Source organism: Triticum urartu, chromosome 1, assembly GCF_003073215.2.
Source record: "Triticum urartu cultivar G1812 chromosome 1, Tu2.1, whole genome shotgun sequence".
Classification (NCBI taxonomy): Eukaryota; Viridiplantae; Streptophyta; class Magnoliopsida; order Poales; family Poaceae; genus Triticum; species Triticum urartu.
In genome coordinates this window covers 470,390,256-470,462,344 of record NC_053022.1, presented here as the reverse complement: position 1 = coordinate 470,462,344, position 72,089 = coordinate 470,390,256, and the positions used below count along the sequence as shown (strand labels likewise).

The window sequence follows — 72,089 nt, the reverse complement described above, 5'->3', positions numbered from 1 at the left end:
AGGATTACTAGGATATGACCTAGGATTAAAATTCCCTCTATAAGCGCTGTTACCAAAATTATTCCTACCAACAAAATTCACATCCATGGATTCATTATTATTCTCAATAAAAGTAGACAAAGGCATATCATTAAGATCATAAGAAACACTCTTAGTAGCAAATAATTTCATAAGTTCATCCATCTTTCCACTCAACACATTGATTTCTTCTATCGCATGCACTTTTTTATTAGAAGTTCTTTCAGTATGCCATTGAGAATAATTAACCATAATATTATCTAGGAGTTTAGTAGCATCTCCTAAAATGATTTCCATAAAAGTACCTCCCGCGGCCGAATCTAAAAGATTTCTAGAAGCAAAATTCAATCCGGCATAAAAATTTTGTATAATCATCCACAAATTCAAACCATGAGTAGGGCAATTACGTATCATTAATTTCATTCTCTCCCAAGCTTGTGCAACATGTTCATGATCAAGTTGCTTAAAATTCATAATATCGTTTCTAAGAGAGATGATCTTAGCGGGAGGGAAATACTTAGAGATAAAAGCATCTTTGCACTTGTTCCAGGAATCAATACTATTTTTAGGCAAAGACGAAAAGCAAGCTTTAGCACGATCTCTAAGCAAAAAAGGAAATAGCTTCAATTTAATGACATCATTATCGACATCTCTTTTCTTTTGCATATCACATAAATCAACGAAGCTATATATTCAGATGAGTAGCGGCATCTTCACTAGGAAGGCCGGCGAATTGATCTTTCATAACAAGATTCAACAAAGCAGCATTGATTTCACAAGATTTAGTATTGGCAAGAGGAGAAATTGGAGTGCTAAGGAAATCATTATTATTGGTATTGGTGAAGTCACACAATTTGGTAGTATCTTAAGCCATCGCGAAAAACAAGCAAACAAACTAGCACACGAGCAAACAAGGGCAAACTGGCAAAAGAGGCAAACAGAGAGGGAGGATAGAGAGAGAGGGAGAATAAAACGGCAAGGGTGAATTGGGGGGAGAGGAAAACGAGAGGCAAATGGCAAATAATGCAATGCGAGAGATAGGGATTGTGATGGGTACTTGGTATGTTGACTTTTTGCGTAGACTCCCCGGCAACGGCGCCAGAAATTCTTCTTGCTACCTCTTGAGCTTGCGTTGGATTTCCCCGAAGAGGAAAGGATGATGCAGCACAATAGCGTAAGTATTTCCCTCAGTTTTTGAGAACCAAGGTATCAATCTAGTAGGAGGCCACGCTCAAGTCCCTCATACCTGCACAAAACGACAGCTACTCGCAACCAACGCGATTAGGGGTTGTCAATCCCTTCACGGTCACTTACGAGAGTGAGATCTGATAGATATAATATTTTTGGTATTTTTGGTATAAAGATGCAAAGTGAAAAGTAAAGGCAAAGTAAAAAAGCAAAGCAAGATTAAAGTAATGGAGATTGATATGATGAGAATAGACCCGGGGGCCATAGGTTTCACTAGTGGCTTCTCTCAAGAGCATAAGTATTCTATGGTGGGTGAACAAATTACTGTTGAGCAATTGACAGAATTGAGCATAGTTATGAGAATATCTAGGCATGATCATATATATAGGCATCACGTCCGTGACAAGTAGACCGAAACGATTCTGCATCTACTACTATTACTCCACTCATCGACCGCTATCTAGCATGCATCTAGAGTATTAAGTTAAAAACAGAGTAACGCCTTAAGCAAGATGACATGATGTGGAGAGATAAATTCATGCAATATGAAATAAACCCCATCTTGTTATCCCCGATGGCAATGATGCAATACGTTCCTTGCTGCCCCTTCTGTCACTGGGAAAGGACACCGCAAGATCGAACCCAAAGCTAAGCACTTCTCCCATGGCAAGAACTACCAATCTAGTTGGCCGAACCAAACGGATAATTCGAAGAGACTTGCAAAGATAACCAATCATACATAGAAGAATTCAGAGAAGATTCAAATATTATTCATAGATAGACTTGATCATAAACCCACAATTCATCGGTCTCAACAAACACACCGCAAAAAGAAGATTACATCGAATAGATCTCCACAAGAGAGGGGGAGAACTTTGTATTGAGATTCAAAGAGAGAGAAGAAGCCATCTAGCTACTAACTATGGACCCGAAGGTCTGAGGTAAACTACTCACACTTCATCGGAGAGGCTATGATGATGTAGAAGCCCTCCGTGATGACGGCCCTCTTCCGGCGGAGCTCCGGAACAGGCCCCAAGATGGGATCTCGTGGACACAGAAAGTTGCGGCGGTGGAATTAGGTTTTTGGCTCCGTATCTATTCGTTTGGGGGTACGTAGGTATATATAGGAGGAAGGAGTACGTCGGTGGAGCTCCGAGGGGCCCACAAGGCAGGGCCGCGCCCTAGGGGGGCGCCCCCCACCCTCGTGACCGCCTCTTTTGTTCCTTGGCGTAGGGTCCAAGTCTCCTGGATCACGTTTGGTGAGAAAATCAAGTTCCCGAAGGTTTTATTCCGTTTGGACTCCGTTTGATATTCCGTTTCTTCGAAACACTGAAATAGGCAAAAAACAGCAATTCTGGACTGGGCCTCCGGTTAATAGGTTAGTCCCAAAAGTAATATAAAAGTGGAAAATAAAGCCCAATATAGTCCAAAACAGTAGATAATATAGCATGGAGCAATCAAAAATTATAGATACGTTGGAGACGTGTCACATAGTTGCATAATTATTCGACTACTCATTGATCTTCACTTATATCTTTTGGAGTAGTTTGTCATTTTCTCTAGTGCTTCACTTATATCTTTTTAGAGCACGGCGGTGGTTTTATTTTGAAGAAATTGTTGAAATCTCATGCTTCACTTATATTATTTTGAGAGTCTTTAGAAAAGAAAAGTAATTTGCTTTGGTTATGAAATTAGTCCTAATATGATGGGCATCCAAGAGGGATATAATAAAAACTTTCATATAAAGTGCATTGAATACTATGAGAAGTTTGATACTTGATAATTCTTTTGAGATATGGAGATGGTGATATTAGAGTCATGCTAGTTGAGTAGTCGTGAATTTGAGAAATACTTGTGTTGAAGTTTGTGATTCCCGTAGCATGCACGTATGGTGAACCGTTATGTGATGAAGTCGGAGCATGATTTATTTATTGATTGTCTTCCTTATGAGTGGCGGTCGGGGACGAGCGATGGTCTTTTCCTACCAATATATCCCCCTAGGAGCATGCGCGTAGTACTTTGTTTTGATAACTAATAGATTTTTGCAATAAGTATGTGAGTTCTTTATAACTAATGTTGAGTCCATGGATTATACGCACTCTCACCCTTCCACCATTGCTAGCCTCTCTAGTACCGCGCAATTTTCGCCGGTACCATAAACCCACGATTTACCTTCCTCAAAACAGCCACCATACCTACCTATTATGGCATTTCCATAGCCATTCCGAGATATATTGCCATGCAACTTCCCATCGTTCCGTTTATTATGACACGCTCCATCATTGTCATATTGCTTTGCATGATCATGTTGTTGACATCGTATTTGTGGCAAAGCCACCGTTCATAATTCTTTCATACATGTCACTCATGAGTCATTACACATCCCGGTACACCGCCGGAGGCATTCATATAGAGTCATATCTTGTTCTAAGTATCGAGTTTTAATTTTTTGAGTTGTAAGTAAATAAAAGTGTGATGATCATCATTATTAGAGCATTGTCCCAGTGAGGAAAGGATGATGGAGACTATGATGGCCCCACAAGTCGGGATGAGACTCCAGACGAAAAAAAGAAGAGAAAAAGAGGCCAAAAAAAAGAGAAGGCCAAAAAAAACAAAAACAAAAAAACAAAAACAAAAAATGAGAGAAAAAGAGAGAAGGGGGAATGCTACTATCCTTTTACCACACTTGTGCTTCAAAGTAGCACCATGATCTTCATGATAGAGAGTCTCCTATGTTGTCACTTTCATATACTAGTGGGAATCTTTCATTATAGGACTTGGCTTGTATATTCCAATGATGGGCTTCCTCAAAATGCCCTAGGTCTTCGTGAGCAAGCGAGTTGGATGCACATGCACTTAGTTTCTTTTTGAGCTTTCATACTTATAGCTCTAGTGCATCTGTTGCATGGCAATCCCTACTCACTCACATTGATATCTATTGATGGGCATCTCCATAGCCCGTTGATACGCCTAGTTGATGTGAGACTATCTTCTCCTATTTGTCTTCTCCACAACCACCATTCTATTCCACATATAGTGCTATGTCCATGGCTCACGCTCATGTATTGTGTGAAGATTGAAAAGGTTTGAGAACATCAAAAGTATGAAACAATTGCTTGGCTTGTCATCGAGGTTTTGCATGATTTAAGTATTTTGTGTGATGAATACAGAGCATAGCCAAACTATATGATTTTGTAGGGATAGCTTTCTTTGGCCATGTTATTTTGAGAAGACATGATTACTTTGTTTGTATGCTTGAAGTATTATTATTTTATGTCAATATTAAACTTTTGTCTTGAATCTTTTGGATCTGAATATTCTTGCCACAATAAAGAGAATTACATGGATAAATATGCTAGGTAGCATTCCACATCAAAAATTCTGTTTTTATCATTTACCTACTCGAGGACGAGCAGGAATTAAGCTTGGGGATGCTAATACGTCTCCAACGTATCTATAATTTTTTATTGTTCCATGCTATTATATTATCTATTTTGGATGTTAATGGGCTTTATCTTACACTTTTGTATTATTTTTGGGACTAACCTATTAACCGGAGGCCCAGCCCAAATTCATGTTTTCTTGCCTATTTCAGTGCTTCGAAGAAAAGAAATATCAAACGAAGTCCAAACGGAATGAAACCTTCAGGAGAGTTATTTTTGGAACGAAAGCAATCCAGGAGACTTGGAGTAGATGTTGGGGAAGCTTCGAGGTGGCCACAAAGCAGGGAGGCGCGCCTGCCCCCCTGGGCACGCCCCCCACCCTCGTGGGCCCCTCGTGGCTCCCCGACCGACTTCTTTCGCCTATATATATCAATATACCCTAAAAACATCAAGAGCACAATAGATCGGGAGTTCCACTGCCAGAAGCCTCCGTAGCCACCGAAAACCAATCTAGACCCGTTCCGGCACCCTGCCGGAGGGGGGAATCCCTCTCCAGTGGCCATCTTCATCATATCGGCGCTCTCCATGACGAGGAGGGAGTAGTTCACCCTTGGGGCTGAGGGTATGTACCAGTAGCTATGTGTTTGATCTCTCTCTCTCATGTTCTTGAGATGGTACGATCTTGATGTATCGCGAGCTTTGCTATTATAGTTGGATCTTATGACGTTTCTCCCCCTCTACTCTCTTGTGATGGATTGAGTTTTCCCTTTGAAGTTATCTTATCGGATTGAGTCTTTAAGGATTTGAGAACACTTGATGTATGTCTTGCACGTGCTTATCTGTGGTGACAATGGGATATCATGTGATCCACTTGATGTATGTTTTGGTGATCAACTTGCGAGTTCCGTGACCTCGTGAACTTATGCATAGGGGTTGGCACACATTTTCGTCTTGACTCTCCGGTAGAAACTTTGGGGCACTCTTTGAAGTTCTTTGTGTGGGTTGAATAGATGAATCTGAGATTGTGTGATGCATATCGTATAATCATACCCACGGATACTTGAGGTGACATTGGACTATCTAGGTGACATTAGGGTTTTGGTTGATTTGTGTCTTAAGGTGTTATTCTAGTATGAACTCTATGATAGATTGAACGGAAAGAATAGATTCACGTTATTTTACTACGGACTCTTGAATAGATCGATCAGAAAGGATAACTTTGAGGTGGTTTCGTACCCTACCATAATCTCTTCGTTTGTTCTCCGCTATTAGTGACTTTGGAGTGACTCTTTGTTGCATGTTGAGGGATAGTTATATGATCCAATTATGTTATTATTGTTGAGAGAACTTGCACTAGTGAAAGTATGAACCCTAGGCCTTGTTTCCTAGCATTGCAATACCGTTTGTGCTCACTTTTATCATTAGTTACCTTGCTGTTTTTATAATTTCAGATTACAAAAACCTATATCTACTATCCATATTGCACTTGTATCACCATCTCTTCGCCGAACTAGTGCACCTATACAATTTACCATTGTATTGGGTGTGTTGGGGACACAAGAGACTCTTTGTTATTTGGTTGCAGGGTTGTTTGAGAGAGACCATCTTCATCCAACGCCTCTCACGGATTGATAAACCTTAGGTCATCCACTTGAGGTAAATTTGCTACTGTCCTACAAACCTCTGCACTTGGAGGCCCAACAACGTCTACAAGAAGAAGGTTGTGTAGTAGACATCACTCATCAAGTTCTACTTTCCTCCCACTCACTTCTTTCGAGAGAAACTCCTTCTCTAGAAAGGATCCATTCTTAGCAACGAATATCTTGCCTTCGGATCTATGATAGAAGGTGTACCCAACAGTCTCCTTTGGGTATCCTATGAAGACACATTTCTCCGATTGGGGTTCGAGCTTATCAGGTTGAAGCTTTTTCACATAAGCACCGCAGCCCCAAACTTTAAGAAACGACAACTTGGGTTTCTTGCCAAACCATATTTCATAAGGTGTCATCTCAACGGATTTAGATGGTGCCCTATTTAATGTGAATGCAACTGTCTCTAAAGTATAACCCCAAAATGATAGCAGTAAATTAGTAAGAGACATCATAGATCGCACCATATCTAGTAAAGTACGATTACGATGTTTGGACAGACCATTACGTTGTGGTGTTCCGGGTGGCGTGAGTTTTGAAACTATTCCGCATTGTTTCACATGAAGAACAAACTCGTAACTCAAATATTCTCCTCCACGATCAGATCGTAGAAACTATATTTTCTTGTTACGATGATTTTCCACTTCACTCTGAAATTCTTTGAACTTTCCAAATGTTTCAGACTTATGTTTCATTAAGCAGATATACCCATATCTGCTCAAATCATCTGTGAAGGTGAGAAAATAACTATATCCGCCGCGAGCCTCGATGTTCATTGGACCACATACATCAGTATGTATGATTTCCAATAACTCTGTTACTCGCTCCATTGTTCCAGAGAATGGAGTTTTAGTCATCTTGCCCATGAGGCATGGTTCGCAAGTACCAAGTGATTCTAGAAGTCCATAAGAATGGAGTTTCTTCATGCACTTTACACCAATATGACCCAAACGGTAGTGCCATAAATAAGTTGCACTATCATTATCAACTCTGCATCTTTTGGCTTCAATACTATGAACATGTGTATCACTACTATCAAGATTTAGTAAAAATAGACCACTATCAAGGGTGCATGACCATAAAAGATATTATTCATATAAATAGAACAACCATTATTCTCTGATTTAAATTAATAACCGTCTCGCATCAAACAAGATCCAGATATAATGTTCATGCTCAACGCTGGCACCAACAACAATTATTTAGGTATAAAACTAATCCCAAAGGTAGATGTAGAGGTAGAGTGCCGACAGCGATCACATCGACTTTGGAACCATTTCCCACGTGCATCGTCACCTCGTCCTTAGCCAATCTTCGCTTAACCCGTAGCCCCTGTTTTTAGTTGCAAATATTAGCAACAGAACCAGTATCAAATACTCAGGCTCTACTGCGAGCATTAGTAAGGTACACATCAATAACGTGTATATCAAATGTACCTTTCACTTTGCCATCCTTCTTCTCCGCCAAATACTTGGGGCAGTTCCGCTTCCAGTGACCAGTCCCTTTGCAGTAGAAACACTCAGTCTCAGGCTTAGGTCCAGACTTGGGCTTCTTCACTTGAGTAGCAACTGGCTTGCTGTTCTTCTTGAAGTTCCCCTTCTTGCCTTTACCCTTTTTCTTGAAACTGGTGGTCTTGTTGACCATCAACACTTGATGCTCCTTCTTGATTTCTACCTCCGCAGCCTTTAGCATTGCGAAGAGCTCAGGAATCATCTTATCCATCCCTTGCATATTATAGTTCATCACGAAGCTCTTATATCTTGGTGGTAGTGATTGAAGAACTCTGCCAATGACACTATCATCAGGAAGATTAACTCCCAGCTGAGTCAAGTGGTTGTGGTACCCAGACATTCTGAGTATATGTAAAGTGACAGAACTATTCTCCTCCATTTTGCAGCTGTGGAACTTATTGGAGACTTCATATCTCTCAATCCGGGCATTTGCTTGAAATATTAACTTCAACTCCTGGAACATCTCATGTGCTCCATGACGTTCAAAATGTTGTTGAAGTCCCGGTTCTAAGCCGTAAAGCATGGCACACTGAACTATCGAGTAGTCATCAGCTTTGCTCTGCCAGGTGTTCACAACATCTGGTGTCGCTCCTGCAGTGGGTTTATCACCTAGCGGTGCTTCCAGGACGTAATTCTTCTATGCAGCAATGAGGATAATCCTCAAGTTACGGACCCAGTCCGTGTAGTTGCTACCATCATCTTTCAACTTAGCTTTCTCTAGGAACGCATTAAAATTCAACGGAACAACAACACAGGCCATCTATCTACAACAACATAGACATGCAAAATACTATCAGGTACTAAGTTCATGATAAATTAAAGTTCAATTAATCAAATTACTTAAGAACTCCCACTTAGATATAGACATCTCTCTAATCATCTAAGTGATCATGTGATCCATATCAACTAAATCATGTCCGATCATCACGTGAGATGGAGTAGTTTTCAATGGTGAACATAACTATGTTGATCATATCTACTATATGATTCACGCTCGATGAGGGAGTACTGGATTAGGGGGTGTTCGGCTAGCCGAACTATACCTTCAAGCCGGACTCCTGGACTATGAAGATACAAGATTGAAGACTTCGTCCCGTGTCCGGGAGGGACTTTCCTTGGCGTGGAAGGCAAGCTTGGCGATACGGATGTTCAGATCTCCTTCCATTGTAACCGACTCTATGTAACCCTAACCCTATCCGGTGTCTATATAAACTGGAGGGTTCTAGTCCGTAGGACAACATACACATCAACAATCATACCATAGGCTAGCTTCTAGGGTTTAGCCTCTCTGATCTGGTGGTAGATCGACTCTTGTATTACCCATATCATCAATATTAATCAAGCAGGACGTAGGGTTTTACCTCCATCAAGAGGGCCCGGACCTGGGTAAAACTTCGTGTCCCCTGCCTCCTGTTACCATCCGGCCTAGACACACAGTTCGGGACCCCCTACCCGAGATCCGCCAGTTTTGACACCGACATTGGTGCTTTCATTGAGAGTTCCTCTGTGTCGTCGCCATCAGGAAGGATGCCTCGTCCCGTCTTTAAAGATGGCACCCTTGCTAAGGGAGCTTTGGCTGTCCGCCAAACCCTCCGGCTAGGTGGTTTTCTTATGACCACCTGTTCGGCTTCTACGCCGATGATGACCTCTCGAGCCATCGAAAACAATCTTCATGTCAACTCGGAACTTGCCGAGCAGTTAAATCCAATAGAGCTTTCCTCCATAAACGAGCTCTTGGATCGCTTTGCCGCCCTGGGAGTCGCTACGGATTATGACCAGATTGGGCCTAAAACCGATCTGAGAGAGATTAACTCTCCCCAAGCCACCCATCACGTTGCCGTGGTAGAGGGACAGTGCGGCGACCCTTCATCTATCCTAAGGACTCGCTACGTCCGGATTCCCGATCCCTCCAAGCCGGATGTCCGCGAAGGGGAGGATATCACTCAAGACCTGAACCGAGAATCAGGCGATGGACTGGATTCATTGGACGACATCCAGGAATCCAAACTTTCGAGTTCGGAAATTCCTCGGCCTCTGAGCCTCAGAAGGGGTAAGGCTTCAGATTCAATTCCACCCACCCACCCGAACATTAGCGATCTATCCCAAATCAGGCAAGTGCCCAAAGAAACAGTACATCATTACTGGGCCAGATTCCTCCTGGTTATGCACAGGATAAAGGGCTCCCGCGAGGAAGACGCAATTTCATCCTTCCGCAATAATCCCTGGTGCTTTCGTCTCACCAAGGTACTCATGGACGGCGGCAGCGGATTGAACCTCATCTATGAGGAAACTCTCCAAAAAATGGATATAGACTAGAACCGCATCACGCGAAGCAGCACAACCTTTAGAGGAATAATCCCTAGTCGGGAAGCGCGCTGTACAGGAAAAATCACACTGGATGTGGTGTTCGGCACGCGGGACAATTACAGGTCCGAAGAAGTCACGTTCCACGTGGCCCCGTTCAGCAGTGGTTATCATGCTTTGCTAGGGCGGGAGGCATTCACAATCTTCCAAGCAATACCCCATTACGGGTACATGAAGCTCAAGATGCCCGGGCCTAACGGGATCATCACTCTCGCTAGTGAACTGGATGTAGCACTCCGCGCCGAAAACAAGACAGCCGCACTGGCCCTCGAGGCACTATCCGAAGCCCTAGCGGCCGAGGAACTGAGTGCGCTGCGCTCTACCGTGAATAGGGACGACGTGGTACTCAACAAAAGATCCAAGTCCACCTCCTTTAAACCTACAGACGAAATAGTCAAATTCCAAGTCCATCCAACGGACCCCAACAAAACAGCTTCCATTGGGGCACAGTTAAACCCTGATGTCGACACCGCATTGCGAGAGTTCCTACGGGAGAACTGGGACATTTTCGCCTGGCATCCTTCGGACATGCCAGGAATCCCACGCAGGCTGGCCAAGCACAGCTTAAATATCCAAACAGGATTCAAACCTGTCAAACAGGCTCTTAAGCGTCTTTCCGAACCTAAGAGACAGGCTATGGGAGAGGAGCTAGCAAAGCTATTGGAGGCCGGATTCATCAGAGATGTAAAACATCCGGACTGGCTAGCAAACCTGGTGATGGTACCAAAGAAGGACAAATCCTGGCGCCTGTGTGTCGATTTTAAAGACCTCAACAAGGCTTGCCCAAAGGATCCCTTCCCTCTCCCCTGCATCGATCAAATTATCGATGCCACCGCAGGACATGATTCGTTGTGTTTCCTCGATGCATATTCTGGCTACCATCAAATCAAGATGGCAGAATCAGACCAAGCCGCAACGGCATTTATCACACCATACGGGCCATTCTGCTTCAACATGATGCCCTTCGGGCTCAAAAACGTCGGCGCAACATATCAGCGCATGATTCAGACATGTCTGGCAAGCCAGATCGGCAAAACAGTGGAGACATACGTAGATGATGTGGTCGTCAAAACAAGACATGTTGAATCTCTAGTAGACGACTTGAGGCTCACATTTGATAATCTCCGAACATACGACATCAAGCTCAACACGGAAAAATTCGTTTTCAGCATCCCAGCTGGAAAGCTCTTGGGCTTCATTGTATCCAATAGAGGAATTGAAGCAAATCCAGCCAAGATCCGAGCTCTGTCGCAATTGGATATCCCAAAGGACCTCAAACAAATACAAAAGTTAACCGGATGTGTGGCGGCTCTAAGCCGCTTTATCTCCCGCCTGGGAGAAAAGGCCCTTCCCCTTTACCGCCTCCTTCGGCGCACCGAACACTTCAAATGGACGGACGCAGCCACGGCCGGACTCGACGAAATAAAAGCCATACTGGCAACAAACCCAGTCCTGGCCGCGCCAAACACCAGCGAACCAATGCTATTGTACATCGCAGCAACACATCAGGTTGTAAGCGCAGTGCTCGTCGTCGAACGAGAAGCGGACGGACACAAATTCCCCCTTCAAAGGCTTGTATATTATGTGTCCACTGTCCTCACTCCCTGCAAATCACTGTACCTGCATTATCAAAAGATTGCGTACACGGTATTCATGGCATCCCGGAAGCTACGACACTACTTTCAAGAGTGTTCGATAACAGTAGCCTCGGAAGTACCACTTAATGACATTATCAACAACCGTGACGCAACGGGCCGGATCGCGAAATGGGCCATCGAGCTCCTCCCGTTCGACATAACTTATAAGCCACGAGGAGCCATCAAGTCACAAGTTTTGGCCGATTTCGTCGCAGAATGGACGGAGGCCGAACTCCCTAAAGAGTACGGCACATATTCAAATTGGATCATGCATTTCGAAGGCTCCAAAATGTTGGCCGGACTGGGGGCTGGTGTCGTTCTGACGTCCCCCACAGGAGACACAGTTCAATACGTACTACAGATTCTGTACGCAGACTCCAACAACGCAGCCGAACACGAGGCTCTTCTACATGGTCTCCGGATGGCAGTATCCATGGGCATACAATGCCTAGAGGTGTGCGGGGACTCGAACCTCGCAATATCTCAAATAAACGGAGACTTCGATGCCAAGGATCCGAAAATGGCAGCTTACCGCAATGCCGTCCTAAAAATGTCAGCTCGGTTCGAGGGGCTTGAATTTCACCATATAGCCCGGGAAAATAATCAGGCGGCAGATGTCCTGGCACGCATCGGCGCAAAACGTGATGTAGTCCCCCCCAAAATCTTCTTGGAAAGGCTTTTTAAGCCATCCGTGGCATGGGAAGGGGAGCCGAACAATAACAGCTCGGACCCAACCGCATCGCCCGACTCTGAGCATTCTGACACAATCGGTGGCTCTGCCATTGAAGTAACACCTTCAGCCGACGTAATAATGGCCGTAATTACCCCATGGACGGAACCATTCCTCGCCTACCTTACTAGGCAGGTACTCCCCAAGGACCAGAATGAGGCACGCTGCATAGTGCGGCGATCCAAAGCCTACAGAATCCACGAGGGGGAGCTTTATAAGAAAAGCACTACCGGAGTCCTTCAAAGGTGCATCTCCGAAGAGGAGGGGCGGAATCTCCTGGCTGAAATCCATGCCGGACTCGGCGGTCATCACGCTGCAGCCCGATCTCTGGTAAGCAAGGCCTTCCATACAGGTTTTTATTGGCCGACGGCCCGGGCAGACGCTCAGGACTTAGTCCAGCGATGCACCGGTTGCCAGCTCTTTGCAAACCAAAGCCATATGCCACCCACCGCCCTCCAAACTATCCCCATCACTTGGCCCTTTGCGGTCTCGGGGCTTGATATGGTTGGACCCCTTAAAGGCGGAACCCACAAGCACAAGTACCTACTCGTCATGGTGGATAAGTTCACCAAATGGATAGAAGCCAAGCCTGTTAAGACGGCTGAATCCGGGCCTGTGACAGACTTCATATCCGGGGTTGTACACCATTACGGCGTCCCCCACAGCATCATCACTGATAATGGCACGAACTTTACGGCCGACGAGGTAAAACTCTGGTGCAAAAACTTGGGCATCAAGCTCGATTACGCTTCTGTCTATCACCCACAGACTAACGACCAGGTCGAACGTGCAAACGGTCTTATCATGAGCGGCATTAAACCCGGATTAGTACGATCCCTCAAGGAATCTAACACACACTGGGTAGAGGAGCTCGACTCCGTACTCTGGGGGCTGCGGACCACACCGAATCGCACCACCGGATATACACCATTCTTCATGGTGTACGGCGCGGAGGCAGTTTTGCCTTGCGACATAATTCATGACTCACCTCGAGTGCGCATGTACGAAGAAAGAGAAGCCGAGATCGATCGGCAAGACAGTTTGGATGCATTAGAGGAGGAGCGTGACGTGGCAAAAGCCCGTTCCGCATTGTGTCAGCAGCAGGCTCGAAGATACCAAAGCAGAGAAGTACGGGCCAAAAATTACAACGTTGGCGAATTAGTTCTACGCCTGCCGGACAAGAAAAAGGACAAACTCAAGCCCAAGTGGGAAGGTCCCTTCATCATCGACCAAGTCCTGACTGGTGGTGCGTACCGCCTGCGAAGTGCATCGGATAACCGACTCGAGCCGAACCCATGGAACGCAGCCCGCCTCCGAAGATTCTATGCCTAGCACCGGATCCTGTGTTCGTCTCCTTACTCTGTCCATTTTTTATATATACTTCTGTCTTACATTTCTCTCCTTCTCTCTCTCTTTCCCTCTTATAGCCTTTAGAGGCTCACAAAGTGACGCGCTATCCACGCTCAGCAAACCTGGGGGCTTCTTTCAACAGAAGCTTATTTCTACGGGCTTCACGCCCAACACATGTGTCAAACTTCCGCGTGTACCTTTTATTCACCACTATATGCATCGGTATGACTTAAATTTTGGCCAAGCTGGGTTGCCTGGCTCCTGTGCTTACCCCTACGTTCCCGATTGTTCGGCTAGGCGGTAATGGGAGCACCTCTGCGATTGTTACTGCCGGGTCTGCCGGACGTGTACCTCAGACTGGGTGAAGCCGAAAGCTAGCGTTCTTAAGGGAGTATTCGGTCGGTGAACTAAAGACGGTCTTTTTTTATTTTTTCCATGTGCCCCCAGATGTTTTTCCTGTGTTTCTCTTCGCAACATGGACATGCACTTTAGGGCATGCCTCCCAGGGAAAGGAACCCCTAACCGAACTATTCTCCCTGGAAGATGTTTCTTACTAACCATGTAATATAACATAACTAGTCGGGCACTTGTCTGTTCACGCCATAATGACCCCTATGCCTGGTCTCCACGCATTCCCCGGTTCCTATATAACCGCATGGGAATTCAGACACACTCCGGACCGTCAGGTCCCGAGGCTGAAGAGAAAAGGTCAGCCATGACAAACGATCTACAATCCGGCTAGAAGGCATTATAAATGTCAATTAAATTACATAGTCATTTTGACTGATTGTACTCCTCTTCAATACCATCTAACAGGCTGTCTAATTTACAGTCCTGCTGGGAATACTTTGCAGCCAACTCTACTTGGCTGTACACTAAGCTCACAGGGATCTCCTTCCCATCGGGCCCTACAGGACCAACCTCGGCCATATGGTTGGGGTCGGCCTGTGAATACCGCGTCTTCACCATGGCCCAGGCCTCCCTAGCGCCTTGACGGCAGGCTGATATCTTCCACAACTGGAAGCACCGCCGTGCTCCCCTCAGCTTCTCCGCAAGCTCTCCAAGACCTTCGGGTGTGGAGACGGATGGCCACAGGACCTGGGCGACGCCTCGCATCGCCTGCCGAACTCGATCGAGCAATTGCAAGAGCTCGGGAAGAAGGTCACCCGTAGAACCGGGCATCTCCTCTGCAGGACGACCTGTTAACATACCTACGAATATTGCTCTGTTAATCAACGGCACCGCCGAACTTTCTTTTAAAAGGTTCGTTCAAGCACTTACTAAATATGTCGCGCCGAAGCCATTGATTCTCCTTCACGGAGTCTGACAGCTGGGCACGAACATATTTTAGCTCGACGCCCAGCCGGGTGTTGGCATCTTGGAGAACGTTCTTCTCCCCCATCACCTTTAATAGCACTCTCTCACTAGCCTTTAGTTGGCGTTCGAGGTGTTGCCTTTCCGGATTCAATCCGGTGCCATCTGCAATTTTATTTTTCAGATTCGCACAAAAGCCATGCTTCGCCACATACTTATCTTTCGAAATGTATATTACCAGAGGGGGTCTCCTTAGGCTCCCCTGCCGCGGCTAGTGCGGCCCCAGTTGGGCTTTGCACTCTTCCAGCTCCTGGGTCAGTGGGGAATTCTTTTCTGTAAGAACCTGCATTTCAAATGATCCTTAAACCAGTTATTCTAACTGTTTTCAGTCTCGGGGGCTACTACTACATATATATTTACCAAAATTTTCTTACCCGTATGTCTTTTACATATTGCTCCATGGCTCTGGCTAGACCATTTTGAGCGGCACGGAGGTGCGCATCTCCCGAATTGAAGGCATCTAATGCCTCTCGGGAGAAGCAAGCGTCGTGAAGAATTGTCCGGTGACGCCTGTGGTTCATGGCACTTTCCACCTCTGAGTTGGTGGCAGATAACCCGTCCGCATCCTCCGTCGGAGGAACGTCTGGCACACGCCTTGCATTCGCTTCCACCCCCGGACCAGGCTTTGGAGCCTGGCTGGTGGAGGCGCGATTAACAGCCTCTCCGGATATAGTCCGGTGAGGTCTCTTCGTCCTGAAAAGGGCACGAGCGTCAAGTGTGCCTCGAAGGTATAACAACTGGGATAAAGGGGCGCGCCATACCTTCGCGTTGATGCCTCGGTCCGAACTGCACCTCTTTTCTGCCCATGGGGCCCTGCGGCCCATGGTTGGTTTGTCGCCGCAGGTTCGGCCTTCTGCCTCAAAAACCTCCCCTGCAAAGTTTGGTTGCAATCAGGAAATTAAACACGCGTGGACGGACCCCTGTCTGGGGTACAGGGACTTCGGTCTCAGGTACCTGGGGTGTTCGGATTAGCCCTGGGTAATCGGTCGTAATGGCCACCAAGGCATTGTCCTCGCTCAATTGATGGAACACTCCATCAATCAGCTCCACAGATATGTCCGGATCCTCTTGAGAGGCCGGGTTGATAGACCATCCTGAGTCCTCGGGTTGTGGAGGCGGGCTGCTTATGTCCTTAACGGCCCGGCGCAGTTCCTGCGTTGAAGTCATCAGACTAAGTATTTAACAATGGGAACACTAAACGGATGAGCAAGTAAATGCGACCACTTACCCAGCTTGGGGGATTGTGCATAGAGAATCCACCCTATGGGTTGACGCGGAGAAATTCCTCCTCTTCTCCCTTGTACAAAGTGGACAAGATCTTTAATAGAGCGGCAACTGAATCTGGCCCTTTACGGCTGTAGCGGGTGGCGTCGTCCTCCCCGTTGAAATCCCACATGGGGTGGCTTCTGTACTGAAGCGGCTGCACCCCCCGCATGATGCATTCGGCCATAACTCCAATCATGGTTAGTCCGGAATGGGCCAACAATCTTATTCGGTCCATGGGATAAACGATGTCCCTGTCACTTTCCCTTTGAGGGCTCCGTGGACGCCAGCTTAGGCGCTTCTTTAAAGGAGCACTATCGAACTCTGGGAGGCCGATCCGGACAGGATCCGGCAGCGGGACGTCTTCTATATAGAACCATTCCGAGGGCCAGTCTTCGGACGCCTTCTTTGGGGTTCCGGACAGATATCCGGTCCCGGCGATGCGCCATACTTCGGCTCCGCCCACTTGATACATTGACCCTTTCTTGGAACGGGGCACGAGGCAAAATAGCTCCTTCCACAGTCTGAAGTGAGCTTCAATACCCAAGAACAGCTCGCAGAGGGCTACAAAGCCCGCGATATGCAATATTGAGGCAGGCGTGAGATGATGTAGCTGGAGGCCGTAGAACTCCAGCAGCCCCCGGAGAAACGGGTGGATGGGAAATCCGAGCCCCCTTATTAAGTAAGGAACAAGGCACACCCGCTCTCCTTTGGATGGATTAGGGGCATTCTCTGCTTGCTCTCCACTGTTGTAGACAGCAAGACCGGCTCGGACCAAGACCATATAGGCCGGGGGGAGAAATCCCTTGGTCTGAAGCGTCACTAGCTCGCTATGCGGAGTAGAACATCTCTCCCAATATCCAGGCTTAGGGCTAGGAGGGCGAGAGGAGGAGTTGCGGCGGCTGGCCATGGTGGAATGGACCTTTGTCGAATGCGCTCTGATGAACACTCGTGGAGGGGAGAAGGTGTGGATTGGATCTAAATCCTCGTCCCCTTAAAAAGGGCAGCTCATTTACACGGCTAGGGGTGTGAATGTAAAAACACTCAGACTTTTCATATTCGTTTGACACATGGAAAATGGCCATTATTGGGCGTAGATGTAATGCCCTCGATGCGGCTATATCTCCCACGTGTCGAAGCACGACTTAGAGGCATAACCGCATTGAAAGCAATGTCGCAAGTGAGGTAATCTTCGCAAACAACCCATGTAATACAATAAGGGAAAAGAGATACATAGTTGGCTTACAATCGCCACTTCACACAATACATGAATAAAGCATTACATCAACCAAATACAATCAAGGTCCGACTACGGAACCAAAATAAAAGAAGAACCCCAAATGCGACAAGGTCCCCGATCGACCCCAACTGGGCTCCACTACTGATCAACTGGGAACGAAACAACACGAAGGACAAGATCTTCACCGAGCTCCTCCTTGAGCTTGGTTGCGTCGTCTGCATGGACTCATCGGCACCTGCAAGCTGGTTTTGGAAGTATTTGTGAGCCACGGGGACTCAGCAATCTCGCACCCTCGCGATCAAGACTATTTAAGCTTATGGGAAAGGTAAAGGTATGAGGTGGAGCTGCAGCAAGCGACTAGCATATATGGTGGCTAAACATACGCAAATGAGAGCGAGAAGAGAAGGCAAAGCACGATCGATAAACTATGATCAAGAAGTGATCCTAAAACAACCTACGTCAATCATAACTCCAACACCGTGTTCTCTTCCCGGACTCCGCCGGAAAGAGACCATCACGGTTACACACGCGGTGGATGCATTTTAATTAAGGTCAACTTCAAGTTTTCTACAACCGGACGTTAACAAATTCCCATCTGCCCATAACCGCGGGCACGGCTTTCGAAAGTTCAAATCCCTGCAGGGGTGTCCCAACTTAGCCCATCACAAGCTCTCACGGTCAACGAAGGATATTCCTTCTAGCGGGAAGACCCGATCAGACTCGGAATCCCGGTTACAAGACATCCTCGACAATGGTAAAACAAGTCCAGCAAAGCCGCCCGATGTGCCGACATCCTGATGGGAGCTGCACATATCTCGTTCTCAGGGTAACACCGGATAGGTCAAGCTACGAGTAAAACCAGCCCTCAAGTTTCCCCGAGGTGGCCCCGCAGGCTGCCCATTTCGGACCAACACTTAGACAAGCACTTGCCCGGGGGGGTTAAAATAAAGATGACCCTTGGGCTGGCCTAACCCAAGGAAAAAAGAGGCTAGGTGGCGAATGGTAAAACCAAGGTTGGGCCTTGCTGGAGGAGTTTTATTCAAAGCGAACTGTCAAGGGGTTCCCATTATAACCCAACCGCGTAAGGAACGCAAAATCCGGGAACATAACACCGATATGACGGAAACTAGGGCGGCAAGAGTGGAACAAAACACCAGGCATAAGGCCGAGCCTTCCACCCTTTACCAAGTATATAGATGCATTAATTAAATAAGATATATTGTGATATCCCAACAAGTAAACATGTTCCAACAAGGAACAACATCTCCATGTTCCAACAAGGAAAGAACTTCAATCTTCACCTGCAACTAACAACGCTATAAGAGGGGCTGAGCAAAGCGGTAACATAGCCAATCAACGGTTTGCTAGGACAAGGTGGGTTAGAGGCTTGGTTCAACAATATGGGAGGCATGATAAGCAAGTGGTAGGTATCGCAGCATAGGCATAGCAAAAGAGCGAGCAACTAGCAAGCAAAGATAGAACTGATTTCGAGGGTATGGTCATCTTGCCTGAAATCCGGTAAGGAAGAAGAATGAGTCCATGAAGAAGACAAACGGACGTAGACGAACGGGTCCTCACAAATGCGACGCTACCGGAACCAACCCGAAGAAGCAAACACCGGAAAGAAGCACACAACATAGTAAACAACCAACACATGAACATGGTATGATATGCGGGATGCGGTATGCGATGCATATGCATGATTTGACAAGGAATGATTGAACCTGGCCTCAACTTGGAAATCCAAGTGTGCCACTGGAAAGGTGAGATGAAATCACGATATAAAGATCACCGGAATCGGAGTTACGGTTTGGAAATGGCAAGCTATACGAATATGACAACGGTCTGCGATAAACAGCAAGTAGTCATCTAAATGCAACAAGTTAAACATGCTACAGCACCCAAACATGGCAACAAAATACATGGCAGGGATCCACTCATGATGCTTAACAAAAGATGAACACTGAGCTACGGCTAATTCATCCATTAACAGGTTCAAACAAGCATGGCAAAAGTGCATATGGTAAACAGATTTCAGACTTGGTGAAATTAACACTTGTCTGGAATTTCAGATCAGGTAGCACACTTTATAGCATGAAAACTATAAGCTACAGGAACTGAACATGGAAAAGTAAAGCATGGCATGGAGATACTCAAAGAGCTTAACAAAAGTCCCTTAGTGACCTTGAGCCAAAAGGGATCAGATAATACAATTGCAAGCATGTGAACATGGCAAAAACATAATCAGATCTCAGACTTAGTGAAAAAACTGGAGCATGCAAATCAGATATCAAGTAGGCATGTTTACGAGCTCGATGCACTCACTACAGAGCAAGTCATGGCAATCTAAGCATACACCCATCAAGAATACACAAAATACAAGCTAGGCATGGCAAGAACAATAACATAGCATGCACGGATCAACTACAACATCCTCGGCAAAATCGCTAACAAGTAGACAATCTGCCCAGATTCACGAAATATCAAAAGTAGAGCTCGATTGACTCAAGCTAGGGTGCTCCATAATTGCAAACAAATACATGGATGGATAGAGCACTACAAGATTAACAAAACATCCTTACTGATCATCCTCAAAAGAGGCACGGATCACTAGGAAACAACATGAACATATGGCATATTGAGATAAACAGATCAAGGACTTAGTGGAATTGCTAAGTCCCTGAAATCAGCATTAACGAATGCACCACTTTGCAAGCTTGTGCTAGTCACCACACACATCACAAAAATACATGGGTTGCACCTCTGGAAAGATGGAAAAACATATAACAAAACACATGTAGAGCTCAGGGGCATATCATGCACACAATAATCATGGCAAAAATGACAAATATCTAATTGGAGCAGCAGATCTGACAATTATCCCAAATAGCATTCTTCCAACAGCATTTCGGGCATCAAGATGAACTCAAATGAAAATGATACAATGAGATGAAATGATGTGCTCTCTGAGGCGAACATTTTGATATGCTATATGCGCAAAATGGATCTACGGATGCGGAGTTACGACATGATGAACATGAGCATATGAATCTGGGAATTTCGGGGACTTAGTGGAATTATACCTCCGCGAAAGTCAACGCGGGACGGAGATATCTGGGACGAGGAGATCCGGATCGAGGGGCCGCGTTTGGATGAGATCCCGGTGGATCTCGTCCCGATCCACCGGATCTCATCGGAGAGGACGACGGCGGCCGGAGGGAGGACGACGCCGGCGAGGTCGGTGGCGGCGGCCGGGGTCGGCGGCGAGCTCTGCGGCGGAGGCGGCGGCCAGCGGTGAGGGAACATGGTGGCGGGGCGATGACGGCGAGGAGAGGTGCGGGCGCCGGTGGAGTGGCGCGGCGGCGCGAAGTCCGGCGCGGTGGCGGCGGCCACGCCGGTGAGGGCGGCGCGGCGAAGCACCTGGCGGCGGCGGCGGGGCGCCTCGGGCGCGCGGCAAGGAGGCAGGCGACGCGCGGGGGCTCGGGCCCGGTTGCGGCTTGGGCGGGCCGGCCTCGCGCCACGCGGGCTGCGGCGGCGGGAGGAGAGAGAGGGTGACGTGGCGGCGCGGGATTTGCCGGGGACGGCGGTGCGGACACGTCCGGTCCGGGATGGACACGTCCGGTCTGGGATGGACACGTCCGGCGGCTGGAGGTGGAAGAAGGCTAGGGTTCATCCGCGAATTTCGGGAGGGGAGCACATATTTATAGGTAGAGGGAGCTAGGAGAGTCCAAATGAGGTGCGGTTTTTGGCCACGTGATCGTGATCGAACTACCGAGATGATGGAGAAGGTTTAGGTGGGTTTTGGGCCACTTTGGAAGGGTGTTGGGCTGCAACACACACGAGGCCTTCTCGGTCCCTCGGTTAACCGTTGGAGCATCAAACGAAGTCCAAATGGTATGAAACTTGACAGGAGGTCTACCGGTAGTAAACCAAGGCCGCTTGGCAAGTCTTGGTCCAATCCGGAAATGTTTAACCCCCACACACGAAAAGAAGGTAGAAATGACCACCGGAGGAGATAAGAGCGCCGGAATGCAAAACGGACAACGGGGAAACATCTCGGATGCATGAGATGAACATGTATGCAAATGAAATGCACATGATGACATGATATGCAATGCATGACACACAAGCAATGACAAGGCAACAACAGCGAATAACTAGAGGACACCTGGCACATCGGTCTCGGGGCGTTACAGTAGAAGCCAAGGAGCGCAACATCTACAAGAAACCGGACTTTATTCAAACAGGTACCCGAAATTTGGAGGAGAACCCGCCCTGCAATGTCGAAGACAATCTGCGCGCCGGACTCATCGTCATTGAAGCCTGGTTCAGGGGCTACTGAGGGAGTCCTGGATTAGGGGGTGTTCGGCTAGCCGAACTATACCTTCGAGCCGGACTCCTGGACTATGAAGATACAAGATTGAAGACTCTGTCCCATGTCCGGGAGGGACTTTCCTTGGCGTGGAAGGCAAGCTTGGCGATACGGATGTTCAGATCTCCTACCATTGTAACCGACTCTATGTAACCCTAATCCTATCCGGTGTCTATATAAACCGGAGGGTTCTAGTCCGTAAGACAACATAGACATCAACAATCATACCATAGGCTAGCTTCTAGGGTTTAGCCTCTCTGATCTTGTGGTAGATCGACTCTTGTATTACCCATATCATCAATATTAATCAAGCAGGACGTAGGGTTTTACCTCCATCAAGAGGGCCCGAACCTGGGTAAAACTTCGTGTCCCCTGCCTCCTGTTACCATCTGGCCTAGACGCACAGTTCGGGACCCCTACCCGAGATCCGCCGGTTTTGACACCGACACTCGACCTTTCGGTCTCAGTGTTCCGAGGCCATATCTGTATATGCTAGGCTTGTCAAGTTTAACCTGAGTATTTTGCGTGTGTAAAACTGGCTTGCACCCGTTGTATGTGAACGTAGATCTTATCACACCCGATCATCACGTGGTGTCTCGGCACGATGAACCGTACCAATGGTGCATACTCAGGGAGAACACTTATACCTTGAAATTTAGTGAGAGATCATCTTATAATGCTACCGCCAAACTAAGCAAAATAAGATGCATAAAGGATAAACATCACATGTAATCAATATGAGTGATATGATATGGCCATCATCATCTTGTGCCTTTGATCTCCATCTCCAAAGAACCATCATGATCACCATCATCACCGGCTTGACACCTTGATCTCCATCGAAGCATCGTTGTTGTCTTGCCAACTATTGCTTCTACGACTCTCGCTACCGCTTAGTGATAAAGTAAAGCAATTACATGACGATTGCATTTCATACAATAAAGCGACAATCATATGGCTCCTGCCAGTTGCCGATAACTGTGTTACAAAACATGATCATCTCATACAATAAAATTTAGCATCATGTCTTGACCATATCACATCACAACAGGCCCTGCAAAAACAAGTTGGACGTCCTCTACTTTGTTGTTGCAAGTTTTATGTGGCTGCTAAGGGTTGAGCAGGAACCGTTCTTACCTATGCATCAAAAACCACAACGCGGTATAGTGATTGCTTTTTGATCTTTAGAAAGAACCCTGTTCATTGAATCCAATTCAACTAAAGTTGGAGAAACTGACACCCACCAACCACCTGTGTGCGAAGCACGTCGGTAGAACCAGTCTCGCGTAAGCGTACGCGTAATGTCGGTCTGGGCCGCTTCATCCAGCAATACCGCCGAATCAAGAAACAACTAGTTACGGTAAGCAATATGTATATACCCACGCCCACAACTCATTTGTGTTCTACTCGTGCATATAACATCTACGCATAAACCTGGCTCAGATGCCACTCTTGGGGCTACGTACACGCAAGATCATGGTGATGCATAGCAACGAGAGGAGAGAGTGTTGTCTATGTACCCTTGTAGACCGTAAGAGGAAGCGTTATGACAACACGGTTGATGTAGTTGTACGTCTTCACGATCGACAAATCCTACTACCGAAAGTACGGCACCTCCGCGATCTGCACACGTTCGGCTCGGTGACGTCCCACAAATTCACGATCCAGCAGAGTGTCGAGGGAGAGCTTCGTCAGCACGACGGCATGATGATGGTGATGATGATGCTACTGAAACAGGGCTTCGCCTAAGCACCGCTACGATATGACCGAGGTGGATTATGGTGGAGGGGGGCACCGCACACGGCTAAAAGATCAATGATCAACTTGTGTGTCTATGGGGTGCCCCCTCCCCCGTATATAAAGGAGTGGGGGAGGGGGAGACGGCCGTCCTCCTAGGCGCGCCCAAGGGGGGTCCTACTCCCGGTGGGAGTAGGACTCCCCCTTCCCTAGTTGGAGTAGGAGAGGGAAGGAAGGGGGAGAAGGAGAGAAGGAAAGGGCCCCCCCTCCCAATTCGGATTGGGCTTGGGGGGCGCCCCCACCTTGGCCACCTCCTCCTCCTTTCCACTATGGCCCATTCAGGCCCATTGACTCCCCAGGGGGTTTCGGTAACCCCCCGGTACTCCGGTATATGCTCGATCTTTATGTCTCGACCATTTTGAGACTCTTCGTTATGTCCGTGATCACATCCGAGACTCCGAACTACCTTCAGTACATTAAAACACATAAACTCATAATACCTATCGTCACCAAATGTTAAGAGTGCAGACCCTACGGGTTCGAAAACTATGTAGACATGACCGAGAAACATCTCCGGTCAATAACCAATAGCGTAACCTGGATGTTCATATTGTCTACCACATATTCTACGAAGATCTTTATTGGTCAAACCGCATAACAACATATGTTGTTCCCTTTGTCATCGGTATGTTACTTGCCCGAAATTTGATCGTCGGTATCTCAATACCTAATTCAATCTCGTTACCGGCAAGTCTCTTTACTCGTTCTGTAATGCATCATCCTGTAACTAACTAAGGCTTATAGTGATGTGCATTACCGAGAGGGCCCAGAGATACCTCCCCGATACTCGGAGTGACAAATCCTAATCTCGATCTATGCCAACTCAAAAAACACCATCGGAGACACCTATAGAGCATCTTTATAGTCACCCAGTTATGTTGTGATGTTTGATAGCACACTAAGTCTTCCTCCGGTATTTAGGAGTTGCATGATCTCATAGTCATAGGAACATGTATAAGTTATGGAGAAAGCAATAGCAACAAACTAAATGATCATCGTGCTAAGCTAACGGATGGGTCAAGTCACATCATTCTCTAATGATGTGATCCTGTTAATCAAATGACAACTCATGTCTATGGTTAGGAAACATAGCCATCATTGATTCAACGAGCTAGTCTAGTAGAGGCATACCAGTGACATTCTATTTGCCTATGTATTCACACATGTACTAAGTTTCCGGTTAATACAATTCTAGGATGAATAATAAATATTTATCATGATATAAGGAAATATAAATAAAAACTTTATTATTGCCTTTATGAGGTAGTTCGGAGTCTCGGATGTGATCACAGACATGACGAGGAGTCTCGAAATGGTCGAGACATAAAGATCGATATATTGGATGACTATGTTTGGACATCGGAAAGGTTTCGAGAGAGTTCGGGCATATACCGGAGTACTGGGGGTTACCGGAACCCCCCGGTGAGTCAATGGGCCATAGTGGAAAGGAGGAGGAGGTGGCCAAGGTGGGGGAATGCCCCACCAAGCCCAATCTGAATTGGGAAGGGGGGTCGTCCCCCCTTTCCTTCTCTCCTTCTCCCCCTTCCTTCCCTCTCCTACTCCAACTAGGGAAGGGGGAATCCTACTCCCATCGGGAGTAGGACTCCCCCCTTGGGCGCGCGTAGGAGGCTGGCCCTCTCCCCCCCCCCCTCCACCTCTTTATATACGAGGGAGGGGGCACCCCATAGACACACAAGTTGATCATAGATCTTTTAGCCTCGTGCGGTGCCCCCCTCCACCATACTCCACCTCGGTCATATCGTAGCGGTGCTTAGGCGAAGCCCTATTTCGGTAGCATCATCATCACCATCATCACGCCGTCGTGCTGACGAAGCTCTCCCTCGGCACTCTGCTGGATCGTGAGTTCATGGGACGTCACCGAGCCAAACGTGTGCAGATCGCAGAGGTGTCATACTTTCGGTACTAGGATCGGTCAATCGTGAAGACGTACGACTACATCAACCGCGTTGTCATAACGCTTCCGCTTACGGTCTACAAGGGTACGTAGACAACACTCTCTCCTCTCGTTGCTATGCATCACCATGATCTTGCGTGTACGTAGGAATTTTTTTGAAATTACTACGTTCCCCAAGGTGGCATCTGAGCCAGGTTTATGCGTAGATGTTATATGCGTGAGTAGAACACAAAGGAGTTTTGGGCGTGGGTATATACATATTGCTTGCCGTCACTAGTTGTTTCTTGATTTGGCGGTATTGTTGGATGAAGCGGCCCAGACCAACATTACACGTACGCTTACGTGAGACTGGTTCTACCGACGTGCTTCGCACACAGGTGGTTGGCGGGTGTCAGTTTCTCCAACTTTAGTTGAATCGGATTCAATGAACAGGGTTCTTTCTGAAGATCAAAAAGCAATCACTATACATCGTTGTGGATTTTGATGCGTAGGTAAGAACGGTTCTTGCTCAGCCCGTAGCAGCCACATAAAACTTGCAACAACAAAGTAGAGGACGTCTAACTTGTTTTTGCAGGGCATATTGTGATGTGATATGGTAAAGACATGATGCTAAATTTTATTGTATAGATGATCATGTTTTGTAACACAATTATCAGCAACTGGCAGGAGCCATATGGTTTTTGCTTTATTGTATGAAATGCAATCATGTAATTGCTTTACTTTATCTCTAAGCGGTAGCGATAGTCGTAGAAGCAATAGTTGGCTAAACGATAATGATGCTTCAATGGAGATCAAGGTGTCAAGCCGGTGACGATGGTGATCATGACGGTGCTTTGGAGATGGAGATCAAAGGCACAAGAAGATGATGTCCATATCATATCACTTATATTGATTGCCTGTGATGTCTATCATTTATGCATCTTATTTTGCTTAGTTCGGTGGTAGCATTATAACATGATCTCTCACTAAATTTCAAGGTATAAGTGTTCTCCCTGAGTATGCACCGTTGCTACAGTTCGTCGTGCCGAGAATCCACGTGATGATCGGGTGTGACAAGCTCTACGTTCACATACAACGGGTGCAAGCCAATTTTGCACATGCAGAATAATCAGGCTAAACTTGATGAGCCTAACATATACAGATATGGCCTTGGAACACTGAGACTAAAAGGTCGAGCGTGAATCATATAGTAGATATGATCAACATAGAGATGTTCATCATTGAAAACTAGTCCATCTCACGTGATGATCGGACATGGTTTAGTTGATATGGATCACGTGATCACTTAGATGATTAGAGAGATGTCTATCTAAGTGGGAGTTCTTAAGTAATTTGATTAATTGAACTTTAATTTATCATGAACTTAGTACCTGATAGTATTTTGCATGTCTATGTTGTTGTAGATAGATGGCCCATGTTGTTGTTCTGTTGAATTTTAATGTGTTCCTAGAGAAAGCTAAGTTGAAAGATGATGGTAGCAACTACACGGACTGGGTCCGTAACTTGAGGATTATCCTCATTGCTGCATAGAAGAATTACGTCCTGGAAGCACCTCTAGGTGACAAACCCGCTGTAGGAGCGACATCAGATGTTTTGAACACCTGGCAGAGCAAAGCTGATGACTACTCGATAGTTCAGTGTGCCATGCTTTACGTCTTAGAACCAGGACTTCAACGACATGTTGAACGTCATGGAGCATATGAGATGTTCCAAGAGTTGAAGTTAATATTTCAAGCAAATGCCCGGATTGAGAGATATGAAGTCTCCAATAAGTTCTACAGCTGCAAAATGGAGGAGAATAGTTCTGTCAGTGAACATATACTCCATGACAGAGTTCTTCAATCACTGCCACCAAGCTACAAGAGCTTCGTGATGAACTATAATATGCAAGGGATGGATAAGACGATTCATGAGCTCTTCGCAATGCTAAAGTCTGCAAAGGTAGAAATCAAGAAGGAGCATCAAGTGTTGATGGTCAACAAGAACACCAGTTTCAAGAAAATGGTTAAAGTCAAGAAGGGGAACTTCAAGAAGAACAACAAGCTAGTTGTTGCTCAAGTGAAGAAGCCCAAGTCTGGACCTAAGCCTGAGACTGAGTGCTTCTACTGCAAAGGGACTGGTCACTGGAAGCGGAACTGCCCCAAGTATTTGGCGGAGAAGAAGGATGGCAAGGTGAAAGGTGTATTTGATATACATGTTATTGATGTGTACCTTACTAATGCTCGCAGTAGCGCCTGGGTATTTGATACTGGTTCTGTTGCTAATATTTGCAACTCGAAACAGGGGCTACGGATTAAGCGAAGATTGGCTAAGGACGAGGTGACGATGCGTGTGGGAAATGGTTCCAAAGTCGATGTGATCGCCGTCGGCACGCTACCTCTTGATCTACCTTCGGAATTAGTTTTAGACCTAAATAATTGTTATTTGGTGCCAGCGTTGAGCATGAACATTATATCTAGATCTTGTTTGATGCAAGACAGTTATTCATTTAAATCAGAGAATAATGGTTGTTCTATTTATATGAGTAATATCTTTTATGGTCATGCACCCTTGATGAGTGGTCTATTTTTACTAAATCTTGATAGTAGTGATACACATGTTCATAGTATTGAAACCAAAAGATGCAGAGTTGATAATGATAGTGCAACTTATTTATGGCACTGCCGTTTGGGTCATATTGGTGTAAAGTGCATGAAGAAACTCCATTCTGATGGACTTCTGGAATCACTTGATTATGAATCACGTGGTACTTGCGAACCATGCCTCATGGGCAAGATGACTAAAACTCCGTTCTCTGGAAAATTGGAGCGAGCAACAAAGTTATTGGAAATCATACATACAGATGTATGTGGTCCAATGAACATTGAGGCTCACGGCGGATATCGTTATTTTCTCACCTTCACAGATGATTTGAGTAGATATGGGTATATCTACTTAATGAAACATAAGTCTGAAACATTTGAAAAGTTCAAAGAGTTTCAGAGTGAAGTGGAAAATCATTGTAACGAGAAAATAAAGTTTCTACAATCTGATCGTGGAGGAGAATATTTGAGTTATGAGTTTGGTCTTCGTTTGAAACAATGTGGAATAGTTTCGCAACTCACGCCGCCCGGAACACCACAGCGTAATGGTGTGTCCAAACGTCGTAATTGTACTTTACTAGATATGGTGCGATCTATGATGTCTCTTACGGATTTACCGCTATCGTTTTGGGGTTATGCTTTAGAGACAGCTGCATTCACATTAAATAGGGCACCATCTAAATCCGTTGAGACGACACCTTATGAACTGTGGTTTGGCAAGAAACCCAAGTTGTCATTTCTTAAAGTTTGGTGATGCGATGCTTATGTGAAAAAGATTCAACCTGATAAGCTTGAACCCAAATTGGAGAAATGTGTCTTCATAGGATACCCAAAGGAGACTGTTGGGTACACCTTCTATCACAGATCTGAAGGCAAGATTCGTTGCTAAGAATGGATCCTTTCTAGAGAAGGAGTTTCTCCCGAAAGAAGTGAGTGGGAGGAAAGTAGAACTTATGAGGTAATTGTACCTGCTCCCTTATTGGAAAGTAGTTCATCACTGAAATCAGTTCCAGTGATTCCTACACCAGTAAGTGAGGAAGCTAATGATGATGATCATGAAACTTCTGATCAAGTTACTACCGAACCTCGTAGGTCAACCAGAGTAAGATCCGCACCAGAGTGGTACGGTAATCCTGTTCTGGAGGTCATGTTACTTGACCATGACGAACCTACGAACTATGAGGAAGCGATGATGAGCCCAGATTCCACAAAATGGCTTGAGGCCATGAAATCTGAGATGGGATCCATGTATGAGAACAAAGTGTGGACTTTGGTTGACTTGCCCGATGATCGGTAGGCCATAGAGAATAAATGGATCTTCAAGAAGAAGACTAACGCTGACAGTAATGTTATTGTCTACAAAGCTCGACTTGTTGCAAAAGGTTTTCGACAAGTTCAAGGAGTTGACTACGATGAGACCTTCTCACCCGTAGCGATGCTTAAGTCCATCCGAATCATGTTAGCAATTGCCGCATTTTATAATTATGAGATTTGGCAAATGGATGTCAAAACTGTATTCCTTAATGGATATCTTAAAGAAGAGTTTATATGATGCAACCAGAAGGTTTTGTCGATCCAAAAGGTGCTAACAAAGTGTGCAAGCTCCAGCAATCCATTTATGGACTGGTGCATTCCTCTCGGAGTTGGAATATACGCTTTGATAGTGTGATCAAAGCATACGGTTTTATACAGACTTTTGGAGAAGCCTGTATTTACAAGAAACTGAGTGGGAGCTTTGCAGCATTTCTGATATTATATGTAGATGGCATATTATTGATCGAAAATGATACTGAATTTTTGAATAGCATAAAAGGATACTTGAATAAGAATTTTTCAATGAAAGACCTCGGTGAAGCTGCTTATATATTGGGCATCAAGATCTATAGAGATAGATCAAGACGCTTAATTGGACTTTCACAAAACACATACCTTGATAAAGTTTTGAAGAAGTTCAAAATGGATCAGGCAAAGAAAGGGTTCTTGTCTGTGTTACAAGGTGTGAAGTTGAGTCAGACTCAATGCCCAACCACTTCAGAAGATAGAGAGAAAATGAAAGTCATTCCCTATGCTTCAGCCATAGGTTCTATCATGTATGCAATGCTGTGTATCAGACCTGATGTGTGCCTTGCTATTAGTTTAGCAAGGAGGTACCAAAGTAATCCAGGAGTGGGTCACTGGACAGCGGTCAAGAACATCCTGAAATACCTGAAAAGGACTAAGGATATGTTTCTCGTTTATGGAGGTGACAAAGAGCTTGTCGTAAACGGTTACGTCGATGCAAGCTTTGACGCTGATCCGGATGACTCTAAGTCACAAACCGGATACGTATTTTTATTAAATGGTGGAGTTGTCAGTTGGTGCAGTTCCAAGCAAAGCGTCGTGGCGGGATCTACGTGTGAAGCGGAGTACATAGCTACTTCGGAAGCAGCAAATGAAGGAGTCTGGATGAAGGAGTTCATATCCGATCTAGGTGTCATACCTAGTGCATCAGGTCCAATGAAAATCTTTTGTGACAATACTGGTGCAATTGCCCTAGCAAAGGAAACCAGATTTCACAAGAGAACCAAGCACATCAAGAGACGCTTCAATTCCATCCGTGATCAAGTCAAGGAGGGAGACATAGATATTTGCAAGATACATACGGATCTAAATATTGCAGACCTGTTGACTAAGCCTCTCTCACGAGCAAAACATGATCAGCACCAAGACTCCATGGGTGTGAGAATCATTACAATGTAATCTAGATTATTGACTCTAGTGCAAGTGGGAGACTGAAGGAAATATGCCCTAGAGGCAATAATAAAGTTGTTATTTATATTTCCTTATATCATGATAAATGTTTATTATTCATGCTAGAATTGTATTAACCAAAAACTTAGTACATGTGTGAATACATAGACAAACAGAATGTCACTAGTATGCCTCTACTAGACTAGCTCGTTGAATCAATGATTTTTATGTTTCCTAACCATAGACATGAGTTGTCATTTGATTAATGGGATCACATCATTAGAGAATGATGTGATTGACATGACCCATCCGTTAGCTTAGCATGATGATCGTTTAGTTTGTTACTATTGCTTTCTCCATAACTTATACATGTTCCTATGACTATGAGATCATGCAACTCCCGAATACCGGAGGAACACTTAGTGTGCTATCAAACGTCACAACATAACTGGGTGACTATAAAGATGCTCTACAGGTGTCTCCGATGGTGTTTGTTGAGTTGGCATAGATCGAGATTAGGATTTGTCACTCCGAGTATCGGAGAGGTATCTCTGGGCCCTCTCGGTAATGCACATCACTATAAGCCTTGCAAGAAATGTGACTAATGAGTTAGTTACGGGATGATACATTACGGAACGAGTAAAGAGACTTGCGAGTAACGAGATTGAACTAGGTATTGAGATACCGATGATCAAATCTCGGGCAAGTAACATACCCATGACAAAGGGAACAACGTATGTTGTTATGCGGTTTGACCAATAAAGATCTTCGTAGAATATGTGGGAGCCTATATGAACATCCAGGTTCCTCTATTGGTTATTGAACGCAGACGTGTCTCGGTCATGTCTACATAGTTCTCGAACCCATAGGGTCCGCACGCTTAACGTTCGGTGACTATCAATATTATGAGTTTATGTGTTTTGATGTACCAAAGGTAGTTCGGAGTCCCGGATGTGATCACGGAAATGACGAGGAGTCTCGAAATGGTCGAGACATAAAGATCGACATATTGGATGACTATGTTTGGACATCGGAAAGGTTTCGAGAGAGTTCGGGCATATACTGGAGTACGTACCAGGGGGTTACCGGAACCCCCCGGGGAGTCAATGGGCCTTAATGGGCCATAGTGGAAAGGAGGAGGCGGCGGCCAAGGTGGGGGCGCCCCTCCCCCCCAAGCCCAATCTGAATTGGGAAGGGGGGGCCGGCCCCCCTTTCCTTCTCTCCTTCTCCCCCTTCCTTCCCTCTCCTACTCCAACTAGGGAAGGGGGAATCCTACTCCCACCGGGAGTAGGACTCCCCCCTTGGGCGCGCCTAGGAGGCTGGCCCTCTCCCCTGTTGGGGAACATAGTAATTTCAAAAAAATTCCTACGCACACGCAAGATCATGGTGGTGCATAGCAACGAGAGGGGAGAGTGTGTCCACGTACCCTCATAGACAAGAAGCGGAAGCATTAGCACAACGTGGTTGATGTAGTCGTACGTCTTCACGATCCGACCGATCAAGTACCGAACGCACGGCACCTCCGAGTTCTGCACACGTTCAACTCAATGACGTCCCTCGAACTCCGATCCAGCCGAGTGTTGAGGGAGAGTTTCGTCAGCATGACGGCGTGGTGATGATGATGATGTTCTACCGACGCAGGGCTTCGCCTAAGCACCGCTACGATATGATCAAGGTGGATTATGGTGGAGGGGGGCACCGCACACGGCTAAGAGATCAAGAGATCAATTGTTGTGTCTATGGGGTGCCCCCCTCCTCCGTATATAAAGGGGGAGGAGGAGAGGGCCGGCCAATGGGGTGGCGCGCCCTAGGAGGGGGAAACCTACTCCAAGTAGGTTTGCCCCTCCCTTTCCAAATCCAAGAAGGAGGGGGAAGGAAGGAGTAGGAGAGGGGAAAGGCAAGGGGGGCGCCCCCCCCCCCTTTCCTTGTCCTATTTGGACTCAAGGGGAGGGGCGCCTCTTGCCCTGGCCGGCCCCTCTCTCTCTCCACTAAGGCCCAACAAGGCCCATTAGTTCCTGGGGGGTCCGGTAACCCCCAGTACTCCGACAAATATCCGAAACCTTCCGGAACCTTTCCGGTGTCAAAACATAGTCGTCCAATATATCGATCTTTATGTCTCGACCATTTTGAGACTCCTCGTCATGTCCGTGATCACATACGGGACTCCGAATTACCTTCGGTACATCAAAACATATAAACTCATAATATAATCGTCATCTAACTTTAAGCGTGCGAACCCTATGGGTTCGAACTATGTAGACATGACCGAGACATGTCTCCGGTCAATAACCAATAGCGGAACCTGGATGCTCATATTGGCTCCTACATATTCTACGAAGATCTTTATCGGTCAAACCGCATAACAACATGCGTTGTTCCCTTTGTCATCGGTATGTTACTTGCCCGAGATTCGATCGTCGGTATCTCAACACCTAGTTCAATATCGTTACCGGCAAGTCTCTTTACTCGTTCTGTAATACATCATCCCGCAACTAACTCATTAGTTGCATTGCTTGAAAGGCTTATAGTGATGTGCATTACTGAGTGGGCCCAGAGATACCTTTCCGACAATCGGAGTGACAAATCCTAATCTCGAAATACGTCAACCCAACAAGTACCTTTGGAGACACCTGTAGAGAACCTTTATAATCACCCAGTTACGTTGTGATGTTTGGTAGCACACAAAGTGTTCCTACGGTAAATGGGAGTTGCATAATCTCATAGTCACAGGAACATGTATAAGTCATGAAGAAAGCAATAGCAACAAACTAAATGATCAAGTGCTAAGCTAACGGAATGGGTCAAGTCAATCACACCATTCTCCTAATGATGTGATCCCGTTAATCAAATGACAACTCTTTGTCTATGGTTAGGAAACATAACCATCTTTAATTAACGAGTTAGTCAAGTAGAGGCATACTAGTGACACTCTGTTTGTCTATGTATTCACACATGTATTATGTTTCCGGTTAATACAATTCTAGCATGAATAATAAACATTTATCATGATATAAGGAAATAAATAATAACTTTATTATTGCCTCTAGGGCATATTTCCTTCATCCCCCTCCTCCACTCCTTTATATACGGGGGAGGGGGCAGCCCATAGACACACAAGTTGATCATTGATCTTTTAGCCGTGTGTGGTGCCCCCTCCACCATAATCCACCTCGGTCATATCGTAGCGGTGCTTAGGCGGAGCCCTGTTTCGGTAGCATCATCATCACCGTCATCACGCCGTCGTGCTGACGAAGCTCTCCCTCGACACTCTGCTGGATCGTGAGTTCGTGGGACGTCACCAAGCCGAACGTGTGCAGATCACGGAGGTGTCGTACTTTTGGTACTAGGATCGGTCGATCGTGAAGACGTACGACTACATCAACCGCGTTGTCATAACACTTCCGCTTACGGTCTACAAGGGTACGTAGACAACACTCTCTACTCTCGTTGCTATGCATCACCATGATCTTGCGTCTACACTCTCTCCTCCCGTTGTCATCTTTTAAGAAATTCAACAATTTAGAAGTTATGGTTTGCTAAAGAGTTACAAAATGATTATTGTGTTTTAATGCTTGTAATCATTGTTTGCTCATTGTGTTCTAATTTTGCTCTTCTCCTTTGTAGGATGGGGATGATGCTGATGCGACAAAGTTTACCATGGAAGTAGCTAGTGAACAAAACTCAAAAAAGGCAAGTATTGTGTATATAAACTCGTATCCTAGTTTGCAACAACTTATCTGATCTTGAATTTGGTTTAAAACCGAATCAGTGTTTGTTCTTTCTTTTAGTTCTATGATCAATGCTTCCCATGAACAAATGCACTCACAGTTTTTATATGACGCTAATCTAATTCTATATTGAAGATTAACATTTATAAATTCATTAGGGTTAACATTTTAACGACTTTAATGCTGTTGGAATCACTTTTCGTTGTGTATGATGGTGTTTATAATGATCTGAACTTTGTTTTGTATCGCTCCGCTTCTAAATATAAGTCTTTTAGACATTTCAAATGAACTACAACATTCGGATGTATGTAGACATATTTTAGAATGTAGATTCACTCATTTTGCTCCGTATGTAGTCACTTGTTGAAATCTCTAACTTATATTTGGGAACGGAGGGAGTATATTGTATGACTGTGCTTGATATTTTTCTGCAACATATTTGTGCTAATGCACCAAGTATGGAAGCATTTTCTCTTGATCCTTTATGCTTCTTAATGTTGACTGATAAGTTAAATCATCTACGTTTGCAGGGACGCAAGACAAAGTTTGACTTATTTGTTGAACGGTACAAACAAGACACTGTGAAATCTCAGCGGGTCCTCGATATACTGGTTGGTAAGCAAGCAGATATAGTTGATGACTGGTACAAGGAGATGGCTGAGAAATTCTTAGATGAAACCTGGATGAAAAGGCTCAAGGTGGTCAAAGTTGTACTTCCTCACGTGGCCAAAATCTTTTTCCTCTATGCGTTTGTGAAAATGATGCGGCAAAGCAAAGTTCCTATATGGAAATACCCTGCGGCTGCCCGAGCTGGCGGGTTAGCCGCGTCGCAGAAAATTTTGGAAGTGCTCGAAGAGGCTAAGAAGCTCGAAAAGGTTGAGAGGCTGAAGAATGGCGGTGAGACTGGGGAGGACAGCAAGCTGTTCTCGAAAGTGTGGGCGATCTTCAAGAGTGGTGGCACTACTTCCGTAAGTGTTGAGCAGAAGCTGGGGAAGGATGTGCCGAAGAAGGGGGAAGATGAGGACAAGTCAGGGGAGGATGAACCCAATGAGTAGCTTAGTCGATTTGTTTTGTTAGCAGTATGTTTCGTTGGCATCTGTATGCAGTGAACTGGGTAAATGTAGTTGGCAACTTGTGAATCAAATTGTGGTACTACTCATCTTCAGTGGTTGCTCCATCACATTTATTGCAGGCAGTCTTTGGTATCGTCATTATGTGTGAATCTGCTTGTGATTCAAACTGTGTTCTCTTCAGTAGTCAATCAAACTGTATCATTTGCATCTTCTGCCCTTTCTTCAAATATCAGTCAGCAAAACATTGTCTTTGTCTGCAAGTGTATGCACGTGAACTGTGATTGCAAACGCCTCTGTGCTTGCAATGCGCAAAATTTGGAGGCAAGAAAAGGCCCAAGTACAGGGGCCGTGAGTTGGAACGAGGCATATATTTTAACTGCATGATTGTTGGTGATTGCGCAAGTTTTTTCTTGTGGAGCTGCCTATTTGTGTCCGCTCCCATTTGGAGGCTAATTTTGTTGTCATAAAATGTCCTAAAGCCGAACTGATCACCACTTATTTTGGCAAGGATAAACAAGTTGTACACATTTGGAGGCTAATTTTGTTGTCACAAAATGTCCTAAAGCTGATCACCACTTATTTTGGCAAGGATAAACAAGTTGTACACATCAAGAATGTACCGGACCTTGTTCATGCACCGCTGATTTTGAAGTTCTGGAAGAGGGACGCGTAGGCTAATTCAAAGTAAGCGGAAAACCACACTTTGAATGTCTACAGAAGTCGGTCATTCACATCTCTTTCACCAAGTTCCAAACCCTCTCTAGTAACCATGCAACCACCGTAGCCAAAGTTACCTATGTAGTCAAATGAGCCATAGCTTGGGGACTGGCGTTTTGGCTCCTCGGTGAAAAATATATCAAATGTTTTTGAAAAATTCTGAAATTATTTGTAGATATGTATTAGTGTCGCAAACATGCATGACAATCTTCATACGAAACGGAGACGGTGTTTCATTGGCAATAAATAAATAAATGTAGGGGATGGCGCCCGCAGGCGGCGTCGTCGTGGCCAGTATATCCGGCTTGGAGGCAACCAAGGGCGGCCGGAGACCAGATTGTGAGGCATGGTTTGGGACGGCGTTAGATCCAGGGTGGGCGCCCCCAGGCCACCACACCCTGCCAGCACCATTCGCCCGCTACCTTGCTATCCGCACGACCAAGGGAGGCGGGCAACACCTACGGCAGCCGCTGGCTGTGAGCACTGTCACACCACCTCTTGAGGCCGCCGCTGGCTGTGAGCACTGTCACACCACCTCTGGAGGCCGCCGCCTCGGTTCCAAAGCCCACCGCGCGCGGCAGGGCGGACATATCCTTGCCGCCACTTTTCCCGACGGTCGCGCGGCGTTTCGGTGACCCCCTTCGATGGCGGCTAGGGAGAGGAGAGGAGAGAGGGGAGGAGCGGCGGGCGGCGGGCTAGGGTTAGGGCCACCTGAGCGTCCTTGCGGGAGTGACCCAGGGGCCGAGCGGTGCTATGAGTAATGTGCATATTGCCTCTCTTGGATATGCATTTACATTTTAGTAAATGAAATTAGATAGATAGGTTTTGTAATTGTAAATTTTTGCTATCCCCTCTCTTGTATCTGTATGTTCAAATTCAGAGAAGAAAGGAATCATGTGCATCCAAACAGGTCGGAATTGGCAACTTGAGTCATTTGATATTTGCAGCAAGCATTTCCAACAGTCGGCCAAACAACAAAAGTGGAACCGTAGCAATTTCAATTTTGGATTCCGGAGATGAACTGGAATCTGCACTTGAGCTCTGCAGACCAATTCAGTCCCTGCAACCAAGCGGAGGAACTCAGATTTTCTGCGAACGTTTGTTGCTGAAAGTTGATCATGATACGGTTGATGATGGCTACTCCTACACAGCAGCTGTTGCATCATGTATGGTTGAGGCTGACGAGCGATGGCTACAGGTCCTGAGTACCTAGGAAACAGGCCATGACATCAGCTCACAAGTGCTGCTTCTTGTTGCCCCAAGGCCAAGGCTATCTATCCGTTCGTTGTCTACTTTAATGCCACTTCTTTGTGAAGCTTCATTAGTCAACCGAATGCAACATGCTTGACAGAGATGCTTGAGCCTTTTTCTTCTTCTTTATTATTAGCCTCTCCAAGTAAACACACGGGGAGCACAGGATCAGGTCGAACATACAGTAGTACGAACGGCGTCCGGGAGGAAATTATACATTTATACTGGTACTATCACCTAGTAGTGTCGTGGTCAAATGGGCACAAGCGCTTCCAGTTGCTCCTCCCATCTTTCCCGGACACGTCTGGCCGCGCTGCCGTTCCAAGCATATCCACGCTACGCTACACCGACGTGGAAGCCCGCACCGCACAACATCCGGCACGCCTCCCACCGGCTTCCTTCCGCCTATTTCAGTCCCCGAGACGCGCACCGGATGCCGCCTCCCATATCCCTCTCCCATCTCTAACAACTATCCGCGGGCGGTGCAATCTGTTTGTATCCGTCGCTCGCCCCCGACGACCGAGAAGAGCTAGCCTAGCGCCGTTGCTCGGGAAGATGGACCACGCGGCGGATGCGCAGCGGACGGACCTGATGACGATCACGCGGCACGCGCTGAACGAGCAGGGACGGCACCCGGAGTCCCGGGGCGACTTCACCATCCTCCTCTCCCACATCGTCCTCGGCTGCAAGTTCGTCGCCTCCGCCGTCAACAAGGCCGGCCTCGCCAAGCTCATCGGCCTCGCCGGGGAGACCAACGTCCAGGCAAGCCATCCAAGCCCCCTAGCCCCTTTCCTCGCCTTGTTTTCAATCTCTGCGCGCGCGTTGACGGACGTGGATGAGAGAGCAGGGGGAGGAGCAGAAGAAGCTGGACGTGCTCTCCAACGAGGTCTTTGTCAAGGCGCTCGTCAGCAGCGGCCGCACCGTAATGCACTCCTCTCACTCTTCAGTTTCAGTAGATATCTTCCCGGTAAAGTAAGAAATCCTGAGCCAAGGATCTGACTTTGCCGTGCTGCGTGCAGTGCGTTCTCGTGTCTGAAGAGAACGAGGCGGCCATCTTCGTCGACGCGCCCCTCCGCGGAAAGTACTGCGTGTGCTTCGATCCGCTGGACGGCTCCTCCAACATCGACTGCGGCGTCTCCATCGGGACCGTATGGCTCCTCTTACTCTGCTTCTCCGAGCAGAGCTGCTGCCTGTTGACTGCTTCAGTACACCGTTCAAAAGCAAAGGCACGTCCCCGAATTACTTACTGTCATCTGATCGGTGTTTCTCCGTTCTGTAGATCTTCGGGATCTACATGATCAAAGACAAGGACAACGCTACTCTCGAGGATGTACTGCAACCCGGGACTAACATGATTGCTGCTGGCTACTGCATGTATGGGAGTTCATGCACGGTAATCACACACCCTAATTAAAAGTTTTTTTCACTTCCACTACTTTACATCGATTCTTCATCCTAAATTGACTGCTGTTCTCACCGATGGCAGCTCGTGTTAAGCACTGGAAACGGTGTAAATGGTTTCACTCTTGATCCTTCCCTCGGGGAGTTCATACTAACTCATCCCAACATAAAGGTTTGTGATACAGCTTACAGCAACACAGTCGTTTCTACAATTTATTCACTGATCTGCAACAAAAGGTTAGCCTATTTTTACCATATATGTGCTTCTTGGTTGTGCAGATACCAAACAAAGGGAAGATCTACTCGGTGAACGAAGGGAATGCCAGAAACTGGGACGCGCCTACAGCCAAGTACGCAGTACATCTCATTTCAAGTTCACAAACATCAGTGTCTCTTAACAAGTTAAGCTGACTTCTCCAGCCAACATTGCAGGTACGTTGAGAGATGCAAGTTTCCCCAAGACGGCTCATCGCCAAAATCCCTGAGATACATTGGAAGGTCAGTGTCAGTCTTTCAGCTGTTTGTCTGACAGCAAACTGAAACTCTTCCACAGCTAATTCAGTCTGATTGCTCCTTCTGAATTGTAGTATGGTTGCTGATGTTCACCGCACCCTGCTCTACGGAGGCATATTTCTGTACCCCGCGGACAAGAAGAGCCCCAACGGAAAACTCCGGTACGCCGATGCGGACACTCTAGTTCGTGGTGTCCCCAGCTGATTATCCATATTGACAAGTGGTATTTTCAGTGTTCTGTACGAGGTTTTCCCCATGTCGTTCCTCATGGAGCAAGCCGGAGGCCAGTCTTTCACCGGCAAACAGCGGGTAAGGCCACTGAATTCACCAAATTCCTTTTGCTCAGAGCAGCACTTTATGTTATTGCCGATCTTTGGCGTGCTGTAACTGAAAAATGGCTTGCTGCGTTTGCGTTGCAGGCCCTTGAAATCGTTCCTTATGAGATACACCAGAGGTCTCCGATATTCCTCGGGAGCTACGATGATGTGGAGGAGATTAAATCGCTGTACGCTTCGGAGTCGAGCACCGCCTGATCCGAGTACCTGAAGACACATACACATGTTCTGCATCGCGTTGCTGAAAGAACAGAGTTAAACTCCTCAGGTAGTGTTATGGTGATTCTGAGATCATTGTCATGGCCTCGATGTAACAATATCCGTGTATACATATATTTGACATATTGCACGCCGTTTTAACAAGTATTCCCTCTGTAAAGAAATATAAGATCACGGACCACACCCCCTTACTTTTCATCGTTATCAGTAATAAGAGTTCACTGGTCTTGTAATTCATCACAGTTTTACATTCAGAGCAAGGAAACCACGGCAAAACAGAAGCCTCATGCATTCAGACACCAATTAAGTTTGTAAGGGGACTGGACAAAACGATCATACACAGGAGAGCACGGCACCACCACCTGGTCAAATTAAACAGAACCAAAACAACCACCACCAGGACTCACTGATCAAGCAAATGCAGGGCCAGGCTCATCTCAACAGGCTGTGGCCGTCAAGTTGAATGTTCCTCCAGCCTACCGATGAACACGTCTGTCAGCGGTGTCTTGGAGGTAAGCATGGCCCGCAGCAGCACAACAGCCTGCAAGACAACGAAACCTCAACAAGCTGGACACAGTAACTGGTCTGCATAAATCTGAAATTCTAGCTACCTTATTACGTACCTCTTGTTTCGTGATGTTGATGTCCATCTCCACCACGTTAGCCTTGTCTCTGCCACGCCAGTGCTTCGCCACAGACATCGCAGAGGCCTGGTGCATGAGCAGATCATCGTCCACCACGTACTTTCGGTCTTCGACAAGCTCATAACAACAGCCAACACACGAGCTGTAGGATACCAGACCCATGAAGTTCTTTGGTTCCACGGCGTCTCTTTTGGGAGTGGAGCAGTCAGGGTGCCTGCAGAACGGGCTAAGGGGCGGATCCAGCAACGTCTCAGCGGGGTATCCGCCTGCTATGAAGCCTGCTGCGTCGAGCTCGACGACGCTGGCGTACAGATTGGCCATGCCGCCGGTGCCGAGAGGAGAGGCGAAGCCACTGTCGTTCATGTTCTTGATCACACAGCCCAGTGGGTAAGCCAAGAAACCGAGAAGCAGGTCCACGAAATCGTGCTTGCATTCAGCATACATGACCTTCTTCTCCTTGGCGTCGTAGAAAAACTTGGTCTTAAATTCTGATGAAGCTCCCGGGTCTTCACTGGGAGTTGCTACGATTTTTTGGTTCATGCTCGGTTTCACGGTGGCACGAGCGTCCTGACCACCGGTTCCCGTGGGTAGAAAAACATCGGTGAATATGGTATCCGACGACAGAGAAGCCTTCAGCATGGATATAACCTAAAGTTATACAGAATAATCCAAGTTAAGTTGTTACTAGAGTAGAGAAAATGCTTCAACTTCTAGGAGTAAATTGATGATTAAATTGTGCTACCTTGGGCCAGCTGACACACACTTCCACCTCCTCAAACCCGGAGAAGGCGGCCTCGGATTCACAGCTGAACCTGTGAATCAGCGAAGTGCATGCCGGTGTGATCGTCTAGCCATCGCTGATCACAAACCGTTCTTTACACCTCACGAACTTACCAGGCGAAGAGCTTGCTCCGCTGTACGCACGCACAAGTCTGTCCATGACTTTCCAGCAGCTACAGAGATTGCCGTTCACCTTCAGGTTCGGCTGGTTATTGACGAACGCATCGTGGGTGAAGCTAAGATTGTACCTGAGCCCGGGAATACTAGGGTAAGTTTCAATAATAGAACTAAATCAAGAATTCAAGGTCAGGGAATCGGGCTAGCTAGATCATCATGCATGCATTAATTCGTCTCTCCAAGGAGAAGAGAAGATACGTACCGGTGCCGGCCACCAAACTCATGGGCGGTCGACGGCGTGAGAAGCATGCCATGGCAGGCCTCAACCTTGAGCAGCTTGCCTCCCGCGAGGCGTCTGACGCTGTTGCAGAGGTTGGAGAGGCATCCCGGCGACGGCGCCACGCAGAACTGGATCGCGGACAGCGGAAGCGTGAGGAAGCTGAGGAGGACGTCGACCAAGTCGGAGCCCGCGTCGGCGAACAGCACGCGGTTGCGCGACCTGTCGACGGCGAGGTTAATCTTGATGGAATCCATGGGTGCAGTGCAGACTATTCGTACTACTAGTTCAGGGGAACTGTGGGATGGATGGATATGCAGGTGGTCGAAATTTGTGGAGACTCTGGGATCGTACAGGGGAGGAGTAAAGCGCGAATTTGAGGGCTTTTGTTCCTCCATTCCAGTGCTGCTTTACATGCAGTGAGGTTCGTTCCTCTATATGCTTTACTTTTTTTTTGATTGAGAGGACTCTTTATACTTTACTGCTTTAGGTATTTTTGTTCTTATATATATGGTTTAGCCCACTCACATCTATACATTTACTTATTTCAGAGGGTGATGTCGACTAAGATCGTCGTTGCTTGATGTAGAGGCCTAAGGTTTCGATCTCCTCTCCGAAAAAGAGGAGAAAAATGACAGCCGTCTAATTAATATCTTCTCTTCTACTATTTGCACAAATCTCATGTTTTTTTTCTTGAGGTAAAACCACGGCGAAGTATATTAATCGGGCACAATGGTTATGTTAGAATATCTGTTTAAACTCTTGTAATCTAAACCTCCCTCCTATCTCTACTTCTCTCGTTTTCTTCTCGGACTCCTCATGTATCGATGAATCCTAGCGATCATCGTAAACTTGTAAGCCACGACAGGGGCAATTTCTGTCCCCAATAAATAGACACAACGGGCTTCCATCGAGAGTAGGAACGCTTCCACAAGATCAAATCTTACATGGTATCAGAGCTAGCCTCTTCCCTTCTATCTAGCAAAACAGAAACCAAACCCTATCATCGCCATGGCCGCAAGCTCGAGCGCCGTCGTCCTCAACCTCGGCGCATCTCCAACAGAAAAGCTTGCAAGGGGGAATTACCTTCTATGGAAGGCGCAAGTGATGCCGGCGCTGCGTGGAGCGCAGGTGACCGGCCTCCTTGACGGCAGCGATGCCGCACCACCGAAGACGGTGGAAACCACCAAGGCGGACAAGACCACGGCCATAGAGCCCAATCCTCTATATGACCCCTGGCTGTCGAAGGACCAGCAGGTCCTGAGCTATTTGCTCAATTCGCTGACCCCGGAGATCCTCTGTAACACTCCGGATGTAACTTTCCAGTTTGTACTCCAACTCTTGCCGTTTCCGGCGTTAAGTTATATTTATTTTCCTCGGGTTCGGGTTTTGTCTCCGTGTGTTGTTGTCATTGTCATGCATCTCATATCATGTCATCATGTGCATTGCATTTGCATACGCGTTCGTCTCATGCATTTGAGCATTTCCCCGTTGTCCGTTTTGCATTCCGGCGCTTCGTTCTCCTTCGGTGGTCATTTCTAGCTTTCTTTGGTGTGTGGGGATTAAACATTTCCGGATTGGACCGAGACTTGCCAAATGGCCTTGGTTTACTACCGGTAGACCGCCTGTCAAGTTTCGTATCATTTGGACTTCGTTTGATACTCCAACAGTTAACCGAGGGACCGAAAAGGCCTCGTGTGTGTTGCAGCCCAACACCCCTCCAATTTGGCCCAAAACCCACCTAACTCTGCTCCATCATCTAGAGCGTTCGATCATAATCGCGTGGCCGAAAACCGTACCTCATTTGGACTCTCCTAGCTCCTCCAATGCCTATTTAAAGACCCCCTCCGTTTTCAGATCTCCTTCCGTCCCGAAACCCTAAAAAAATCCACCTCGCGCGCCGGACGTGTCCGTTCCGGCCGGACACGCCGCCGCCGCCGCCCGCAGCCAGTGGCAGAGCGCCACGTTGCCGCCGCCGCGCCTCAGCCGCCGCAGCCCGCTCGGGCCCGGGGCAGGCCCTCCTGGCCCGTAGCCTCCCGCCGCCTCGCGCCGCGCCTCGCGCCGCCGCCTCACCCAGCTGCCGCCGACGCCTCTCCTGCGCCGCCTCGCGACCCCACCGCCCTGCCGCGCGCCGGCCGCCGCCGCCTACTCCGGCCGCCGCCAAGCCGCGCCGCGCCGGCGAGCTCGCCGCCAAGCCGCGCCGCGCCGGCGAGCTCGCCGCCAAGCCGCGCCGCGCCGGCGAGCTCGCCGCCCGGCCTCGCCCCGCCGCCGTTCGGCCTCGCCCCGCCGCCTTGCCCTCGCCGCGCCGCTCGGCCACCACCTCGCCGCCCCTCTCCCTCGTCTCCGGCGCCGATTCCGGCGAGTACTCCGGTGAACGCCTCGGTAGGCGTGCAGATCTGGAAACCCTAGATCCGGTGATTTTTTTCGTCTAGGTCCTCAGAATTTTCAGTTCAAGTGCTCATGTTCACGGTTCCGTAACTTTGCATCCGTAGCTCCGATTCATGCATATAGCATATCAAAATGTTCATCTCAGAGAGTACATCATTTCATTCCAGTGCATCATTTTTATTTGAGCTCATATTGATGCCCGAAATGCTGTTAGAAGAGGGCTACTTGAGATTATTGTTAGATCTGCTACTCCATTTAGGTTTTTTTTGCCATGTTTAATGTGTGCATGATATGCCCTGATGCTCTACATGTGTTTTGCTAAGGGTTTTGTCATCTTTCCAGAGGTGCAACCCATGTATTTTTGTGATGTGTGTGGTGACTTGTGCAAGCTTGCAAAGTGGTGCACTTGGTAATTCTGTTTTCAGGGACTTAGTAATTTCACTAAGTCCTCGAGTTGTTTATCTCATGATGCCATATGTTCATGTTGTTTCCTAGTGATCCGTGCCTCTTTTGAGGATGATCACTAAGGGAGTTTTGTTAATATTGTAGTGCTCTATCCATCCATGTCTTTGTTTGCAATTATGCAGCACCCTAGCTTGAGTCAATCGAGCTCTACTTTTGCTACTTTGTGAATCTGGGCAGATTGTCAACTTGTTTGCAATTTTGCCGATGATGTTGTAGTTGATCCGTGCATGCTATGCTATTCTTGCCATGTCTAGCTTGCATTTTGTGCCTTCCTGATGGATGTATGCTTGTTTTGCCATGACTTGCACCGTAGTGAGTGCATCGAGCTCGTAAACATGCCTACTTGAGTTATATTTCAGCATGTGTCAGTTTTCACTAAGTCTGAAAACTGGTTATGTTTTTGCTATGTTCACATGCTTGCAATTGTATTTTCTGATCCCTTTTGACTCAAGGTCACTAAGGGACTTTTGTTAAGCTCTTTGAGTAGCTCCATGCCATGCTTTACTTCGCCATGTTCAGTTCCTGTAGCATATAGTTTTGTTGCTCCGAAGAGGGCTACCTGATCTGACATTCCAGACAAGTGTTAATTTCACTAAGTCTGAGATCTGTTTGCCATATCCATTTTTGCCATGCTTGTTTGAACCTGTTAATGGATGAATTGGCCGGAGCTCAGTGCTAGACTTTTGTTAAGCATCTTGTGTGCATCCCTGCCATGTATTTTGTTGCCATGGTTGGGTGCTGTAGCATGTTCATTTCATTGCATTTATATGCCTACTTGTTGTAAATCGCAGACCGGTGTCATTTTTGAATCGCTTGCCATTTCCAAACCGTAACTCCGATTCCGGCGTTCTTTATATCGTTTTCAAGCGATTTCATCTCATATTTCCAGTGGCACACTTGGTTTTCCAAGTTGAGGCCAGGTTCATGCATTTCCTGTCATACCTTGCATTTTGCATCCCGCATAGCATATCATCTTTGCATTGTGTTGTTTGAGTTTGCACGTGGTTGATTATATCCTTGTTGCTTGTTTATCTTGTTTGGGTAGAGCCGGGAGACGAGTTCGCTAACGAGGAGCCCGTTGAGTTTGCTTTCGAGGATCCAGTCAACTCTGACAACTGTGCAGGCAAGATGATCATACCCTCGAAATCACTACTATCTTTGCTATGCTAGTTTGCTCGCTCTTTTGCTATGCCAATGCTACGATGCCTACCACTTGCTTGCAAGCCTCCCAAATTGCCATGTCAAACCTCTAACCCACCATATCGTAGCAAACCGTTGATTGGCTATGTTACCGCTTTGCTCAGCCCCTCTTATAGCGTTGCTAGTTGCAGGTGAAGATTGAAGGCCGTTCCTTGTTGGAGCATTTATTTACTTGTTGGGATATCATTATTTTATCTTGTTATCTTAATGCATCTATATACTTGGTAAAGGGTGGAAGGCTCGGCCTCTCGCCTAGTGTTTTGTTCCACTCTTGCCACCCTAGTTTCCGTCATATCGGTGTTATGTTCCCGGATTTTGCGTTTCTTACGCGGTTGGGTTATAATGGGAACCCCTTGATAGTTCGCCTTGATTAAAGCTTTTCCAGCAATGCCCAACCTTGGTTTTACCATTCGCCACCTAGCCTTTTCTTTCCCTTGGGTTCTGCAGACTCAAGGGTCATCTTTATTTTAACCCCCCCCTCCCCGGGCCAGTGCTCCTCTGAGTGTTGGTCCAACCTAGAGCCCCTTGCAGCGCCACCTCGGGGAAACTCGAGGGCTGGTTTTAGTTGTATGGATTGCTTATCCGATTGTGCCCTGAGATAGAGATATGTGCAGCTCCTATCGGGATTTGTCGGCACATTCGGGCGGTGTTGCTGGTCTTGTTTTAACCTGTTGAAGTGTCTTGAATTACCGAGATACCGAGTCTGATCGAAACGTCTTGGGAGGAGGTCTATTCCTTCGTTGATGGTGAGAGCTTGTCATGGGCTAAGTTGGGACTCCCCTACAGGGATTTGAACTTTCGAAAGTCGTGCCCGCGGTTATGGGCAGATGGGAATTTGTTAATGTCCGGTTGTAGATAACTTGAACCTTAACTTAATTAAAATGAATCAACTGAGTGTGTTACCGTGATGGCCTCTTCTCGGCGGAGTCCGGGAAGTGGACACGGTGTTGGAGTAATGTTTGCACAGGTGGATCTCTAGTTTCTCGCTCGCGCTTTGCCTCCTCTTCTCGCTCTCTTTTGCGTATAAGCTAGCCACCATACTTGCTAGTCGCTTGCTGCAGCTCCACATATTTTATCTTGTCATACCTAAAAGCTTAAATAGTCTTGATAGCGAGGGTGCGAGATTGCTGAGTCCCTGTGGCTCACAGATTACTATTACACCAGATGCAGGGCCTGATGATTCCGCTCCAGGAGACGCGCTTGAGCTCAAGTGGGAGTTCGACGAAGACTCTCAACGTTACTATGTTTCCTTTCCCGATGATCAGTAGTGGTGCCCAGTTGGGGGTGATTGGGACCGTTGTCGCATGTTGGGTTCTCTTTTATTTTGGCGCCGTAGTCGGGCCATGAGTGTTTGGATGATGTAATGTTATTTATGTACTTGATTGACGTGGCGAGTGTAAGCCAACTATGTTATCTCCCCTTTATTATTTATATTACATGGGATGTTGTGAAGATTGCCTAACTTGCGACATGTGCCTTCAATGCGATTATGTCTCTAAGACGTGCCTCGACACGTGGGAGCTATAGTCGCATCGAGGGTGTTACATCCTCGCACAAGTCATCGGTAAAGACAGTACCTATGATCTTTGGATTGCCCTTATTACTTTGTTCGCTGCGCAATCTCAATCCCGGATAACAAATCTGAGGATCGCAATCTCCAATACCAAGAAGGGCAACATGTCCAACAATGCATTCATCGCCAAGATGAAAAGCCTCGGAGATGAACTCGCTGCAGCGGGTCATCCAGTAACCGATGGAGAGATGGTTGATTACATCTTGGCTAGACTCGATCGAGACTATGATCCTATTGTAGCAGCAGTTGGCGCAATCAAGAACTCCATTACGGTCGATGATCTCTTCTCGCAGATCTCTGCTTTTGACCGGAGGATGGAGATGCTAGGAGATGGTCCAGGCGGGTTTCGCTCCTCTGCCAATGCCATCTACAGAGGGCGTGGGCAGTACAGACCAAGAGGAGGCCATGGGCGAGGAAACAGGGGGCGTGGCCGTGGTGATCGCGGTGACCGCTCCTCCCCATCTCCCGCTCGCGTCGGCGGCTACGATGGTCATCAGCAACGCCCACGACAACAACCACAACAGCCACAACAGCAAGAACGGGATTATCCCGAGTGCCAGATCTGCTACAAGCATCATCCCAGCGACGCAAGGGCCTGCTGGCATCGGTATGATGAGGATCACGAAGAAAAGAAGGCCAACATCGTCACAAACTCCTACGGGATTGACACAAACTGGTATGCAGACTCTGGCGCCACCGAGCACATTACAGGGGAGCTCGATGAGAGAAAGATACCATGGAGGTGACTAGGTGCACACGGCAAGTGGTTCAGGTATGGACGTTACACATGTTGGGAATTCAATTGTTAAAACCCCCTTAAAAGACTTGCATCTAAACAATGTCTTACATGTCCCTGATACATCCAAGAATCCTGTCTCTGTTCATCGCTTTACCCTCGATAATAATGTTCTCATAATTTTTTACCCTTACTCTTTTGTGGTCAAGGACTTGGCAACGAGGAGAATCATTCTTAGAGGAAAGTGTGAGGGAGGCTTGTATCCACTCATATCATCATCTTCATCATGGTCGAATAAACAAGCCTGGAGTGTCACCAAACCATCTTCGGCAAAGTGGCATAGTCGTTTGGGTCATCCCTCTTCAGTTATAGTTCAGCATGTCCTTAGTAAAAATAATCTCTCCTATGAGCCTAGTTCTGAGTTATTTTGTGATGCTTTCCAACAAGCTAAGAGTCATCAGTTACCCTATCCTATTTCCACTAGTATTTCCACTGCTCCATTGCAACTTGTTTTCTCTGATGTGTGGGGACCAGCTCCTACCTCGGTTGGTAGATTTTCATACTATGTAAGCTTCATTGATGACTATAGTAAATTCAGCTGGATTTATTTGCTAAAGAAACGATCCGATGTTTTCCAAGTTTTTAGCAACTTCCAAAACCTTGTTGAACGACAATTGAACTCCAAAATTCTTGCCATGCAAACAGATTGGGGTGGTGAGTATGAGAAACTAAATTCCTTCTTCCAAAATATTGGAATTTCTCATCATGTTTCATGTCCCCATGCTCACCAACAAAACGGGTCGGCTGAACGCAAACACCGCTATATTGTTGAAGTAGGGCTAGCATTGCTAGTAAACGCTTCCATGCCTTTGAAATTTTGGGAGGAAGCCTTTCTTACTGCCACATATCTTATAAGCATTCGTCCTAGCAAAGTCATCAACTTTGAGAATCCCATCACTCGTCTTTTTGGTATTTCACCAGATTACAAGTCTCTTAGAGTTTTCGGATGTGCTTGTTGGCCCAATCTCAGGCCTTATAACACACGAAAACTTGTGTTCCGTTCAAAAAAAATGTGCCTTCATAGGATATAGCCCCATGCAGAAAGGATTCAAGTGCCTTGACATCTCTACGGGACGAGTATATATCTCTAGAGACGTTGTGTTTGACGAGTCAGTATTTCCTTTTGCATCACTCCATCCCAACGCCGGTGCCCTTCTTCGCCAAGAAATACTTCTCCTTCCATCCATGTCTCCTAGTTTTGATGAAGGGGGAGATAACAATTGTACAAACCAACATGATAATGTTCCTAGAAGTGCTTCTTCTATACGTGTGCAGGTCTCTGACGGAAACGGTGCAGCAAATGGTGCAGAAAATGGTGCAGAAATTGGTGTTCAAAATGATCAAAACAATCTGTCATTTCATGTGCATGAAGAAGAGGGAGCAGGCACGGTCTTCGAGGACGATTTGGCGGCGCCTGCCACTCCTGTGCGGGAATCCTCCTCGGATCACGGGTGCGCAGCAGCCTCAGATCACGAGCGCGCAGCAACCTCAGATCGGGACCCTGCCAGCCGGGAGCAACAGCGCGGGCACATGCAGCCCAGGCGCATGCAGCCAACTGCTATGGCACGCTGCTCCCACATGCAGCGAAATGCTGCATCAGGCTCCGGATCGGCTGCGGCGGCTGGTTCTGCGGCCACACAAGAAACGGCCACCACACAGGAGGCTATTGGATCGTCTGCAGCTGATTCTGAAAATTCTCCTGGATCTTCTGCATCTAGCCGGTCTGTGCATATTCCTGCGCAGAGTTCAGCACAACCAAAACTTGTTGCTACACGTGTCATGACTCATCTTCAAAAAGGTATTAGAAATCCTAAACAAAGAACAGATGGCACAATACCATATGGCATGTTGTGTATTTCAGGTGAACCAGCAAAACTAAGTGATGCATTTAGAGATCCTAAATGGAAAAGAGCTATGGATGAAGAATATGGTGCACTCATGAAGAATAAAACATGGCACTTGGTACCAAGTCGGAGAGGTAAAAATATTATTGATTGCAAGTGGGTTTACAGAATAAAAAGAAAAGTAGATGGCTCCATTGATAGGTACAAGGCACGTCTAGTTGCGAAAGGGTTTAAGCAAAGATATGGTATTGATTATGAGGATACATTCAGTCCAGTTGTTAAAGCTGCTACTATAAGACTTGTGCTAGCCATTGCTGTTTCCAGGGGATGGAGTCTTAGACAGCTAGATGTTCAGAACGCGTTTCTGCATGGTTTTCTAGAAGATGAGGTCTATATGAGGCAACCACCAGGGTATGAGAATAAACAAACACCTCATTATGTTTGCAAGCTTGATAAGGCTCTTTATGGTCTGAAGCAGTCACCTAGAGCTTGGTTCTCAAGGTTAAGTTTGCAATTGAAGCATCTTGGGTTTGTTCCATCCAAAGCAGATACATCTTTGTTTATTTATAATAAGGCGCATACAGTGATTTTTGTGCTTATATATGTTGATGATATCATAGTTGCAAGCTCATCATCAAATGCAAGTAATTCCCTCTTGCGTGACTTGAGTTCAGAGTTTGCATTGAAGGATCTAGGTGACTTACATTTTTTCTTAGGCATTGAAGTTAAGAAGAGTCAAGATGGCATAATGTTCAATCAGGAAAAGTATGCTACTGAGCTTCTAACTCATATGGGAATGAAGGATTGCAAACCTTCACCTACGCCATTGTCTTCTTCAGAACAACTTTCAGCATATCAAGGAGAACCGCTTAATGAACAAGAAAGTACAAAATATAGAAGTGTTGTTGGAGCTCTACAATATTTGAGATTGACACGGCCAGACATATCATTTGTTGTAAACAAGGTTTGTCAGTATTTGCATGCTCCTACCTCCACTCATTGGACATCTGTCAAAAGGATTATACGATATATTAAGCACACTGTGAGTTTGGGACATCAGTTCAAACGATCAAGTTCTACACTTGTTAGTGCTTTTTCTAATGCTGACTGGGCAGGATGTAGTGATGACAGAAAGTCAACTGGAGGATTTGCAGTGTTCTTTGGATCAAACCTTATTTCTTGGAGTGACAGGAAACAAGCCACAGTATCAAGGTCAAGTACAGAGGCTGAGTATAAATCTCTAGCAAATGCAACTGCTAAAATTATTTGGGTGGAATCATTGCTTCATGAGTTAGGAATCAAGCAAAATCGTACATCTTGTCTATGGTGTGACAATTTGGGTGCTACATATCTGTCTGCTAATCCAGTTTTTCATGCTAGAACCAAGCATATTGAGATAGATTTTCACTTTGTACGAGAAAGAGTTGCTGAGAAGAAGTTGGAGATACGATTTATTCCATCCAAGGATCAGTTAGCAGATGGGTTTACTAAGGCTCTTCCAGCAAGGCCATTTGAGGAGTTCAAGAGAAATCTGAATATAGGATAGTTTAGATTAAGGGAGGGTGTTAGAATATCTGTTTAAACTCTTGTAATCTAAACCTCCCTCCTATCTCTACTTCTCTCGTTTCCTTCTGAGACTCCTCATGTATCGATGAATCCTAGCGATTATCGTAAACTTTTAAGCCACGACAGGGGCAATTCCTGTCCCCAATAAATAGACACAACGCGGCTCCCATCGGGAGAAGGAACGCTTCCACAAGATCAAATCTTACATGTTACATTGCCAGCGATCACTGCACGGATAAAAACTAGAAATTTTATAGGACATGTCGTCAAAGTGTTTAGCTAAAACATGTTGTCAGTCATAGCTTAGCTTCTTTCGGTCGAGTAGAAGCAAGACCAATAATTTGGCTCAGATCAGGCCCTGCTAATGTACCTGCACTTTGTATGGAGGATGTTGTTGGGTTTCGTAGTAATTTCAAAAAAATTCCTACGCACATGCAAGATCATGGTGATGCATAGCAACGAGAGGGGGAGAGTGTGATCTACGTACCCTTGTAGATCGACAACGGAAGCGTTAACTTGGTTGATGTAGTCGTACGTCTCCATGGCCCGACCGATCAAGCACCGAAACTACGGCACCTCCGAGTTCTAGCACACGTTCAGCTCGATGACGATCCCCGGACTCCGATCCAGCAAAGTGTCGGGGAAGAGTTCCGTAAACACGATGGCGCGGTGACGATCTTGATGTACTACCATCGCAGGGCTTCGCCTAAGCACCGCTACAATATTATCGAGGACTATGGTGGAAGGGGGCACCGCACACGGCTAAGAATATGATCACGTGGATCAACTTGTGTGTCTAGGGGTGCCCCTTGCCTCCGTATATAAAGGATCCAAGGGGGGGTGCGGCTGGCCCTAGTAGGAGGCGCGCAGGAGGAGTCCTACTCCTACCGGGAGTAAGACTCCCCTCCCTTTCCTTGTCCAAGTAGGAGAGGGCGAAGGAGAGAAGAAAAAAGGGGGGACCGCCCCTCCCTCCTTGTCCAATTCAGACTAGGGGGAGAGGGGGCGCGCGGCCTGCCCTGGCAGCCCCTCCTCTTCTCCACTTTAGGCCCATGAGGCCCATTAACCCCCCGGGGGGTTCCGGTAACCCCCCGGTGCTCCGGTTTTATCCGAAACTTCCCCGGAACACTTACGGTGTCCGAATATATCCGTCCAATATATCAATATTTATGTCTCGACCATTTCGAGACTCCTTGTTATGTCCGTGATCACATCCGGGACTCTGAACTAACTTCGGTACATCAAAACTCATAAACTCATAATATAACTGTCATCGAAACCTTAAGCGTGCGGACCCTACGGGTTCGAGAACAATGTAGACATGACCGAGACACGTCTCCGGTCAATAACCAATAGCGGAACCTGGATGCTCATATTGGCTCCTACATATTCTACGAAGATCTTTTATCGGTCAGACCGCATAACAACATACGTTGTTCCCTTTGTCATCGGTATGTTACTTGCCCGAGATTCGATCGTCGGTATCCCATACCTAGTTCAATCTCGTTACCGGCAAGTCTCTTTACTCGTTCCGTAATACATCATCTCACAACTAACTCATTAGTTGCAATGCTTGCAAGGCTTATGTGATGTGCATTACCGAGAGGGCCCAGAGATACCTCTCCGACAATCGGAGTGACAAATCCTAATCTCAAAATACGCCAACCCAACATGTACCTTTGGAGACACCTGTAGAGCACCTTTATAATCACCCATTTACGTTGTGACGTTTGGTAGCACACAAAGTGTTCCTCCGGCAAACGGGTGTTTTAGTCATCTTGCCCATGAGGCACGGTTCGCAAGTACCAAGTGATTCATAATCAAGTGTTCCAAAAGTCCATCAGTATGGAGTTTCTTCATGCGCTTTACACCGATATGACCTAAACGGCAGTGCCACAAATAAGTTTCACTATCATTATCAACTCTGCATCTTTTGGTTTCAACACTATGAATATGTGTGTCACTACTATCGAGATTCAATAAAAATAGACCACTCTTTAAGGGTGCATGACCATAAAAGATATTACTCATATAAATAGAACAACCATTATTCTCAGATTTAAATGAATAACCGTCTCGCATCAAACAAGATCCAGATATAATGTTCATGCTTAACGCTGGCACCAAATAACAATTATTTAGGTCTAATATTAATCCCGAAGGTAGATGTAGAGGTAGCGTGCCGACTGTGATCACATCGACTTTGGAACCGTTTCCCACGCGCATCGTCACCTCGTCCTTAGCCAATCTTCGCTTAATCCGTAGTCCCTGTTTCGAGTTGCAAATATTAGCAACAGAACCAGTATCAAATACCCAGGTGCTACTGCGAGCATTAGTAAGGTACACATCAATAACATGTATATCACATATACCTTTGTTCACCTTGCCATCCTTCTTATCTGCCAAATACTTGGGGCAGTTCCACTTCCAGTGACCAGTCTGCTTGCAGTAGAAGCACTCAGTTTCAGGCTTAGGTCCAGGTTTGGGTTTCTTCTCTTGAGTAGCAACTTGCTTGCTGTTCTTTTTGAAGTTCCCCTTCTTCTTCCCTTTGCCCTTTTTTTGAAACTAGTGGTCTTGTTGACCATCAACACTTGATGCTCCTTCTTGATTTCTACCTCCGCAGCTTTCAGCATTGCGAAGAGCTCGGGAATAGTCTTATTCATCCCTTGCATATTATAGTTCATCACGAAGCTCTTGTAGCTTGGTGGCAGTGATTGGAGAATTCTGTCAATGACGCAATCATCTGGAAGATTAACTCCCAATTGAATCAAGTGATTATTATACCCAGACATTTTGAGTATATGCTCACTGACTGAACTGTTCTCCTCCATCTTGCAGCTATAGTACTTATTGGAGACTTCATATCTCTCAATCCGGGCATTTGCTTGAAATATTAACTTCAACTCCTGGAATATCTCATATGCTCCATGATGTTCAAAACGTCGTTGAAGTCCCGATTCTAAGTCGTAAAGCATGGCACACTGAACTATCGAGTAGTCATCAGCTTTGCTCTGCCAGACATTCATAACATCTGGTGTTGCTCCAGCAGCAGGCCTGGCACCCAGCGGTGCTTCCAGGACGTAATTCTTCTGTGCAGCAATGAGGATAATCCTCAAGTTACGGACCCAGTCCGTGTAATTGCTACCATCATCTTTCAACTTTGCTTTCTCAAGGAACGCATTAAAATTCAACGGAACAACAACACGAGCCATCTATCTACAATCAAGCATAAACAAGCAAGATACTATCAGGTACTAAGTTTCATGATAAATTTAGGTTCAATTAATTTACTTAAAGAACTCCCACTTAGATAGACATCCCTCTAATCCTCTAAGTGATTACGTGATCCAAATCAACTAAACCATGTCCGATCATCACGTGAGATGGAGTAGTTTCATTGGTGAACATCACTATGTTGATCATATCTACTATATGATTCACGCTCGACCTTTCGGTCTCCGTGTTTCGAGGCCATATCTGTATATGCTTGGCTCGTCAAGTATAACCTGAGTATTCCGCGTGTGCAACTGTTTTGCACCCGTTGTATTTGAACGTAGAGCCTATCACACCCGATCATCACGTGGTGTCTCAGCACGAAGAACTTTGGCAACGGTGCATACTCAGCGAGAACACTTCTTGATAATTAGTGAGAGATCATATTATAATGCTACCGTCAATCAAAGCAAGATAAGATGCATAAAAGATAAACATCACATGCAATCAATATAAGTGATATGATATGGCCATCATCATCTTGTGCTTGTGATCTCCATCTTCGAAGCACCGTCGTGATCACTATCGTCACCGGCGCGACACCTTGATCTCCATCGTAGCATCGTTGTCGTCTCGCCAATCTTATGCTTCCATGACTATTGCTACCGCTTAGTGATAAAATAAAGCATTACAGCGCGATTGCATTGCATACAATAAAGCGACAACCATATGGCTCCTGCCAGTTGCCGATAACTCGGTTACAAAACATGATCATCTCATACAATAAAATTTAGCATCATTTCTTGACCATATCACATCACAACATGCCCTGCAAAAACAAGTTAGACGTCCTCTACTTTGTTGTTGCAAGTTTTACGTGGCTGCTACGGGCTTAAGCAAGAACCAATCTTACCTACGCATCAAAACCACAACGATAGTTTGTCAAGTTGGTGATGTTTTAATCTTCGCAAGGACCGGGCATAGCCACACTCGGTTCAACTAAAGTTGGAGAAACTGTCACCCGCAAGCCACCTATGTGCAAAGCACATTGGGAGAACCGGTCTCGCGTAAGCGTATGCGTAATGTCGGTCCGGGCCGCTTCGTCCAACAATACCACCGAACCAAAGTATGACATGCTGGTAAGCAGTATGACTTATATCGCCCACAACTTACTTGTGTTCTACTCGTGCATATAACATCAACATATAAAACCTAGGCTCTGATACCACTGTTGGGTTTCGTAGTAATTTCAAAAAAATTCCTACGCACACGCAAGATCATGGTGATGCATAGCAACGAGAGGGGGAGAGTGTGATCTACGTACCCTTGTAGATCGACAACGAAAGCGTTAACTTGGTTGATGTAGTCGTACGTCTCCACGGCCCGACCGATCAAGCACCGAAACTACGGCACCTCCGAGTTCTAGCACACATTCAGCTCGATGACGATCCCCGGACTCCGATCCAGCAAAGTGTCGCGGAAGAGTTCCGTCAGCACGACGGCGTGGTGACGATCTTGATGTACTACCGTCACAGGGCTTCGCCTAAGCACCGCTACAATATTATCGAGGACTATGGTGGAAGGGGGCACCGCACACGGCTAAGAATATGATCACGTGGATCAACTTGTGTGTCTAGGGGTGCCCCTTGCCTCCGTATATAAAGGATCCAAGGGGGGTGCGGCCGGCCCTAGTAGGAGGCGCGCAGGAGGATTCCTACTCCTACCGGGAGTAGGACTCCCCTCCCTTTCCTTGTCCAAGTAGGAGAGGGGGAAGGAGAGAAGAAAAAAGGGGGGCGCCGCCCCTCCCTCCTTGTCCAATTCGGACTAGGGGGAGAGGGGGCGCGCGGCCTGCCCTGGCAGCCCCTCCTCTTCTCCACTTTAGGCCCATGAGGCCCATTAACCCCCCGGGGGGTTCCGGTAACCCCCCGGTGCTCCGGTTTTATCCGAAACTTCCCCGGAACACTTCCGGTGTCCGAATATATCCGTCCAATATATCAATCTTTATGTCTCGACCATTTCGAGACTCCTCGTTATGTCCGTGATCACATCCGGGACTCCGAACTAACTTCAGTACATCAAAACTCATAAACTCATAATATAACTGTCATCGAAACCTTAAGCGTGCGGACCCTACGGGTTCGAGAACAATGTAGATATGATCGAGACATGTCTCCGGTCAATAACCAATAGCGGAACCTGGATGCTCATATTGGCTCCTACATATTCTACGAAGATCTTTTATCGGTCAGACCGCATAACAACATACGTTGTTCCCTTTGTCATCGGTATGTTACTTGCCCGAGATTCGATCGTCGGTATCCCATACCTAGTTCAATCTCGTTACCGGCAAGTCTCTTTACTCGTTCCGTAATACATCATCTCACAACTAACTCATTAGTTGCAATGCTTGCAAGGCTTATGTGATGTGCATTACCGAGAGGGCCCAGAGATACCTCTCCGACAATCGGAGTGACAAATCCTAATCTCGAAATACGCCAACCCAACATGTACCTTTGGATACACCTGTAGAGCACCTTTATAATCACCCATTTACGTTGTGACGTTTGGTAGCACACAAAGTGTTCCTCCGGAAAACGGGAGTTGCATAATCTCATAGTCATAGGAACATGTATAAGTCATGAAGAAAGAAATAGCAACATACTAAACGATCGGGTGCTAAGCTAATGGAATGGGTCATGTCAATCAGATCATTCACCTAATGATGTGATCCCGTTAATCAAATAACAACTCTTTGTTCATGGTTAGGAAACATAACCATCTTTGATTAACGAGCTAGTCAAGTAGAGGCATACTAGTGACACTCTGTTTGTCTATGTATTCACACATGTATTATGTTTCCGGTTAATACAATTCTAGCATGAATAATAAACATTTATCATGATATAAGGAAATAAATAATAACTTTATTATTGCCTCTAGGGCATATTTCCTTCAGATGTTCCTCCACCTTAAGCTATGAAATCCCTTTTAACCCCGCAAAAAACAAACAAACATGTGTTGCCCTCCTTCTAGAACAATGACTAAAAATTACGCGTGTGAAGTTATGACAAAGAAAGGTACATTCTTCATAGATGGCCGAAGGTTCTGGTTACCGGGCGGTAATTTGATTACCGCCTGGTAACCGAGTTTCTCGCCCCCCACAATAAACACCTATACCAAGCAAACAAAACTTTTTTCTGAAAATTTTGAATTCAAATGCTCAAGATAGAGTTAAACACACGACATCTCTCTTTTAGTAAGGGTTCTATTCAAGTTTACAATATCAAAACAACATTTTTAGATATTAACATTTAAGTTTTTCCAGCGCAACAACATATGCACCAAACATTTTATGAGAGAGGAGACCAGGCAGATGATCACAAAGCCCTAGCCGCCACTGGACGCCAACCCCTCTCGTGGTCGGGGCAAAGCCTATGCGGTGGCGACGCTGGGAGGAGGTACGGTTTAGGGGCAGTTTGTTGGGGAAGGTTTGGAGGTCTCGGAGGGCCGCTGGGGTTGGAGAAGGAGATGAGGGCTTGAGTGGAGGTCTTCGTTAGGCGGCACTCGACGGCGGCGTTGGTGAAGCTGGCGGCAACTCGACGAATCTAGTGCAGTGTGCTTCTACGATGGCCCAGCCTGGCTAGGCCACTTTGTTTCTATTAATGGAAATCGGGGCGAAACACTTTATGTTCAAATCTTGTTTTGTAGGGCGGACAATATTTAAAATGCTTCAACATTTTTGTCCCTTTTTCAAAAAGGAAGATAACACCCGGCTTCCGCATCAAACGATGCACACAACCATCTTTACTATAGTATTCAACAGAGTCTGACATAACAAATCCATGGATCAACTCACAACCACCTTCCTGACGATCTATGTCGCTACACCTACTAGTTTGATGATGTTTCTTGACTTCGCAACAACGCACACCGGGTAATCTGGTGGCCTCACTAAGCCGCCCAACGGTGAGCCGAGAGCACCAATCGGTCTACCAAACCCTTAGCACGCACGATGTGCGCACGCTCTAGAATATGTTGTTGTCATCTTTCGTCTTCCCATCTTTAGAAGGGATCAACACATTAACCTTGTCAGGCCCAACTGTCGTTGACGCCACCACGTCAACTGACAGTGCCACCATCCTACACGCATCCATCAACATGCATCCAACGCCGAGACTCCATAAAGCCACGTTGCCGAGACCAGCCGCCGCTGATGCGGTAAGATGCAACATCGCTCCACCTCTTGGCCCCTTGTGTCAGCACCTGTTCCAAAACAGTGCCCCGAGGAGGGGAAACGACACCGAAGGCTTTGCCATCGTCCGATCCGAAAGATCCAGATCTAGAGTTCTCCTCGAAGCATTCCGAGCGGGGTGACGTAGACTACCAATGACGTTAATGACATCGCTATCGTCCGCAAAGACCGAAGTCGATGTGACGCGCCACCCCGACCCCACAGCTGGTTCCGCAACATGAAGACGTAAGCAACTGCCGGCACGCCGAGGGCCACCACGCCCAGAGGGCAGCACCAGCCACCAGCCCGCGCCGCCGGTTGTAACATTTTTGTCTGATTTTTTAGAAGAACAGAGGTTATAAATGTCGCAAACGATGTTGCATACATGTGAAAAATGTTGCATGTGGAAGTTCGATGATGAGGCCATGAGGGATCGGAGATCATAGATTTGACAAGAAATGTTCGGTCGGAAAAAAATTGGGTGGAGACCGGCTACAAACCTCCTCCCGTGCATACCCGATCTGATCTGCCGCCACCTATCATACCAATGCATCCCACAGCATCTGCTCGCGCCCGTTGTGTCGCTCCTTTCTTCGGCTCATTTCGTCGCTCCCGGCGCTTCTGCTCGGCTCGATCGGTAAGCTGCTATATCGGCTCAAGAAACTGAACACAATCCCCATCTTGTTCCACATCCAGCGGACAGCCAAGGCCGAGCGATGCCGGTAGAGCGAGATGGCGGCCCCCGCGGAGCGGATTGGCGGCGACGGTGGACCAGGAGGCACCATGGACACCTATGCCCACGACTCCACGAGTGGTGCGCGTCCGTGGGAGAGCTGCTCAAACTACAGGCGTCAGAAGACCCAAATCAGATGGCAGCCGTGGACGACCGAAGTTGGGCATGGAGGCGCCCTTGCTGGCTCACAACGTGCAGCACCCGCTCGGCGAGTATGTGCGTGCATGGCGCCGGCGTGCTCTCGTGGCCATGAGCTCACCGGATATGATGTCTGTGTTCACCAACAACTGAATGAATTCGTTTTCCCGATTCAAAAGAAGAGTAGCTTTTGACTGATGAACCAGCGCCTTCCATAATAGTTTGAGGTCATTGCAATTTTCTTGTCAATGGGCATCACAATTGTAATATTCTCTCTCCATAGAGCATGACTTTATAATAGTTGAACGAGTATAGTTTTCAGATTTCAACTCTGCTTGATATCACACTGTATTTCTATTATCAATAAGCAAAAATAGGTTCCCTTTTCATGTCCGTTTCTTGGATTGCATTGTTATGTGCTCTATGCTGCCGGCACCATCACATGCAACTTGTTTGTGTTGCACAAAGCCTCCTACAGTTTAGATGTCAGAGTTTTTTTCACTTCTCTGAATTATAATTGATGCACTGTCATTCTCGAAAAATAATAATAATTGGTGCACTGATAGTTCAGGTTTGCAAATAGGTTTAGAGTGGCCTAACGGTGATGTTGGATTGATAGATAGCAGGGGTAGGAAGAGGGAAGAAGTAAAGGTTAAACGGATAATCCGATGACACCGAGAACATGAAGTAGATCGTGTTAAGTAGACTATATTATTTCTGTATTTTCATGGCCTGCTACGAGGTCAGAAAAGATGTCAAAATGCTCGCTGATGTTCTGCTCAATGGATTGCAAGTAAGCATGTTCTTTTAGTTAGAACGTACTTTCTTCAGTGAATTTCAAGATTCAGAAACTTATGATGAAAATAATGCTGATACTCTATTGTAAATTGTTCAGAAATATTGACTGTAAATTTTCTGATCTGTAAAAGGATAGATTCTTGCGATCATCTATAAATTAAAAAAAACTGATGTTTTATATCATCTTTTACATGCTCATATCTTGATTTTGTTGCAAACAGGAAAGCACAGCTAAGTCTTGCTAGCTTTTACAAGAGAGAACCTCAACTCCTTTTTGTTAGAAAAGGATGACATCAATGTATCAAAACTGAAAGCATGAAGATTTCACATTTTACATTTGAACATTTCATTGTACTCATACAGCCCTGATTGGAAAGTGAATGCAAATGGATTCAAATTGGACTGAAATTTAAACACCAAGGAGTAGCATTCCAGTAAAGCAACCCTATGAGAATAAATAGATAATCCTGTACATATTACAAAGCAAGGTTCCATATTGTCATGATTTGGCACTCCATCAGAATGATAGAGCAAATTATTCTTGAAAGCATATGAAAAATCATCAAACTTCAACCATGTCACTCTCAGATGTTAAAACAGAAAACACGTTACAGGTCCAGAACTGCTATTTATCGAAATGTAACTTTCTAATGGACGAGGAAAATGTGGCTTCTTGTTGAATTCCATGTAGAAGACTTGTAAATCCGCCTTGGACGAAAGGAGCAGGCATGGTCGAAGGCTGCCCGTACACATCTGCTGAGAATGTTAGCATGGATGCATTAACATATCCGCCTTCAATCAACGGAGAAGCCATGGTCGAAGGCTGACCATACACATCACTTGATAATGTTGGCATTGAGGCAGTAGCATATCCGCCTTGGATCAAGGAAGAACCTATGGTCGAAGTTGCCAATGAACATCATTTGCAAAGTTTGTCATAGCGTCAATGCTACTAGCATTAAGGTCCTACACCATGGAAGATGAAATAGTTTAAAGCAACAAATTAAGTACAATATGAAAGGAAAATAATGAGTACAAGCCCTGTCTTACGATCAATTCATTTGGACCATTGTGCTCCTCTCTATTTTCTGTTGCATTCTTTGGATCTTCTCCTATAGTCAGACATAAAAACCAAAATAAAATAAAAATGGCTATAGAAACATATACTGGATAATAGCTTTGCTAGATTGGGTACAATCGATCAATACCTTTCGTTTTAGAATTTTTCTTTTTCTTTCCATTCTTCCTTTCAAGAGAGATTTTTGATCGTTTACTCTTTGCGCCTTTTACCACCGGAGGAACTCTAAACGATACAATACCTTTTAATGTCTCTGCAACACACTCAGTCGAAACTAGCGGAACCTCGTTGGATTTTTCTTTCATCTTGCTAAGAGAATTATCTGCTTCCAAATCCAACTTATCTATGGCTTTCTCCAAATCATCAAGAAGCTCTTTCACTGTCGAACATTTCAATGCAACAGATGTTGCCTTCCGTGAGATACGGGCCGCTTGTGTTTTCAAATTTTCCGTATCAGTTCCTTGCTTCTCAATATAAAAGCCTCTCTTTGCATATTTTGTCCATCTATTTAGTATATATTGCGATGGCAAAATGAAAACATCGTTCAGGTTGAAGACTTTGAGAGCATGCGTGCACAACAAACCTATCAGATATGCATTTCATATTTTATCAGTTTGTATTAAACATCAATTGCAATAAAAAATGTGTACACATACCTATGGATTCAAACTTTCTGCAACAACATGCAACAGTCATATCTGTATTGTTGAATACAACTGTTGCTCCATGCTCGCTGCGCATATGTGTAACCATATATGTGAAGATTGGCCCTTCATTTGTTAGCAGTTTACAAGAGAATGTAAATTGCATTTTAAATTCTTTCTCAAACTCGGAATACATCCTACTTGTATACGATTCAGCCGCGGTCTTCAACAATGGTAAACTGCTATAAGTAACCGGGTTCTTTCGACGCGAACTAAAATCTTCATCCAACTCATTCTCGCGGAGGCTCGCCGAGACCTTGTCACACTCTACAAGGAGTTCGGAAAGACCAAGTTTCCTACGGAATCTTTTCTTGAAGACATTATTCATTCCTTCGCTCCTTTGAGTCGAGTTTATATCAGCTGTAAATGAGTCACGATAAATTGCAGCCCACTTTCCCCTCAATTCATACAATTTTGCCATCCATTCGTTGTCCTCAAGGTTATACTCCTCCAACAATTCTTGCCACTTCCTCTTGAAGATACATTCAGATCTGTCTTCATAGACACATTTCTTAAAATCCGGTAGAAACTTCTCAGGATGCTTATGAATTACATGCCCAAGATGTTTAGCAGCATTAAGATAGATGTGCCACAAGCAAAGCCGATGGCTTGTATTTGGAAATACATAAGCAATTGCTCCGTCCATGGCCCTGTCTTGATCAGTGAAAATTGTGCTTGGATGCTTGCCTGACATTGCCGTGAGAAATGTCTCAAATAGCCAAGCAAATGAATCAATGGACTCATTAAATATCAGTGCAGCCCCAAATATTACTGTTTGCTTGTGATGATTGGCACCAAGGATTGGAGCGAAAGGCAATTCAAACTTATTGGTATCAAATGTGGTGTCAAATGATACAGCATCACCAAAGCATGTGTAATCCATAATGGACTGACCATCTGCCCAGAAAAATTAGCTATCTGACCATCCTTCTCATCTAGTTGAATCGCATAAAAAAATGTTGGATCCTCCCTCTGCTTATTCTTCAAGTATTCTAACAGTGTTTTTGCATCATTGGACTCTAAATACTTCTTCCTTTCCTTACCAATCTCATTATTGCAATCCATTTTTGAGAATGGAACTTTGTCGACTCCTCCATAGAACTCTACCATAAAATCATACACCTGAGATGGCTTCATCCCAGCTTCACGTATCTGGCCAATTAGCGCTCTGTCCGCTTCTACAACACGTCGTTGGGATCTCGGCTTGTGCGACTTATTGGGATTTTTCAAGATAATGATTGTGATCGGTTACAACCTTTTGCACTGTCCAAATCCCCTCTCTACTGACACTAAATTGAACACGAGCCTGGCAACCTGTTCTTGTAGTGGCCTTTGATGATTCGGTTTCTAGTTCTCCCTCATTACTGCAAACTATATATTTTTGGTATATAGTTCGATCTTGGCGGCGCTTTGTCTGGCTCTTTCTGATACTAAACCCAATCTTGTCGGCATACGTGTTGTACATGTCGTATGCTTTCTGCTCTGAATCGAACGACTTTCCCATTTCGGGAACGATCAAAGATCGCCCAACTTTATCAGCCATCTACAGTAGAAAGTGTTGAGAATTAAAGTTACATTACAATGTAAAATATATATTATGTCCTTCACAACACATTTATTTTAGACTAGGTGCGTCATGGATGGAATACTTTGTTCTGAATAAGCTATTGTACTTTCAAGCCAAATATGAGCTAATCATTGTTTACAAAATTATTAATATGTCATCCTCAAATTGTTCATTACAGATAAACATCCTATCTTGACTTCATGATCTCTAGCTTTTGGCATGACAATGTACTGTACACATGCAAGCTGAGATTGTTGTAAGAGACAATCTTGAAGAACCAGGCAACGACCATACCTGTTGTATCTCCTCTCCGTCAGCTCCACGACCAGTGTCGATCACATCGTCCTCCTGGCCTCTTTCTCCAGTCATGTTGGTTGTGTCATACTCCTGGTCTTCTGTTACGTGCGGTGGCGGCAAGTCTATGTCGCATGTTGCTTCCTCCGGCGCCACTGTCGACAGCGGGCTGTATGAGGTGGAGCCGCGGTCGTACTCATTCGCATGGTTTACATGATCCAAGGCAGCGACAGGGCCGAACTCTGGCGTGACGACTCCCGTCCTTCTCGATGGAGGCAACACTTCAGGCAGCGGGAGCACGGCCCGCGGCGGCCATGGCTCTCGTTCCGGGCCGATGCAGCCATGGGAGAGAGAGGGCGGCGAGGCGTTCTGGCGCGGTGCGACCATAGCCGACCCAGGAATCCCATGCCCACCAGTCCAATGGCGTGGAGAAGAAGGCTCCGATCGCTCGGCCATGGAAACTCCGATTACCGCGGAACTGATTGATACGAGCCGTGTAGTTTGTTTCCTGGAGCCGATGCAAGGTACTCGAGCCGAGAAGCGTACGTGCAGGTGGGGATGAGAGGATAGCGTTAGATGGAGAGCAGGGACAGGTGGCGGCAGATCGGACCGGGTATGCACGGGAGGAGGTTTGCAGCCGGTCTCCACTCAATTTTTTTTCCTGTTCGGTGAGATGGTTACTGAAAAAGGCTTTCGCCTCGCTTTATATTATAAAGCACATGTCCAAGCCAACAATCCACAGAGGTTCAAACACACACACCAAGTTCATACAGAACACAGGATCCATAAGGGTTAATGCTGAGGGCACAGCTCAACAAGCCCTAGAACAGAAATAAACGACTGCAACTAGTCGGGCTCCGGGGGGGGGCGGCGGAAGCGGTGGCGCCAGGCGGAAGGCGAGCGATCGAAGGTCGGCGAGGAGGGTGTTGATGACGTCCCGATCCTGAGGGCGGCTAAGCGGCCGCCAAAGCTGCAGGTACCCACACATTTTTAAAATGGCGTCAGTAGCACGTCTGAGAGTAACCTTTTGGATGACAAGCTTATTGCGGACAGTCCACAGCGTCCAGGCGAGGACCCCTACGTAGAGCCAACAGATATGTCGGTAGCGAGGGGGGAGGGAGGCATGGATCTCTGCGAGAAGGTCGGGGAAATTGGAATTGCACCACTGTCCACCAACCGTCTCGCGGAAACTGGACCAAAGAAACTGGGCCGTGGAGCACGCGAAGAAGATGTGGTTAGCGTCCTCCACCGTGCCGCACAGGGGGCAAAGCCCATCTCCAGGTCCGTTACGCTTGAGGACTTCGACTCCGGAGGGGAGGCATCCACGGATCCATTGCCAAAGGAAGATCCTAATCTTCAGTGGTAGGCGGATATCCCAGATCAAACTGAAGGGCTCGGGGGCGGGCGAAGGCGCGATGGCCGCGTATAGGGACTTAGTAGAGAAGCGTCCGGAAGATTCTAGGTGCCAAGAGATGGCGTCCGGGGTGTCGGTGACGTTCATCGGGAGAAGGGCGATGTCCTCGAGGAGGGCATCCCAGGCGGCCACTTCGGGCGGGCCAAAAGGGCGGCAAAACGCGAGGCGCCCTAAGTCAATAAGGGTCGTCTCAACAGAGACCCGCGGGTCAACAGCAATGGCGAAGAGCTCGGGAAAGCGGGCGGCCAGAGGGGTGTCGCCGATCCACCGATCAAACCAGAGCAGGGTCGCGGACCCAGACCCAACCGAGATGGACGTGCCAATGCGAAGCACAGGGAGCAGCTGAATAACGGCCTGCCAAAACTGGGATCCGCCCGAACGCTGACAGAAAGCCAGAGGCTATCCACGGAGGTACTTGTTCCGGATGATGGTGAGCCAAAGCCCTCCGTCACCATTAGCAATACGCCATAGCCACCGGGTCAGGAGGGCGATGTTCATGCGTCGGGAGGACAAAATCCCCAGACCCCCTGGTCCTTGAGTTTACATATGTCCAGCCAACTGACCATATGGTACTTCTGTCTGTCATCCTCGCCAGCCCAGTAGAACCTGGATTGGTACTTGGCAATTTCCGTGTGCAGCGTTTCATGGAGGCTATACAATCTCATGAGGTACCAAAGAAGGCTGGCGAGAGAGGAGTTGATGAGAATCACACGCGCAGCCTTCGATAGCCAACGCCCTTTCCAAGGCTCGACGCGATGTTGCATACGGGTCACCGTGGGGCGGAGGTCCGCCACGGTGAGGCGCGAATAACTAATGGGGATCCCCAGGTAGGTCATGGGGAAAGAACCCAGCTGACAGTTAAGTCGGTCAGCGATAGCCTGAGCTTCCACCGGAGGGTAACCAAGAACCATCACTTCGCTCTTATCGAAGTTGATCGTTAGGCCCGACATCTGCTGGAAGCACAGGAGGAGGAACTTCAGGTTAGCCACGTCCTGAGTAGAACCTTCAACCATTATTATGGTGTCATCCGCGTATTGAAGGAGGGAGACCTCTCCCCCTCCGACTAGGTGGGGGACAATGCCGTGAATATGACCGGCACCCTTGGCTTTTTCCAGGATGGCGGCCAGAGCATCGACCACCATGTTGAACAGGAACGGCGAGAATGGGTCCCCCTGACGCACCCCACAGAGAGTGGGGAAGTATGGCCCAATCTCGCCGTTGATGTTCACCGCGGTCCGCCCACAGGAGACTAATTGCATCACGTGAGTCACCCAACGGTCGTCAAAGCCCTTACGCAGCAGCACTTCCCGAAGGAAAGGCCAGTGCACAGTATCATAAGCTTTATGAAAGTCCAGCTTCAGGAAGACATCGCGATGTTTTTTCACCCGAACTTCGTGAAGGACTTCATGGAAGACCAACACGCCATCTAAAATAAAACCGGCCTTGGATGAAGGCCGATTGGTTCGGGTGAGTGATCGAGTTAGCAAGCAGGGTCACCCTATTGGCGTACCCTTTGGCCAGGATCCGGAATATCACGTTAATCATGGTGATGGGACGGAACTGGCGAATATCAGAGGCGCCCGGAACCTTTGGGATGAGGGTAATGATCCCATAATTGAGGCGACCAAGGTCCATAGAGCCTGAATAGAACTCCTCGAAGAGGGCCATGACCTTAGGTTTGACTGTCTGCCAGAACGTTTTAAAGAACGTAACGGGCAAGCCATCCGAACCCGGGGCCAAGGAGGGGTTCATTCCTTTAATGGCCGCGAGTACCTCTTCTTCGGCGAAGGGGGCAACAAGGGCCCCGTTGGCCTCGTCGGAAACCAACTCCACCCCCGTCCAAGTGTCGGGGGCGAGACTAGCGCCACCCCGAGGGGTGGGGGTAAAGAGGGCTTTGTAGAAGTCGTCTACATGAGCCCGAATGGCTGCGGGGCGGACAAGGGGGGCGTCATCCTCCCACAAGCAGTGGATGGAATTTCTCTGGCGTCGGCCATTCGCAACCGCCTGGAAATATGCAGTGTTTGCATCGCCGCGGAGCACCCATCTTTGGGTACCACACAACCTCCAGTATGCCTCCTCATCTGTGTAGATGGAGGAGAGTTGATCCTCAAGATCATATCTCAGCATCCACTCATCTGGGGAGAGCCCGGAGGAGTCGGTCCGGGCGTCCAGAGCCTGAATAGCCAACAGGAGAGATCTTTTACGCTCGCGGAGGTCACGGCCAAGATTAGTGCCCCAGCCCTTCATGAATTGGCGGGCAAGCTTGGCGCAGAAGTGCCACGAGTCAACGGCGGACATGGAGCGATGGGGAGAGGCGCGAGAAAGAGTCCAACGAGCAGAGACCGCATCCCGAAAGCCGGCTTGTTTGAGCCAAAAGGACTCAAACCTAAACCGCGACGGGAGGGGGGGCGCTCCTCCACAGAGGATAGGAGGAGAGGGACGTGGTCAGACCCAATCCGGGTAATCGCCCGGAGCAAGGTCAGGGGGCACCTCAATTCCCACTCCGGGGAAACTAGGACACGATCCAAGATGGATCGCGTCGGGTCGGCCTGGCGGTTAGTCCAGGTGAATCGCGCCCCCGTCCGCTCGATCTCCCGGAGGCCAAGCTCCGCGATCCAGTCGTTGAACAACTGCATACGGGGGAGGTTAATCCTATCATTATTCTTCTCGTCCGGAGAACGGATGAGGTCAAAATCTCCGCCCACAACTACTGGGAGGAGGGAGGCGGAGATCTTTTGGTGGAGCTCCGCAAGGAAGGTCGGGGAACGTCGGTGATCCGCCGGACCATAGGCAATCACGACCTCCCATTTGAAGTTCAGAGCTCGCTCAAGGATCTCTATGCTAACGAAGAATTCGCCCCGGTCCATGCCGCCCACCTCAAAGGTGGCATCCTTAACCCTAAAAGGATGCCACCAGAGTGGCCCGTGGTCCCACTAGAAGGGAGCCAATGCCAGGCGAAGAGGTGAGAGCTGAGGCAGTCAAGCTCATGGAGGGAGAACTCAGTACGCAAGGTTTCCTGGATTGCAATGATGTCAATGTGTCCGTCACGCACGTATTCGACTAGTTGGCGGCGTCGACCATCATGAACGAAGCCGCGGATGTTCCAAAAAAGGGCCCGCATCTAAGCCCCCATCGGGGGCTGCTTGACCCCAGAACACGAGATGCGATTTGGGCGCGGAGAGCAGCAGTGCGGGACCGAGTGCGCCCACGAATAGCCCCATCGACCACCGAAGGGGCCTGAACAGCGGTACGGGCAGTCTAGTCCTCAAGGGTCCTACGCAGGCGAGCCCGAGTCTCAGCCAGCTTACCATCCAGGATCTCGCGAGCCCTAATGGCCGCGATCTGCTCTAAGGGAGGACCCACTTCCCCCCTGAAAACGATGGCCGAGTCAGTGGCCACCTTGGCAAGGTGTCCAAGAGGAACGGCCTCAAGCGCGGAAAAGGAACAACAGGAAGAACTGGGGAGGGCGGAATCCACACCTGACTCGAGGTTCCGGGCAGCCGCCCAGATCTCAGCACGCTCGGCGATGGACGGAACCGAGGCATCAGCCGGGCGGGCCGCATCGAGGCGAGCGCTGCGGCGAGACGCCGTCACCGGCATCGAGGAGGAGCGGGGTCGCCTGGTGTACGCCACCGTCTGGGGAGGGATCGCGGAGACCGGAGTGGTGATGACCACGGCCACCGCCGAAGCCGGGGAGGCAGGGGAAGTGGGGTGGGCGTCGGGGGTCACCAGCGGGGGAAGCGGGGCGACGAGCACCAGGGTGTCACCAGACTCATCCCCCACAGGCGGGAGCACCAGAGAGGGCTCTCCGAGGGGAGGGGTCCCACCGTCACCACCCGTGAGGACCGGAGGGGTCGGGGCTGGGGGGAACGGTGGTTCCGGATCCGATGGAGAGGAGCGGCGAGCGGAGTCGGCGGACGGAGAACGGGGCGACGAGGGGGGCACGACGAGCATACCAACACTCGAGATGTCACTGGCTGACTCCGAGGCAGGGGGAGAGGGTGCCACTGGGGTGCGGCCAGCTAAAGAGCCACCGCGAGGTCAGCGGCAGACACCCGGGTGCGGCCCTGCCCGGAGTCGCCGCGACCCGATGGGGGGTTGGCGGGCTCACGAGACGGGGAGCGGGAGCGCTCAGAGATGTCGTTGTCCTCCTCGTGGTCGTCAAAGCGGGAGTGGCAGGGGTGCCGGTGGTGGGAGCCATCGGCATCCGCGGGCCCGCCCCGTGGAGGCTGTTGACGAAGAGGCGGGGGCGGCCAATGTGGTTCGGCGGCTCAGGGCAGATGGTGAGGTCGTATCCGTCATCGTTGAAGAAGACCCGAAGCGTGGTGTGGAGCTTGGAGGTGTCCAGGCATTTCACCTTGACTCGGACCTCCTCCTCCTTGCGCAGAGAGAGCTCGTCGACCACCACCACCTTGCCCAGGATCTTGGACATACTGCGAATGACCCGCTCAGACCGGGCCACGTCTGGGAGGCCGGCGATGAGGAGCCAAGCAGTGTCGAGGACCGCCACGGCCTTGGGATCCCACCTCGGCTCGAAGATATTCACCACAATCCAGTTGAGGGCCAAGGTGATGTTGTCGCTACGGGTGCAGAGGCACATGCTCAGGGCGTCGGGGAAGATCACCGAGAAGGTGTTGGGCGCGGTGGAGGTCACCTGCCAATCCCACTTGCATCGGCAGAGGTGGTTGAGCTCGGCCTCGATCAGCTCCGAAGTGGCGACGCCCTCCCCCACGACTGTCACAAGGGCCAGGAGCGAGGGGGAGGGAGGCGGGAGCTCCGGCACCTCAATGTGGAAGAATCCCATGTCCTCGATGCCGTGGCCGTACATCATGATCTCCTCTGTGACCGGGCGCTCCGAACAGAGAACCGCAGGGTGTCCGGCTTCCTTGCAGAGGTAGCAGGTCGGTGGGTTGGGGCAAGCCACCTGGAAGTGGCCGGGCAGGCCGCAGTTGAAGCACGGCAGACCCTCGGGGGCGGCGACGGCACCCGAGGCCGGGGTCACCACGGCGGCGGAGGAGGCGGCAGGTGGAGGGCGAGGCGGCCCCTTCTTATTCTTCTTCTTAGCGCCCGGGCGCCCATGGTTCCTGTTGCCACCGTTAGATGGTGGAAAAGCAGCTTGGGCGCGCGGGGGCTGGTAATGCCGGTTCTCAGGGGCGGTGGACCCGGAGGCGGGAGGAGCCTAATGCGAAGGGGAAGGCCGGCGGGAGCCACGGCCGACACGGGCCGGCGAGCGCCGGGTCGGTGACCGGCCTCGGGCAGGGGAGCGCTGGGCAGGCGAGTTGGCCCGGTCCCGAGAGTCCTCCCGAGGCGGATCCCGGCGGGCTGGCGAGTGTGAACGGCAGTCATCCCGCGCGGGGGAGCGGCGTGATTGGCGGGAAGGGGAGCGGCGGGGGTCGCGGGAGTCACGAGCAGGGGAACGGCGAGCCGGGCGGGAGGTGAGCTGGCTCCGGAGGTCAGCCTCCCGCCGGAGGCCGTCGGGGGAGGAGCGCGGAGGATCCCGGCGGTCATCCACACGCCGCTTCGGGCGGGGCTCGGCATCGCCCCAGTCCCAGGGCATGGCCGGCGGGGGAGGGGGGCGAGGGGCGCGGCGGCCGGAGGGGACAAGGGAGGCGGCCGGAGGGGACAAGGGAGGCGGCCTGCGTGGCGGCGGGATGGGGAGCGAGGGGCGAGGCACGGGGGGCACGGGGAAACCCTACAGGGGGCCAAATCGAGCGCCGGGACGGGCCAGACCGCGCCGGGGGGCGCTGCTGGGCCACACCACGCGCGGCCGGGCTGGACGGCCGGCCCACGAAGCGGTCGGCGGCCCGCATCCCACATGGGGATCCAGCGGCCGACAGCCCGGGGGAAGGCCCGACTGGTTGGGCCCCAGGGAGGCCCAGCAGCAGCGCAGCCCGAAACGACCGGTCCGGGGCAACCAACCGGGGCACGAGGG

General features: G+C 47.7%; 2 protein-coding genes across 2 annotated transcripts; one reads left to right on the top strand and one right to left on the bottom strand.

Annotated features, from left to right (window-relative positions):
• The first annotated feature begins 38,185 nt into the window (after nucleotides 1-38,185).
• Nucleotides 38,186-40,577, top strand: LOC125519910 (fructose-1,6-bisphosphatase, cytosolic-like). Its single transcript, XM_048684693.1, has 10 exons — nucleotides 38,186-38,634; nucleotides 38,720-38,794; nucleotides 38,892-39,020; nucleotides 39,152-39,265; nucleotides 39,359-39,445; nucleotides 39,553-39,623; nucleotides 39,706-39,771; nucleotides 39,861-39,947; nucleotides 40,020-40,095; nucleotides 40,206-40,577. Exons 1-10 carry the CDS (start codon nucleotides 38,428-38,430, stop codon nucleotides 40,317-40,319), a joined length of 1,026 nt encoding a protein of 341 aa, XP_048540650.1. The 5' UTR covers nucleotides 38,186-38,427; the 3' UTR covers nucleotides 40,320-40,577.
• A 150-nt stretch (nucleotides 40,578-40,727) lies between these two features.
• Nucleotides 40,728-42,565, bottom strand: LOC125519922. Its single transcript, XM_048684700.1, has 4 exons — nucleotides 42,144-42,565; nucleotides 41,727-42,012; nucleotides 40,964-41,632; nucleotides 40,728-40,881 (listed from the first exon to the last, which is right to left on the bottom strand). Exons 3-4 carry the CDS (start codon nucleotides 41,621-41,623, stop codon nucleotides 40,795-40,797), a joined length of 747 nt encoding a protein of 248 aa, XP_048540657.1. The 5' UTR covers nucleotides 41,624-41,632; nucleotides 41,727-42,012; nucleotides 42,144-42,565; the 3' UTR covers nucleotides 40,728-40,794.
• Between the last annotated feature and the right edge of the window lie 29,524 nt (nucleotides 42,566-72,089).

Coding starts and splice junctions, on each gene's coding strand:
- LOC125519922 (XM_048684700.1), bottom strand. CDS start 41,623: ATGCTGAAGGCTTCTCTGTCGTCGGATACCATATTCACCGATGTTTTT. Junction 40,882..40,963: donor TCAACATCACGAAACAAGAG/GTACGTAATAAG, acceptor GTTGTCTTGCAG/GCTGTTGTGCTGCTGCGGGC.
- LOC125519910 (XM_048684693.1), top strand. CDS start 38,428: ATGGACCACGCGGCGGATGCGCAGCGGACGGACCTGATGACGATCACG. Junction 39,021..39,151: donor GCGGCGTCTCCATCGGGACC/GTATGGCTCCTC, acceptor TCCGTTCTGTAG/ATCTTCGGGATCTACATGAT. Junction 40,096..40,205: donor CTTTCACCGGCAAACAGCGG/GTAAGGCCACTG, acceptor TTTGCGTTGCAG/GCCCTTGAAATCGTTCCTTA.